The 72,089-nt window shown below is 43.7% G+C and overlaps 2 protein-coding genes and 2 pseudogenes across 2 annotated transcripts; 1 reads left to right on the top strand and 3 right to left on the bottom strand.

Annotated features, from left to right (window-relative positions):
• Window positions 1-11,777: 11,777 nt before the first annotated feature.
• Window positions 11,778-15,352, bottom strand: LOC136539379 (respiratory burst oxidase homolog protein F-like). The gene is made up of 13 exons (XM_066531334.1): window positions 15,229-15,352; window positions 15,099-15,147; window positions 14,908-15,018; window positions 14,340-14,720; window positions 13,862-14,248; window positions 13,683-13,778; window positions 13,461-13,576; window positions 13,219-13,321; window positions 12,912-13,079; window positions 12,692-12,823; window positions 12,445-12,573; window positions 12,223-12,301; window positions 11,778-11,887 (listed from the first exon to the last, which is right to left on the bottom strand). The coding sequence occupies exons 1-13, from the start codon at window positions 15,234-15,236 to the stop codon at window positions 11,778-11,780; spliced, it is 1,869 nt and encodes a 622-aa protein (XP_066387431.1). The 5' UTR covers window positions 15,237-15,352.
• Window positions 15,353-17,669: 2,317 nt separating this feature from the next.
• On the bottom strand, window positions 17,670-52,367 carry LOC136536880 (respiratory burst oxidase homolog protein F-like). Its single transcript, XM_066529027.1, has 13 exons — window positions 52,108-52,367; window positions 39,001-39,254; window positions 21,277-21,397; window positions 21,147-21,195; window positions 20,956-21,066; window positions 20,388-20,768; window positions 19,910-20,296; window positions 19,731-19,826; window positions 19,510-19,625; window positions 19,268-19,370; window positions 18,937-19,128; window positions 17,860-18,055; window positions 17,670-17,749 (listed from the first exon to the last, which is right to left on the bottom strand). Exons 1-13 carry the CDS (start codon window positions 52,365-52,367, stop codon window positions 17,670-17,672), a joined length of 2,346 nt encoding a protein of 781 aa, XP_066385124.1.
• A 2,271-nt stretch (window positions 52,368-54,638) lies between these two features.
• Window positions 54,639-56,319, top strand: LOC136539378 (probable xyloglucan galactosyltransferase GT19; annotated as a pseudogene).
• A 512-nt stretch (window positions 56,320-56,831) lies between these two features.
• Window positions 56,832-59,249, bottom strand: LOC136539377 (flavin-containing monooxygenase FMO GS-OX-like 2; annotated as a pseudogene).
• Window positions 59,250-72,089: the final 12,840 nt, after the last annotated feature.

Genomic DNA, 72,089 nt, shown 5'->3' with positions numbered 1-72,089 from the left:
GCTTTTGTGGACCGTGATCCGATTTGGCATTGTATCAAACTATGTTGGAAACTTTATTTTCGAACTTAATTGCTTCCGCTTTATTTATCAAACTCGGTTTGTAATAACTTTTATTCATACTCTGATGATGAAATGTATCTGTGAACTTTATGTAATATGTGGCATGTATGTTGAATCCTGTACGATCTTGGTTGTTGTAAATCATTTATCGAGACCCATCGTGGTACTCGATGGACTACCAGGTTTATATGGGTTCAAGTATGACAGTGCGACCGCTTGCGGGCTGCCATTGTACTTGTACTCTTATAAATTGGTCGGTTCTGCGACAACCTTTCTTTAAATTAATAAAGATGACAGACAAGTTCAAGTGGACAGAAGAAGCCAACGAAGCTTTCAAGAAGCTCAAGGCATATCTCACATCCTCACCCGTTCTCACACCTCCGAAAAAATACGAAGACATGATGCTGTACATTGCGGCAACTTCTACGGTGATCATCACTGCGATTGTCGTAGAAAGAGAAGAAGAAGGGCGTGTATATAAAGTACAACGCCCCGTATACTACATCAGCGAAGTACTATCAGAATCAAAAATCCGGTACCTGCATGTGCAAAAACTACTCTACGCCCTCCTGATCACTTCACGCAAGCTTCGCCACTATTTTGAAAGCCACAAGATTACCGTGGTGACAGATTTCCCACTCGGAGACATCTTACACAATAGAGACACAATAGGGCGCATATCTAAGTGGGCAGTTGAACTTGGTGCTCTCAATATTGATTTCACCCCATGAAAGGCAATTAAATCTCAAGCCCTAGCTGATTTTGTTGCCGAATGGATAGAAATTCAACAGTCTATGTCAAGTACCATCCTTGATCATTGGAAGATGTACTTTGATGGATCACTCAAGCTAGGCAAAACCGGTGCAGGCGTCCTCCTAATTTCTCTAGACAGAAAGCAACTCAAGTACGTCCTTCAGATTCTATGGCAAGCTACAAACAATGAAGTAGAATACGAAGCCCTCATCCACGGGCTACGAGTGGCAATTACCCTCGAAATCAAGCGTTTACTCGTTTACGGCGATTCAGCAGTGGTAATCAATCAAGTCAACAAAGATTGGGACTGCACCAAAGAAAACATGGGCGCTTACTATGCTAAAATACAAAATCTCAAAAAACATTTTCAAGGATTAGAAATTCTACATGTCCTGCGCGATTCTAATATTGCGGCAGACATCCTCGCCAAGCTAGGATCAGACAGGGCGAAGGTCCCACCTGGTGTATTCATAGAGGAGTTATCAGCCCCCTCTATCAAACAACCCAGTGAGATAACCCCTGAAATCTCAGCCAAAGACACCCAGATCTTAGTAATCACCACTTCATGGACCTAGGTTTTTATTGATTACATCAAAGAAAATAAGTTGCTAGCGGAAAAAGAAGAAGCTACCCAAGTTGTTCGTAGAAGCAAGAACTACGTCCTAGTAGGAGACAAGCTCTACAGAAGAGCCGCATCATCAGGAGTACTCCTAAAATGCGTCTCATTTGAAGAGGGCAAAGAGATCCTAGACGAAATACACTCAGGTTGCTGTGGAAATCATGCTGCTTCAAGAACACTAGCCGGAAAAGCATTCCACACCGGTTACTACTGGCCAACCGCTTTGAAAGACGCAGAAGAACTCGTTAGAAGATGCAAAGGTTGTCAAATGTTCGCAAGACAGGCTCATGTGCCAGCTCACAACCTCATTTGCATCCCACCTGCTTGGCCTTTCTCCTACTGGGGGCTGGATCAAGTAGGACCCCTCAAGAAAGCAAAAGGCGGCTTCGAGTACATCTTCGTAGCAATTGACAAGTTCACCAAGTGAATTGAATTCAAACCACTTGCAAAATACAGCGCAGCCAAAGCAGTCAAGTTCATCCAATACATTATGCACCGCTTTGGCATGCCCAATCGAATCATCACGGATTTGGGTTCTCCCTTTATAGCCACAGAATTCCAAAGATGGGCACAGGACTGCGGCTTCAGAATAGATTACGCATCAGTCGCACATCCAGAGGCCAACGGACAGGTCGAAAGGGCAAACAGACTCATACTAGCTGGATTAAAACCAAGATTGTATGAAGAACTAGTAGACTATGGATCAAAATGGATTGAAGAATTACCCAAGGTCGTATGGGGGCTATGGACTCAAATAAGCAGAGCCACCGGATACTCACCTTTCTTCTTGGTTTACGGATCAGAAGCCATACTACCTGCAGACTTGATCTGGACATCATCAAGGATAGAACAATACGACGAAGGAGAAGCAGAACACACCCGAAGATTAGAACTCGATAGTACAGAAGAAGTCAGAGTAAACGCTACCATTCAATCAGCAAGATACCTCCAAGGACTAAGATGCCACTACAACAAGAATACCCAGTCTCGATCATTACAAGTCGGAGACCTAGTACTAAGAAGAATATAAAAACCCAACGGACGCCATAAACTACTCAGTCCATGGGAAGGTCCTTTTATCATCACAAAGGTCGTCGGACCGGGCACATACAAGTTGATAACCAAAGATGGAAAAGAAGTCAACAATACATGGCACATCAATCAGCTACGAAGATTCTACGCATGAAAATAACTCAAGGAAAAATATGTATACAAGACACAAGAGATCAACGTTCATGGTCAACAAAGATAGCGCTCATCAAACAACATATGTACTATTGTAATCTATCAATATTCATGATCAAGAAAGATGGTTCTTTCTCGACAAACACTTGTCTCATTATGGCTTTCCCCGAGTTGTTTCCAATATGAACAAAAGCAAAATGGCTGAAAAGACGCCTGAGCATACCGGCCGAGAGCAAAAGAGCTGAAAACATACTTGAGCCCGTCAATGAGGGTAGCTAATAAGCTAACACCCGAACTAAAAAGCAAAATGGCTGAAAAGACGCCTGAGCATACCGGCCGAGAGCAAAAGAGCTGAAAACATGCTTGAGCCCGCCGATGAGGGTAGCTAATAAGCTAACACCCGAACTAAAAAGCAAAATAGCTAAAAAGACGCCTGAGCATACCGGCCGAGAGCAAAAGAGCTAAAAACATGCTTGAGCCCGCCGATGAGGGTAGCTAATAAGCTAACACCCGAACTAAAAAGCAAAATGGCTGAAAAGACGCCTGAGCATACTGGCCGAGAGCAAAAGAGCTGAAAACATGCTTGAGCCCGTCGATGAGGGTAGCTAATAAGCTAACACCTGAACAAAAAAGCAAAATGGCTGAAAAGACGCCTGAGCATACCGGCCGAGAGCAAAAGAGCTGAAAACATGCTTGAGCATGCTGATGAGGGTAGCTAACAAGCTAAGACCCGAACCAAAAAACAAAATAGCTAAAAAGACGCCTGAGCATACCGGCCGAGAGCAAAAGAGCTGAAAACATGCTTGAGACTGCCGATGAGGGTAGCTAATAAGCTAACACCCAAACCAAAAAGCAAAACGACTAAAAATAAGCATGAACATAAATCATAGTAATTTCAAGACAAGACCCTCCAGCTCCTTGTTCCAAATAGCAAGAGGCTCGGGGGCTACACTCAGAAGATCCCAAGAAGCGTTACATAGTTTCTCTCTCTCAAGAAAGCACTCGGTCAACGCTTGTTCCTGCTCAACAAGACTTGAAGAAAACAAGACGAGGCTTCTAGAGCTCTACCATGAAGTGCTCGGGGGCTTGCCGGTCCTAGGATATTTTTGCAACCAGAGATAGGACCAGTTGCTGACCACACTACGAACCAAGCCGAGAAGAAGAAGCTGGAGATATCACTAAGTCTTTTCAGTACTAACAAGAACACAAAGTTTATCGAGACAACGATCTATACCGGGTTGTTTACAAGTCACAGACAAAAGCCAGACAAGCACTCGACAAGTCAAGGAAGTCTGTCAAGACATCAATCTACATATACCGAGTTGTTTACAAGGCACAAACTAAAAGCCAGAGAAGAACACGATAGATCAATAGAGTTTGTCAAGACAATGATTTACCTAACCCGGGTTGTTTACGAGATAAAGAAATACAAACAAAGAAGACATCAACAAAGAACCAAAAATCTCCATTCAGTTTTCAAGTATAGTGTTTTGTTACAGAAGCTAGAATACAAAAGTCGATTACATCAGGCATTGTCATCTGGAGAAGAAACATCAATGTTAAGATTGTCTACAATCTTCCTGGCTAAGTCATTGACCTCAGGCTCCAACCTCTCAACAACATCCAAGTACTCTTGGCTCTCGGCTTCATCGGCAACCTTGGACAAAGGAAAGTTCAGAGAAAGAACCTGGACCTGGGCAAGAACATTCTTGGTACACAGATGGGCGCACCTCTTCACGAACTCCTAGAAACGAGTCGGCACTTGGGGAATAAATTGAGCCCAAGATTAACCGTCATTTGCTAGAGTCCGGAGAAGGTCGGCTACTGACCGAAAAGACTTCCACAAAGCATTCCAGTTATTAGTAGCCATTGCCAACCTACCAGTCAAGTCTTGAACAGTTTTTAGGCCTGCATAAGATCCCTATCAGCTCCATGCCTAATCAACTTAGCAAGCGCGAGTTCTTCTTCAGCTCGAGTAATTACCTCCTCAGCTTTGTTGTGGTTAGTGCGGACAAGTGCCTTCATCTCCTCAATACCCTCCGAGAGCTTCTGCTTTTCAACTCAGAGAGCTAGGCGAAGCAACAAAAAAACAAGTCAGCAGAAAGGGAAGTCAGAATACAAAAGGAAACAAGCGGAACCCACAATACCTTTGCACTCGTTCTTCATGGACTCCACCGCAGCATCCTTTTACTTCTCTGCCTCTACCACCTAGGCACGAAGAGCCTTCTCCTCCTAATGCATCTGACGCTCAGTCTCCAGCTTGGCCCGACAGAGGTCAAGCTCTACCTTCAGGGTACTCACCTCAGAGGACAACTTTTTCTCGTTTTCAGACAAGAAAAAGAAGCCGGTATGATCATGAGAAAAAGACTGAGCAAAAAAGACAAAGAAAGACAAGACATAAGGACCAAAGAAAAACGGACATCCAAAGAAAGAACTACAGAAAAACTTACCTGGAGCCTTTCCCCAAAAGAAGTCGCAAGGGTCGATAAGCTTCCCTAGGCGGCAGTTAGCTCCGATAATCGATGAGTGGCATCAAACTGCTGCACCACGTCATCAGCAAAAGGCAGACCACCGGAGGCAAGAAGAGGAGAAGGAGAAGTCGGCCGAGGCGAAGAAGGCATGACCAGAGCAATCTCCTGGGAAGCCAAGGCCAATCCCTCAGATGAACCCGTCGCCATGGCCACGGTCACCTTGGGAGCCGGCAAATCAGCAACTACGGACTCTGTCCCCCTCACAGCCACCTCGGTGACCGTGCATTCCAAGTCCTGAGACTCAGTACGCAAGGGCGCACTAGAGGTTTGACAAGAAGTCAACTGGAGGCTCGGGGAAGATGAAGGCCTAAAAGATGGCAAGGAAACCTGTAAAAAAGAATAAGAAAAAAGAAGAACAGAAGCAGAGAAATAAAACCAGAATTCACTCACTCAGCAATCTTCTTCTTCATAAAACCAAAAGAAGACCTCGCAGGGGGAACCACGGCAGCAAAAATGTCCCCGCCACTCGGTGGTAGGAGCGGCGTAGCCGATACCGGAGCCCCGGAAGAACTCGGTACCGAAGCTACGGAAGAACTCGGTACCGGAGCTACAGAAGAACCCGGTGCAGGAGCCTCAGAAGAACTGATACCCGATGGCCGCCTGCTACAAGAGAACAAGACCAAAAGTCAAAACAAGAAGAGGGTTTCAACAACAGGAAAACAAGAAAAGAACTCACCGACGAGTAACGAGGGGAGCATCATCATTCTCTTCTTCCTCACTCTCAATCAAGGCCACCATAGCACCAGCTAAAAAAGGACAAAAGTACTCGGTCAAAGATATAAGCAAACAATAAAAGGACAGAGCGTATTAATATGCTCACCTAAGAGCATGCTAGCTACAACTGGAGTACCTGGACGAGTACTCGTCTGACGGGACTTCTTGGCAGCAGATGGAGCAGAAGAAGAACTATCCGCTCGCCCCCTCTTTCTGGAAGTACGAGGAGCTCGAGGAACTAGACGAGGGACATACTCTTCATATACGTCAGAAAATGCAGAAGAAACACTAGGAAGCATCATAGTAGTTTGAGACTTACTGGTCAAGGACGCCCCAGCAAGACTACCACCAGCCTCCACATTTGCAGGAAGATCATCAAGGGGAATTGGATCAGAGAAATTACGCCCCAATTCCTATAAAAGAGTAAAACAACAAGACAAGGAAGATTAAGCAAAAGTGGATACAACGAAAGAGAATCAAAGGTACCCGAATAAAGAAAAGAACAACTCACAGTAGGGGGTGGGTTCTTTGCGCTATACTCGAGGACAGCAAGTGGAACAACGCCTACTCCTTTCAGCATCTTCTGGAGACGCTCGAGCACTTCCTCGTTGGTCAACTCAAGGGCAGGGACCATACGAGAAGGGTCCTCCGCCCCAAAGTACTCAAAACTGTAATGTTCACACTCCTTCAAAGGTTGAACTCGGCGGCAAAGAAAACTTGAAACAATACCGAAGCCGGTCAAGCCTTGCTGCTTCAGAGTGCAAATCTTCTCGAGAAAGGGCTTGATTGTCTGGAGCTCAGCAGTCATCACTGGGTTCTTTTCCCTTCGGTCATTAACCAAGGGACCAGACCCAGAATGAACAGAAAGAGGAGGAATCAAGTTGGCAGCATAAAACCAGTCAGCACGCCAATCTCTTACAGAATCAACCAGGTCATAGTTAAAGAATTTACTTCTAAAACCCTGGCGAAACTGAATCCCACAACCACCAAGAATGCTGGTGTCATCGCGGTGAGGTTGGGGCTTCAAACGAAAAAAGTAATGAAAGAGGGAAAGATAAGGAGGAATTCCAAGGAAGGTTTCACAGAGATGAACAAAGATAGAAAGATGGAGAACAGCATTGGGAGCAAGGTGATTCAGGCTAATCCCAAAATAGCCAAGAAACCGATGAAGAAAAGCAGAAGCTGGGAGGCAAAGTCCAGCACGGACAAAGGAAACAAAGAGAATGATCTCACCAGGACCTGGAGCAGGGATCCGATGCTCACCCGGAGCTCTCCATTCAGCAATGTCCTTGCTCTGGATCAGGCCATCGCCAACAAGCTCGCAAAGCTGGTCTTCAGTCGTTGTCGGAGCTGGCCAAACCTTCTAGGCAGCCCTCATGACCATGAACTCTTGGTTCTCGATCACGGAAAGTGATGATTCCTCATCCACAAAGGTTGCCTAGGACTTGCTCGTGGCTTTCTTCCTACCCATGTACTAACGGAGGCAAAAAAAGGCACTAGGGAAAGAGAAGGCTCAGACGGCGGCGCTCAGATGGCGGTGGCAATGGCGACGGCAGAGTTGCGAAGGCTAGGGTTTTTCAAGGCGAAGGCAGGGTACCAAAGAAAAGGAGGACAAAGGCCTTTAAATAGATTTTACACCGGTAAAAATATGGCCCACCAGGCCTGTTTTAACACGACATGAGGACGCAATGGTCCATTTACCGACGCAACTAAAATGACGGACGGCTCAAATCCACACAATGGTACAATTCAACAGGCAGATTTTAGACTTATCCATCCAGTACCACGGCAGAATTATCATATCACCACAAAAAGAACTCATCAACAATGAAGCAAAGAAGGGTTATCTCACAAGGAGCGCAACAACCCGGTCCTTATAGAAAGAACTCGGAAATCTCATCAACAACCAGGACAACAGGAAAATAAAGAATTGCAACTCAGAAGACAAGATTCTTTCCATTATAACTAGTTTCAAAAATAGAAGATTACACATCTTACAAGACCCAGCGAACTTGGTACCACGAAAAGCAAAGTAGCAAAGAGGAACCCGGACATGGCTAGGCTCTGGAACGACTACGCGTTCCAAATTGCTACTCGGCAGGACAAACCGCCCTTGGCTACACTGTTTTCTTCAAAGGACGGGCGCAGTGCATCCAAGGCGGAAATCAACAGCATGGCAGGACAACATGGAGTAGAGAAGGTCGGCAGGCATCTGTCTACCCAAGTCCGATGTGATGCTGGATATGATGCTAATCTACACCGAACAGTCTCAGGGCAGGCGATGAGGATCAACCCAGAACTGCCAGATGAAGGATCACATCCCACATCATAAGACTCCCACCAACTACCGCCATGTACTTCCAAGTACAATGCTGCTGTGGGATTAGCCTACCTCTAATCCCTATCACAAGACTCCCTCCAGCTACGGCAAGACACACAAGAACTGTAAAATAAGCCCGGGGGCTGCTCCACTTCACAAACTACCATATTCATAACTACAGAGACTTTAGAACAAGCAACAAAACGCTCAACAAATCAAAACAACACTCCAGGAGGGTATTTATAGACCGAAGGAGCGGTGCACATGGACTAGGAGCACAAACGAAACAAGCCTAACAAAGGACACAGTGAAAAGACAGAATTGAATGAAAAAGGACTCAGACGTGAAGGAACAATACTCAAGGACAAGATTATTCGGAAGAATATACCAACACTGTACAACTCGTGAACAAACAGCATTCACACTCAACCACCACCATACAACTACATCTGACAACAACAGACTACTAGAGAATATGCTAAGACCCTACATCCGAGTTCTTCCCGAACAAAACAACACGGATATATGCTCGGGGGCTGCAATAGGAGAAGTTCTTAGTTCTTTTGAACAACTCAGATTCAAGACCCTCCAACTTTTTGTTCCAAATAGCAAGAGGCTCGGGGGCTACACTCAGTGAGTGCACTTTTTCCTTCAAAAAGCGCACATCACTCAGAAGACTTCTTCAAAACAGACGACTTCAAGACCACATGATAAAAATAACCCAGGTATATGCTCGGGAGCCTTTCGACGAAGAATCAGGACGATTTCAAGTAAAGACCCTCAAGCTCCTTGTACCAAACAGCAAGAGGCTCGGGGGCTACATCCAAATGGGAATACTTTTTTCTTCAAAAAAGGTACACACCACGCAAAGATCTCATGAAGCGCTACACGGTTTCGCTCAAGAAAGCACTCGGACGACGCTTGTTCCTGCTCGACGAGACTTGAAGGAACAAGACGAGGCTTTCAGAACTCAACCATGAAGTGCTCGGGGGCTTGTCGGTACAGGGCCCACGGGATACCCCGCAAGGAAGGGAGAAGACCTAGTCTAATTAGGATTCTTCCCTTGTACTCTTAGTAGCAGTATTATTATGTAATCCTACTAGGAACTCTCATCGTAAATCGACTAGGACTCTGGCCTCCTCACTATATAAAGGAGGGCAGGGCTCCTTGGATCGGGGGGAGAGAGAACAATTATACGATACAACACTTGACAATCAATCCAACGCAAAGGCTAACGCCGACTGGACGTAGGGCTATTACTTGATCGAAGATCGAGGGCCCGAACCAGGATAAATCGACTGTCTCTTGCGTTAACCGTCGAGTTCCGCATACGCTGAAGCCTGAACATACTACCCCGAGAACCCCCGTGGCAGGCTATCGATGGTCAAACATCGACAAGAGCCTACCTCGAGGGTTAGTCCTAAGTTTGCGGGCTTTAGAGTTAGGGAGAGGAGCGGCACTTTTAGAACTTGCCTCAACGTGAATTAACTGATCGACAAGTCAATGAACCACGGAAAAACATTATGTGTCATCCTGTACTCTGTGGTTTGCATATCTCAACACTAGCTTCTCACTTGTACTAATCTTGTGCTAGTGTAGTTGCTCTTCAGCTAGTGTAGTTGCTTACTAGTGTAGCTTGTAGTTAGATTTACCGTTTCCTCACTAGTATGTGTATAGGAGCTCCGTGTGCTCTCCCACTAGCTCAGCACCCTAGTTGGTTACTAGTTTACTCTTTTGTTAGGATGCTAGCAAACAATTAGAGGGGTGTGGTCATGGGTAGATCATTAGTTCACTACCACAATTAAATTGGCTAGCCTTTGTGATTAAGTTTTAGAAATTACAATTCACCCCTTTTGTCGGCCACCTCGGTCCTACAAGGTATTTAAAGAGCGTGTTGCAAGGAGCTTAATGCAAAGTACGTATGTCCAATATGTGTGGATATTGCCTTTAGAATAGTATACAGAAGATGTAATCTATTTGTATTGTACTTAGAACAATTTGGTCTTAGGGTGTTTTTAGGCTAGAAAGCTTCTCTTAAAACAGGGCAGGATATGCTAGCGAACAAAATGGACTCGCTATGGGTTCACTAGGAAATCAGACTAAGCCAGGTTGTAATGTTGCTAAGGCGCCTTTGTCTAGTTCTGAGTAGGAACCAAAGATTTGTAAGGAATTTGAGTTGCAATCTATAAATGATCTACAAACTACATAAGACCAACCCTACCATTATATAAATATAAAAGGCCAATACTGATTTAGGGCACCCAATCGGTCAAAAACAAAATCAATCTACCATTTATTATCTTCAATTTCTATCTTTTTCAACCTTTATATTTGTTGTTCTTTAAACAACTCGGCAGTGTTTAAGGATGTTTTAGGTAGCTCGTCAACCTTAGAACAACCCTAGCTAGGTGCGCCTTTTGACGGTAGGGCTGGGCACTTTTATACCGAGAATCAAGAATCTGAACCGAATCATGCTGAACTCAGCCGAATTGTCGGCTTCGGCTTGGGTTCCTGATTCTGCGAACCTCGGTTCTCGGCTATAGTTTCGGTTTTAACCCAAACCGAACTGAGGAATCGTTTAGACCGAGGAATGTGGCGACCACCGAACCGACACAGCAACACCTCATCGACGCATCCCCGTCCCTGCGGTGGGTGCGTGGAGGACTGGCTGGAGGGCGGCGGTGGGTGTGAGGAGTGGCAAGAGGGCAGCAACGGCGCACGTAGGGGAGACGCTAGAAGGCGTTGGCGTTGGCGCGGCTCGTAGGTGGGAGGCACGACGCCCAGCGGCTCGGCTTGTCGGAGATGAGCGGCGGATCTGCATCTGGCGTTCCGGCGCGAGCACGACACCGGCGTCCCTGTTTGTTTAATGTTGAGTCTATTCTTCGGTCGGTTCGGTTTTAACCGGAAAACTGTAGTATAAAACAAAAACCGAATAAGTTAGTTTCTAGTTCTGAAAACCGATCGGCTCTTGATTGTTGAAAACCGAAGTTTCTAGAAACCGATCAAACTAAACCGAACTTTCAGTTTAAATCAATTGCCCAGTCCTACCTGACAGGCTCCATCCCAAGACATATTCTTCGGCTTTCCCAGCGACTGAAAATACTGGGTTGGCTGGGTTTTGCTGAGCTTATTGCGAGGTGATTATCAAGCAATTGGTGCATGCTAGCACCTGTGGTGTGTGTCCAATCTTTACATCGACATCTGGTTAATTTGTTACATATAATTTTTGAATCATTGGGAGTAGCTAGCATGCAAATGATTGGATGGAAGCAAAAGAGGAGGAAAACCTACCTAATTCCGAGCACTAAGGCAAGTATGACTTGTACATCACCAGGACATGCAGATCTTTGACTTTGTTTCAAATGACAATTTGCTGGTTTCATTACAGGTCGTGGCTCATCATCAGTGCCACATTTGCCAAAAATGTATTCTAGCAGGCACATGGTCTTCAGAAGACAGAATCGTCAGTGCCACTTTCTGTTGAGATGTGTTCTTGCAATTGACAATCCTAAACAAATACAAATTTAACATGACTATCAATTGTGTCCCACAGTAGGTTCGTTCATAAGAAGCTGATATATGCTAGTTTCTGTTATTAGAAATGTTCCTTGTGGAACACAAATCTCGTGAATGTTCTCGCGTTCACTTTATGGCAGAGGTTCTCCAGCTGTCTTCCCAAATCGTCCGGACCACAGTAGAAAACCCCTGTCAATGCATTCAGGCTCAATTTAGGAGGAACACAGAAGCAAATGTTTCTTCTTATAAGCTTCTTTTGCTAGGTTACCCTGCCTAATACAGAATAAGAAAATTGCTGAGAGGGTAGGAGCAAATTTCTGCAGCTCCTTGGGACGTGAAGATGAATGAGAATATTGACATGTAACGGACTAGCGATTATACTTGAAATGTTACGGCCAAACAAAATCACTAAATAGATAAAGAATGCACTTTATTTGCCTTTCTCATCTCTAAGTTGTTCTTTCATTTCATTTTCAGGCAGGGAAATACTTAGTTTCTAGGCATGAACAAGACAGTACTCTTACCTATCCTCTCCCCGATATGCCTTCTTGCAAGACCATGGAGCACTCTAGGCCAGTTTGGCCTCGAAAAGTGCGTACGAACCTACAAATTAAACAACTGTGTTTAACGTTTCACATTCTACAACCAACACTTATTTAGCAACATGTGGTTCAGAACCAAAAATATTAGGCACATATATGACACTTGTGTCATGCGTAGTTGCCTTGGAAAGTAGATACACTTACCGGAGTTTTAGAGATGATATCAATGCCATGGCGTGCAAAATGAAGTGCTTGAATTGCACTTATTAGCATCGACCGCTTATCGCCTTCTTGGTAGACACTTGTCAGATAGTTATACATTTCTATCACACCCTACAAGCACATTATTGACATCTTAAGAACACATCATATGTAGTGACGTGGTCACATGGAGTACTATTTCTGAAGAAGATATGGTCGCTTTTTAATTAAAGTGGTTATAAAAGTGAACCTTCTTGCTATCTAGAACTGAAACCTCTTTCATGATATCCCTGAACCACTCAAAAGATCCCTGCTCTCTTGTCACCCAATAAAAGTAGGCCTTCTTCAGTCGGTCGGAGTGATAATTTAGGCTGCCATGTCCCTGAGATAGTTTCAGATAATAAATATGATAAATTTTCAGCTGATAGAAGTATATATGAAATTACATATCGTGAAGGTACAGTCATTGCCTTATCTAATTCATTGGCAATGTCTTTAAGAACACTTATGAAAGGTGTTGCTCCTATTCCAAGCCCAATTAACAAGATAATTTCATATTTGGAGTGATCCTGTGATGCTGCACCGTAGGGACCATCAAATAATATTTTGGGCAGGCTGGAGTTGCTGGAAAGCGGCGCCTACAAACCTCAAAACATATCTTTTAAGTATCACTGTAAACTTTCAAATAATAGCATGATGAATAATTATTGTTTCAAGAGTGTTTGAGAAAAAAAATAGTTGCTTCATTCAAGAGTGGATAAAGAACTGGTGCTTTACCTGTTGGAAGACATTATACATTTGGTAGCTCCAATCACCAAGAGATCTTATGTGGATGCTCAAGTGTTCATCATCTGGAGCAGATGTAAGGGAAAATGGGTGCCTGAGACAATTGGATAAAGTAAATCTAGAATTAGTAGAGGTAAGAAGGATGCACTTCATTCAAGTGACAGCAGGAAATTAACTAAAAATTGGTGCAGCACAGAAGTTGTTGACTATATAATTAATAGCGGCCTTCTCACCATTCAAACTTTGATACTTCTGGACATTGGACAAACACATACATTCCACTTCGATATCGAAAACCTGGAGGATTTGTCACCTTGAGTGCAAGTACCTTCTCTGGATAAGTTGTTGCCTGTAAAGGAACAGAAAACGAAAAAAACAAAACTAAGATTGAAAGTTGACATAACAGCTCATATTTTCATTGAAAAGAATACAGTATTTGTTGCAGATTATCACACATTGAGGATCTTGACATCAAACACCATAGATCTGACCATCCTGAAAATTCGTTCTCCAACGTAGATCACCACAGGAATTGCGACATACATCCATGTCTGATACAGGCATTTTGTGGCAATAAGAGGGGCATAAACATACTAAACTTGCTTTATTTATTTAATGAGCAGTATTATATTACCGTCTTCTCTGCGACATCCTTTGCTAGGAAGAGGAACATGGAATGCACAATGAGGAGAACATAGACAGCGATGAACACATGGTGTGAGTACCAGAAGGAATTGAACCCAGCAAACTGTCTGACTAGAGGCGGCAGCGTTTCTGGATTCCTTCTCCAAGGACTACTAGCAAGCAAGAATGCGATCAACATTAGGACCACCATTGCTATACCAGTTGTCCCCTCGGTTGATGCCACTATCTCCAGGTAGGATGGCTGGTGGTACCCAAAGTCAGCAGCAATTGTACGTCCAAAGAAGGTCTTGTCTGCCCTTGCAATCCTTGGGAAGTCACATGCCAGGTGGATGCCTCCATGAAGGATTATACCGACCACAATTCCCGCCGCAACAAGCTAAACTAAAATATGAGCGTTAAACTCAGTCCATCAGACCAGTAAAGCATGACACAACACAGTTGAAAAAGGATCACACACACACACACACCTTGTGGAAGTTAATGTTGTCATTAAATGGGATGACCGAGTTGATAACACGGCTTCTCCTGAGCCAAGTGACTGTGTTGCGGCAAACAGGTAGGAGCACAATGGCCATGTTGAGCTTGAGCGTCTCTGCAGCCCCCTTGGCTGTCGACAGGCAGTACCCCATTACCTCGAAAGCCAACCGCTGTCTATACTGCATGAACTTCCATGTGAAGAGTGCAGCGCATGCCATGAGCCACAAGAAAACCATAAATATACGCCTCCACTGAGCTTGGAAGAAGACTATGGTTGCAGTTAGTATCTGTTGGCTGTATTTCATTGGCATTGGTATTGCCCAGCAAGTTGGTTGGAGATCCCTTGACAGGCCCTTCCTCATGACATTCATCTGTAAATTGGATTTGAATTACTAGGAGATACACGTCTAATCTGCTATTACCAAGTTCCAAACTTTTGTATATGCCATCAGTTGTGTTTACTAACATGGGGTTCTGTACCGACATAGTGATGATAGTAGCATTAATATACATGGTTATGCATGAAGAACTGTTTGTTTTAAATTACTAGGAAATCACCTGGATGACTCCTTGGCCTGTCTGGAGCTCTTCTAGGATCAAGTTTGTGTATTCAGTGGCCTCATCTTGGTTTAATGTGATCTTGTTCAAAGAGGCACTGAACATAATTGCCTGGTAAATTACAAGCACATAAAGAGACGTGTTAGGCTCACAACAATAACAAGTAAATTTTCATCATAGATGACTTCTACCTGCTTAATATCCTTTTCTGTGATTCTGCTAATTGAGTTTCTCTCGCAGCTGCAAAGATATGCTTGTGTAAACATTTCTGGTTGATCAGCGTACTGTAAAGAGTTGGGGATCACAGTTCAGGAAGAATACCTGTCCATTGCTATTCTGATGCCATGACTAGGAGATCGACCGATCGATCTACTGGAGTTGATATTTAGATTGACCGGAAGAGGATATATGGTTGAACTGTTATTTCTAGATTCATTCTCACCTACAGGAGCAAGTAAATTGTTTGAAGATCAAATAAAAACAGGCTTTTGTAATTCCTGAGAACCTCAAACTATTGAATATTCTCTTGTTGATTTTTCAAAACCTGTATGGCAGGTTATATATAACAACAATCACGTTTAAGTTGGAATTATTTGTTTTTTGCATTGGGATCCTTTAAGTGTTTCCATCTATATTTCCTACAACTAAAAAGAACAAAGTGTAGACACCGTTTTAGTGCGACAATTGTCTTGGTTCGTCCGTCTACCACCCCATACGATCGATCCCACCTCCCACGCTGTCCAACGGGCGAGCGAGAAAAGTAAAGGCGCGATAGAAAAAGAAACTGTCATCCCCGCCTGCTTTGAAGGAAACAAATCGATCACCTGAGGTTACATACATGGAAGGAAACAATAATCATGCATGGAAGGAAATAATAATCATGCATGGAAGAAAACAATAATCATGCATGAAACAATAATCATGTATGGAAGAAAACAATAATCATGCATAGAAAGGAACATCAGTGGTGCCAAATAAAAGATGTGCATGTTATACATCGTGAGACTGGTGAACTTTCTGCAATTTTCTAAACGAATATTCCCACCATTAGTATATAGGTCCATTTCCCTGCGTTTCTTCGTCCTCCCATTAGCATATAATATGAAAGTATTGTTGTGTTCATCACCACTTCCAGTTGACTACTCTCATTAGCATATACTTTCTCTACCCCAAAATATAAGTCATTATGGGCTGCGTGCAGGTCAAACTTTCTCAACTTGGACTATGATTTGTAAAAAATACGTGTAACATTTATATCTCCAAATAAGTTTATTATGAAAATATATTCAATGTTCTATGTAATGATACTAATTATGTATTATAAATATTAATATTCTTTTATATATAATTGGTCAAAGTTAAAAAAAATTAACTTCTCGAGAAGCGAGAATGAATTCTTGGGACAGAGGGAGTATATGAAAGCAGTGTTGAAAATATTTTAATAATCAAGTTCGTCTCTGTCTGATTGGTAAGCTTAGACATCATAATGGCATCAAAAATTTTGACTCTCATGGACACCCTCATGGATCAGTGTAAAGCATCCCAATCCTACAGCATACACAAATGGTAACCTTAAAGTTATGATATTTTCAAAGGGTGGACAATAAAGACCATCTTAGACTTCTGGCATTAGAGTATATACGTGCAGACACATAGGTATGGTGGTGCAAGTGAGCAGCCAGCAGGAGTCGAGAGTCAGGAGCGTTTCGATCTTAGGACTAAACTTTAGTCCATGTGATGTAGACTAGACCCGATCTTCCGATAGGTATGATAGCGTTGATTGGTGGAGACTCGACGTTCACGATCTAGGCTTCGAACCAAGACTGATTCGGACCCCCGCAACCATTACACCACTGCTCCGTTGATTATCAACCACGCGAACGCGATTGACCTCGCCGAGAAGGCTTTCCTGCAAGCGAATCGAGAACACAAGCAAGAACGAGATAAACGCAATATGAAATTGCAAATAAATATGAGGCTTATAATGACGAGAAGGAGTTCAAGTCTTTATTCGAAAGGACTAATCGCTACAGGCGAACAAGATCAAGAACCGGGGCCCTGGTTCACAGCAAGCGATTAGTCCTTTCGAACAAATTCAGTCTCTTCATCACTAGCACTAGCATACCCACCATCATCAGTAGCAATATATGCGTGTTTGCTAGGATATTCTTTAGCAATATGTCCCATGCCCTTGCAGCGGTGGCACACAACTTTAGAAGAGCTGCTAGAGGAAGGTGTAGCAGATCCACTGGAAGGAGGTGTGATAGGAGAACTCTTCTTTACAGGCGCTGGTGGTGTCTGCACATTAGAAAATTTACTCACCTCGACTGGACGTGAAGGAATGAATGGAGTCATGGATCACCTAGGTTGTCATCCCTGTACTTTTCTTTCAACTTTAATAGCATAATGATATAATTGGGAAAATCTAGTCTATTCTTTATAGTCAAGAACATCATGTATTTCACGACGTAAACCTCCAAAAATCTAGAACACTTATCCATATCATCCTCTTGTATGTTACTACATGCTAGACCAATTAAAAGCTCCTGATAATATTCCTCAACAGTTTTACTACCTTGATTTAAACGTTGTAGTTTTAATCGTAGATCACGCTGATAGTATGGAGGAACAAATCTCGATTTCATTTATCGTTTAAGTACAGTCCAAGTTTGAGGTATTTGAGCATTAGCATTAGCATTATTACAAATATCATTCCACCAAAAAAGAGCAAAACTAGTAAACTCACTAGTAGCAAGTCTAACTCAATATTGTTCAGGTACTTGATGGGAGCTAAATTTTTGATCTACAGCCATCTCCCAATCTAAATATGCTTCAGGATCAGCTGAACCAGAAAAAGGGGTATCTTAAACTTGGTTTTAGAGAAAGGATCATTATTACCTTGGTTGTTACCTCCCATACCGCGTTGGTTAAAGTTCAACCGATTATGGTTACGTAGATCCTCAGCACGTCGTTGAGCTTTGGCTTCAGCCTCCATGTCACCATCGTCCTCCTCAGAGAGATCATCATCATCATTTTCAGGATGTGGTTCAGGATGTCGTTGTTCAACATCTTCAATCCTCTTGGCCAAATTGGTGACTTGTTGAATGATCTCATTAAACTTATCATCAAGAACGACACGAAGCTCATTCTTAGAAACACAGTCATTAAAATCTGTAGGTACGTCCTCGTTTCCTTGGCCGCTGCCTCCGGCTTTTCCTAACATGGTTAGTAGAAAGGAAAATACAACATAAATAGTATTATCCCTACCAACTACTTAGGTTGTGGACAAGGAAAAATAAGGCACTCAACTCTCAAGCGTCTTACCACGGTCTTACAAGTGTTCTTACCAAAGCAACAGACGGTGCAATTGGTCGGTGACTATGATACCATTGTAGCTTGAGTATAACAGTTGCAAGACGAACCTGTACTTGGTTAGAAGAAAGTGGAGCTTGGACAGGCACAATATAGTAGCAAGGAATAGCAAAATTCACAACTAAATAGCAAAGCTGAATAAGTATCCCAAGTACTTGTCTTAGTTGCTGGCCTACTCACATTCTAAGTACTAGATGTATCAAGTGATATGAACAACAAGAATATGATTAGGAACAAGACAGAAATCAGCACACGCAAACACAGCTCAAATGGCACTCTCTATGTGCTCCTCTAGATATTATTCTACTTTTGTCCCTCTTTTTTCTCTATTTTCGGGCTGTCGTTGTTTTTTTTGGATTCTTTGACTTTTTTTATTTTTTTGATATTTTTTTCTTCACTTAGGAGCACAAAAGAAGTAACCACAGAAAATATGAGCTTAAACAAGTGAAAGACGTGGCCTGTGGAATTTTCAGAAGACGTGCTCAAAATCGACAAAGACCTTGTGACCACGAAAAGAGGATCTTGTGACCACTTTTTGACCAAAATAAAAATCTCCGACCCCAACAAAGCTGGGGATGGACGGATCCGATGTCCTGAGATAGTTTCAGATAATAAATATGATAAATTTTCAGCTGATAGAAGTATATATGAAATTACATATCGTGAAGGTACAGTCATTGCCTTATCTAATTCATTGGCAATGTCTTTAAGAACACTTATGAAAGGTGTTGCTCCTATTCCAAGCCCAATTAACAAGATAATTTCATATTTGGAGTGATCCTGTGATGCTGCACCGTAGGGACCATCAAATAATATTTTGGGCAGGCTGGAGTTGCTGGAAAGCGGCGCCTACAAACCTCAAAACATATCTTTTAAGTATCACTGTAAACTTTCAAATAATAGCATGATGAATAATTATTGTTTCAAGAGTGTTTGAGAAAAAAAATAGTTGCTTCATTCAAGAGTGGATAAAGAACTGGTGCTTTACCTGTTGGAAGACATTATACATTTGGTAGCTCCAATCACCAAGAGATCTTATGTGGATGCTCAAGTGTTCATCATCTGGAGCAGATGTAAGGGAAAATGGGTGCCTGAGACAATTGGATAAAGTAAATCTAGAATTAGTAGAGGTAAGAAGGATGCACTTCATTCAAGTGACAGCAGGAAATTAACTAAAAATTGGTGCAGCACAGAAGTTGTTGACTATATAATTAATAGCGGCCTTCTCACCATTCAAACTTTGATACTTCTGGACATTGGACAAACACATACATTCCACTTCGATATCGAAAACCTGGAGGATTTGTCACCTTGAGTGCAAGTACCTTCTCTGGATAAGTTGTTGCCTGTAAAGGAACAGAAAACGAAAAAACAAAACTAAGATTGAAAGTTGACATAACAGCTCATATTTTCATTGAAAAGAATACAGTATTTGTTGCAGATTATCACACATTGAGGATCTTGACATCAAACACCATAGATCTGACCATCCTGAAAATTCGTTCTCCAACGTAGATCACCACAGGAATTGCGACATACATCCATGTCTGATACAGGCATTTTGTGGCAATAAGAGGGGCATAAACATACTAAACTTGCTTTATTTATTTAATGAGCAGTATTATATTACCGTCTTCTCTGCGACATCCTTTGCTAGGAAGAGGAACATGGAATGCACAATGAGGAGAACATAGACAGCGATGAACACATGGTGTGAGTACCAGAAGGAATTGAACCCAGCAAACTGTCTGACTAGAGGCGGCAGCGTTTCTGGATTCCTTCTCCAAGGACTACTAGCAAGCAAGAATGCGATCAACATTAGGACCACCATTGCTATACCAGTTGTCCCCTCGGTTGATGCCACTATCTCCAGGTAGGATGGCTGGTGGTACCCAAAGTCAGCAGCAATTGTACGTCCAAAGAAGGTCTTGTCTGCCCTTGCAATCCTTGGGAAGTCACATGCCAGGTGGATGCCTCCATGAAGGATTATACCGACCACAATTCCCGCCGCAACAAGCTAAACTAAAATATGAGCGTTAAACTCAGTCCATCAGACCAGTAAAGCATGACACAACACAGTTGAAAAAGGATCACACACACACACACACCTTGTGGAAGTTAATGTTGTCATTAAATGGGATGACCGAGTTGATAACACGGCTTCTCCTGAGCCAAGTGACTGTGTTGCGGCAAACAGGTAGGAGCACAATGGCCATGTTGAGCTTGAGCGTCTCTGCAGCCCCCTTGGCTGTCGACAGGCAGTACCCCATTACCTCGAAAGCCAACCGCTGTCTATACTGCATGAACTTCCATGTGAAGAGTGCAGCGCATGCCATGAGCCACAAGAAAACCATAAATATACGCCTCCACTGAGCTTGGAAGAAGACTATGGTTGCAGTTAGTATCTGTTGGCTGTATTTCATTGGCATTGGTATTGCCCAGCAAGTTGGTTGGAGATCCCTTGACAGGCCCTTCCTCATGACATTCATCTGTAAATTGGATTTGAATTACTAGGAGATACACGTCTAATCTGCTATTACCAAGTTCCAAACTTTTGTATATGCCATCAGTTGTGTTTACTAACATGGGGTTCTGTACCGACATAGTGATGATAGTAGCATTAATATACATGGTTATGCATGAAGAACTGTTTGTTTTAAATTACTAGGAAATCACCTGGATGACTCCTTGGCCTGTCTGGAGCTCTTCTAGGATCAAGTTTGTGTATTCAGTGGCCTCATCTTGGTTTAATGTGATCTTGTTCAAAGAGGCACTGAACATAATTGCCTGGTAAATTACAAGCACATAAAGAGACGTGTTAGGCTCACAACAATAACAAGTAAATTTTCATCATAGATGACTTCTACCTGCTTAATATCCTTTTCTGTGATTCTGCTAATTGAGTTTCTCTCGCAGCTGCAAAGATATGCTTGTGTAAACATTTCTGGTTGATCAGCGTACTGTAAAGAGTTGGGGATCACAGTTCAGGAAGAATACCTGTCCATTGCTATTCTGATGCCATGACTAGGAGATCGACCGATCGATCTACTGGAGTTGATATTTAGATTGACCGGAAGAGGATATATGGTTGAACTGTTATTTCTAGATTCATTCTCACCTACAGGAGCAAGTAAATTGTTTGAAGATCAAATAAAAACAGGCTTTTGTAATTCCTGAGAACCTCAAACTATTGAATATTCTCTTGTTGATTTTTCAAAACCTGTATGGCAGGTTATATATAACAACAATCACGTTTAAGTTGGAATTATTTGTTTTTTGCATTGGGATCCTTTAAGTGTTTCCATCTATATTTCCTACAACTAAAAAGAACAAAGTGTAGACACCGTTTTAGTGCGACAATTGTCTTGGTTCGTCCGTCTACCACCCCATACGATCGATCCCACCTCCCACGCTGTCCAACGGGCGAGCGAGAAAAGTAAAGGCGCGATAGAAAAAGAAACTGTCATCCCCGCCTGCTTTGAAGGAAACAAATCGATCACCTGAGGTTACATACATGGAAGGAAACAATAATCATGCATGGAAGGAAATAATAATCATGCATGGAAGAAAACAATAATCATGCATGAAACAATAATCATGTATGGAAGAAAACAATAATCATGCATAGAAAGGAACATCAGTGGTGCCAAATAAAAGATGTGCATGTTATACATCGTGAGACTGGTGAACTTTCTGCAATTTTCTAAACGAATATTCCCACCATTAGTATATAGGTCCATTTCCCTGCGTTTCTTCGTCCTCCCATTAGCATATAATATGAAAGTATTGTTGTGTTCATCACCACTTCCAGTTGACTACTCTCATTAGCATATACTTTCTCTACCCCAAAATATAAGTCATTATGGGCTGCGTGCAGGTCAAACTTTCTCAACTTGGACTATGATTTGTAAAAAATACGTGTAACATTTATATCTCCAAATAAGTTTATTATGAAAATATATTCAATGTTCTATGTAATGATACTAATTATGTATTATAAATATTAATATTCTTTTATATATAATTGGTCAAAGTTAAAAAAAATTAACTTCTCGAGAAGCGAGAATGAATTCTTGGGACAGAGGGAGTATATGAAAGCAGTGTTGAAAATATTTTAATAATCAAGTTCGTCTCTGTCTGATTGGTAAGCTTAGACATCATAATGGCATCAAAAATTTTGACTCTCATGGACACCCTCATGGATCAGTGTAAAGCATCCCAATCCTACAGCATACACAAATGGTAACCTTAAAGTTATGATATTTTCAAAGGGTGGACAATAAAGACCATCTTAGACTTCTGGCATTAGAGTATATACGTGCAGACACATAGGTATGGTGGTGCAAGTGAGCAGCCAGCAGGAGTCGAGAGTCAGGAGCGTTTCGATCTTAGGACTAAACTTTAGTCCATGTGATGTAGACTAGACCCGATCTTCCGATAGGTATGATAGCGTTGATTGGTGGAGACTCGACGTTCACGATCTAGGCTTCGAACCAAGACTGATTCGGACCCCCGCAACCATTACACCACTGCTCCGTTGATTATCAACCACGCGAACGCGATTGACCTCGCCGAGAAGGCTTTCCTGCAAGCGAATCGAGAACACAAGCAAGAACGAGATAAACGCAATATGAAATTGCAAATAAATATGAGGCTTATAATGACGAGAAGGAGTTCAAGTCTTTATTCGAAAGGACTAATCGCTACAGGCGAACAAGATCAAGAACCGGGGCCCTGGTTCACAGCAAGCGATTAGTCCTTTCGAACAAATTCAGTCTCTTCATCACTAGCACTAGCATACCCACCATCATCAGTAGCAATATATGCGTGTTTGCTAGGATATTCTTTAGCAATATGTCCCATGCCCTTGCAGCGGTGGCACACAACTTTAGAAGAGCTGCTAGAGGAAGGTGTAGCAGATCCACTGGAAGGAGGTGTGATAGGAGAACTCTTCTTTACAGGCGCTGGTGGTGTCTGCACATTAGAAAATTTACTCACCTCGACTGGACGTGAAGGAATGAATGGAGTCATGGATCACCTAGGTTGTCATCCCTGTACTTTTCTTTCAACTTTAATAGCATAATGATATAATTGGGAAAATCTAGTCTATTCTTTATAGTCAAGAACATCATGTATTTCACGACGTAAACCTCCAAAAAATCTAGAACACTTATCCATATCATCCTCTTGTATGTTACTACATGCTAGACCAATTAAAAGCTCCTGATAATATTCCTCAACAGTTTTACTACCTTGATTTAAACGTTGTAGTTTTAATCGTAGATCACGCTGATAGTATGGAGGAACAAATCTCGATTTCATTTATCGTTTAAGTACAGTCCAAGTTTGAGGTATTTGAGCATTAGCATTAGCATTATTACAAATATCATTCCACCAAAAAAGAGCAAAACTAGTAAACTCACTAGTAGCAAGTCTAACTCAATATTGTTCAGGTACTTGATGGGAGCTAAATTTTTGATCTACAGCCATCTCCCAATCTAAATATGCTTCAGGATCAGCTGAACCAGAAAAAGGGGTATCTTAAACTTGGTTTTAGAGAAAGGATCATTATTACCTTGGTTGTTACCTCCCATACCGCGTTGGTTAAAGTTCAACCGATTATGGTTACGTAGATCCTCAGCACGTCGTTGAGCTTTGGCTTCAGCCTCCATGTCACCATCGTCCTCCTCAGAGAGATCATCATCATCATTTTCAGGATGTGGTTCAGGATGTCGTTGTTCAACATCTTCAATCCTCTTGGCCAAATTGGTGACTTGTTGAATGATCTCATTAAACTTATCATCAAGAACGACACGAAGCTCATTCTTAGAAACACAGTCATTAAAATCTGTAGGTACGTCCTCGTTTCCTTGGCCGCTGCCTCCGGCTTTTCCTAACATGGTTAGTAGAAAGGAAAATACAACATAAATAGTATTATCCCTACCAACTACTTAGGTTGTGGACAAGGAAAAATAAGGCACTCAACTCTCAAGCGTCTTACCACGGTCTTACAAGTGTTCTTACCAAAGCAACAGACGGTGCAATTGGTCGGTGACTATGATACCATTGTAGCTTGAGTATAACAGTTGCAAGACGAACCTGTACTTGGTTAGAAGAAAGTGGAGCTTGGACAGGCACAATATAGTAGCAAGGAATAGCAAAATTCACAACTAAATAGCAAAGCTGAATAAGTATCCCAAGTACTTGTCTTAGTTGCTGGCCTACTCACATTCTAAGTACTAGATGTATCAAGTGATATGAACAACAAGAATATGATTAGGAACAAGACAGAAATCAGCACACGCAAACACAGCTCAAATGGCACTCTCTATGTGCTCCTCTAGATATTATTCTACTTTTGTCCCTCTTTTTTCTCTATTTTCGGGCTGTCGTTGTTTTTTTGGATTCTTTGACTTTTTTTATTTTTTTGATATTTTTTTCTTCACTTAGGAGCACAAAAGAAGTAACCACAGAAAATATGAGCTTAAACAAGTGAAAGACGTGGCCTGTGGAATTTTCAGAAGACGTGCTCAAAATCGACAAAGACCTTGTGACCACGAAAAGAGGATCTTGTGACCACTTTTTGACCAAAATAAAAATCTCCGACCCCAACAAAGCTGGGGATGGACGGATCCGAAATTTTTTTCTGATCGATTTTGATATATGGAACGTCGAAATCCGAGTTCGTATGCGAAAACTAGATCAGTTTTACGAACGCACTCCGAATTAGAGGATAAAACAGGAACAATACGCGTAAAATTGGTCACGGCAGCAATGATTTGATGGAAACAGTGAAGACAAGTGTAGGAAATTAGATGGCGTGGACTAGGGTTTGATGGATACAAAGGAAACTCAACAAGACTTGGAGATGTTCACGGATTATGATGAAAAACAAAGGAGAAAACACAAACTGGACTAAAAAACGATCTAAAACGAGCAACCAGAACTTGACCTAGGGTACAAACTCAACAACGCGAAACAGAGAGGAAATTGCACAGCACAATGAGGCTATAGGACAGAGAATATGTGACGATGTATATTTTTTTGGCTTTTTGTGGACTATAAGTAAAGCAAAAACAGTAACAATCTAAAGGGAAAAACAAAGTTATACTTAACGGGCAACAAGGTCTCTGATACCACTTGATGTAGACTAGGCCCGATCTTCCGATAGGTATGATAGCGTCGATTGGTGAAGACTCGACGTTCATGATCTAGGCTTCGAACCAAGACTGATTCGGACCCCCGCAACCATTACACCACTGCTCCGTTGGTTATCAACCATGTGAACGCGATTGACCTCGCCGAGAAGGCTTTCCTGCAAGCGAATCGAGAACACAAGCAAGAACGAGATGAACACAATCTAAAATTGCAAATAAATATGAGGCTTATAATAACGAGATGGAGTTCAAGTCTTTATTCGAAAAGACTAATCGCCACAGGCGAACAAGATCAAGAACTGGGGCCCTGGTTCACAGCAAGCGGCCTTGGCGGCGACAGTTGCAGCAAAACGACGTCTGTTTCACAAGGAAATCAAGAACTAAACAAAACCCAAACCCTAAGGAGAGCGATGGCTGGTATTTATAGAGTCTTGGGCGTCACCCCCCTGGACGCGCCCTCTAATGGGCCCAAACACGATACACGGTCTAATGGACCAAAAGAAGGTGTCGCAGCACCCTAATAGATTCTGGACGCTGACTTGTTTCAATGATTCCCGTTGATTCCGAAGGTCTTTTGATGTGAAACCACTTAGATTGGCTTTCTTATCAAATTAGCTTTCCAACCATATGTGGATCGTCGAAAACGGAGTCCGGATACATCCTGGGTGACCAGTTTAAGGCAGACTGGTCCTGAAGCCCGAGCTGGACTCGAACTTGAGTTGGACTGGGCTTCCAGCATGAAAAAGATGAATTGGACGCCCATGCTGGACCTACTCCTCTCCTTGGCTTGTATGCGATGAAGTAGTGATGTCCTCATCACCCTGTCATATTGAATTTTTAGATATCAATTAGGAGGACTAAATATGAGCTAATTATAAAACTAATTACATAAGTTATGGCTAATTCGCTTGCCAACGTCGTGTACGGGATGGTATAAAGATGTGGTGGAACTTATTCGTGAATTTGTTGGTGCACGAAAGAAATGGATATCAGAAATCTCTTTCTGCCGGTATAAAAAATGATCTTAGCCGCATCACGGAAAGATCTACACAGTAGAGTTTGTGAGCCACGACGCCACGCTCTCTGTGACTGTGTAAATTTTACGAACCTAGCTTTTTGGATTAAATATCACTTTAACGTCGGTCATATACTTTTACATTATTGTTATCTTATCGTGCGATCCGTGTGTTTTTAGTACAAAAGTTTAGCTATCCCATAGCAACGTACGGGCACGAACCTATTTGCATATATACTTGAACCTGTGTGTACATGATTATATGGAGATGCAGCGGAACTTATTCATGGATTTATTGGCGCATGAAAGAAATGGATATCATATAATTTTTTTGCCGATATAAAATATTATCTTAGCCGCATCACGAAAAAAATCTATACAGTAGAGTTTGTGAGCCTGCAACGTCACGCTCTCCGTGACTGTGTTAATTTCACGAACTTTGCCTTTTGAATTAAATGTCACTTTGACGTCGGTATTTAATTTAACAGTATTATTATCTTATCGTGCAATCCATGTGTTTTTAGTACAAAAAATTTAGTTGTCTCATAGCAACGCATGGACACGCTACCTAGTATGCTAATAAGGCATCATAGAAACAATAATCAGATATGAAATGAAAGATCCCAATGCATAATGCCCCCAACTTTTGCAGGAAATCAAACGCAGCAAAGTACAATCAAAAGTTTCACTAAGATTATTTAGCACTTCATTTTGTTAAAACGGGGGTTGAATCGTCTCCCACATATAGCACCTCCAACCTTTGATTTATCAAGTTGAGTTGCCTGATTTTCCCAATGCCAGCTGCCACAGTTCGCTTGTGCGCACTCTCATCCCGTGCCCCTGCTCCACCTACCTATTGCCGGAGAGAGGGCCGCCGCCCCAGCTCGATGCCAACAACCCTCCCTAGACCCAGCAGTAGCCGCCACTTCCTCGAAGGCCCGTCCCTAGTCACGCTCATCGTCATCAACGTCGAGGAGAGGGATGGCACGACGATAGGGAGAGGGGCAGCAGCCAGCGACTCGGTGCTTGACCCTAGCGACGGTAGTGGCAATCTTCATCACGCGCAACATTAAGATTGGGGATTTCGCGACGGTGGCTACAGACTCTAGGCACACCCAGCGCCGACACATGCGCCCTCGCCTCCTCTATCCATGGCGAACAACGGTGCTGGTAGTCCATGTATCGGCGGTGCTCTCGAGTCATCGGTGAGGAGAAGGTCGAAAGTGTGGGACCGCGGCCGCGAACCAATCGAGGGTTGGGTGCAGAGAAGGCGAAGTGGATAGTGGCGTCGAAGTGTCAAACATGAAACACCATGAGTGGCGGCACAATGGCAGGCGACGGCAGCACTCAGGCTATCTCCAACAACACCTAAAAGACTCATTCGTCCTTTGGTAGCGCTATAGACAAAAGTTTCAATACATATTTGGCATCTTCTCTAACAACAAGACCTAAAAAAGAATCCTTTCTGCAAATGGGTTTCCAGGATAGAGGATGTCCATATTTGGGTTGTGCCTCTCAGACAACCCAAAATAGGTCTCCCATATATGTACTCTTTTGGAGGCTGATCTTGTGCCTCTTGCTACCCATTTTGGGTTTGGATACCCATACAGGTTCCTTGTTGTTGGAGACAGTCTTAGCGATACAAGCGAGAGAGAAGGCATCAGGGCGGAATTGTGTACTCCCTCCTTTAAAAATGCAATTATAAGTTTTAGATAAATCAATTTTTTTAGATTTAGTCAATTTTATAGAAAAATATCAACATTTGTGTCACCAATTAGTTTTATTATAAAAATATATTATATAATTCAGAAATGCCAAGACTCGGGTGTCTCCTTTCCAGACGTGGCACACGTCCACTCCCCTTTCTCCGTGTCGCTTGGCTAGTACTCCTCCAGAGAGTATGAGTAGTATATACTGTATTTATATTAAAAAAAGAATCACTAATCCTTCTTCTCTCTTCGTCTTCATCTGTGCAAACTAGGTAGTAGCTGGAGCGCACCTCCTGTCGGCGCCTCCTCCGTCCTTTCTGCTTCCTCCTCACCACCACAGCGCCTTGCGGCTGCCCGCGCCGGCACCTCTTCATCCCTGTCGCTTCCTCCACCCCACCTAGTGCCATGCCCCGAGCTCGTTGCTGGAGCCCGCCACTTTCTGTTCATCTTCTCCACCACGGGCTGCAATTCGACTGCTAGTACTACAGTACAGTGAGGGACGGCCTAGGAGTTGGTGCTCCTCATGAGGCCCCTCTGGGCGGCGGCCCTCCTCGGCCTCGATGTTGCCACTCCAGTGCTTCCGCGCAGGGTAGCCTCCATCCGCTCCCAGTCCTCCTCGCCGATCTATACCATAGTTTCCCACCAGGTAGGCCGTGGCCGCATGACGAACGCTGTGTTTCAGGTGTTTTGACTTTTGTTTCAAATATTTTATCTAGATGTTGTCGGTACGGGACCCATAGGATACCCCGCAAGGAAGGAAGAAGACCTAGTCCAATTAGGATTCTCCTCCTATAATCTTAGTAGTAGTATTACTCTATAATCCTACTTGGAACTCTCATTGTAAACCGACTAGGATTCTAGCCTCCTGACTATATAAAGGAGGGCAGGGCACCTTGGATTGGGAGTTCAACAGAGCAATTGTACGACACAACACTTCATAATTAATCCAACGCAAAGGCTAACACCGACTGGACGTAGGGTTGTTACTCGATCTGCGATCGAGGGCCTGAACCAGGATAAATCGACTGTCTCTTGCGTTAACCATCGAGTTCAGCATACGCCGAAGCCCGAACATACTGCCCCGGGTACCCCCGTGGCAGGCTATCGGTGGTAAAACATCGACAGCTGCCAGGTAGGGGCTTTCGCTGACTTTGCATCCGAGAGCTTGATGGACCTCGACAACATGATCTTCTCAAAGGGATCGACCTTCATCTTTGGTTCATGGATCTGCAAGGCAGGCGACGACGGCAAGCTCCAAGGCCGTCTCCTTGAAGAATTAGATCATCATCAGGATCATCCTATTTCGACGATAACGACAGATCAGCTTACTAGAAGATTCGCACAGCTCAATCCAACTTAGTTCTTGCAAGATCACGTATCCGATTCAAACTCAAGTTCTGCTTCCGAAATGAAATCTTTTCCGAGTTCTTTCGGAAGACCGAATTCTTTTCTGACAAAGCTCTGGGACATGACGTCAACCTGTCAAGAATACTACTCGGAATACACCCAGAATACTTCAAAGAAGTCAGATCTTTTACCGTTCGGACTCCACAACATGGCAACATCCTATCAGACATGGCACGAAGGATCCACTTATCCCAGGCTTAGAATGCCACTGAAGGGAGCCCAGGAAGGCCTCGTTTTAACCATAACATCTCAAGACTGCATCATTCACTGGCCAGATACTGTTCCTGAGAATGACGACACCCAACTAATCGATGACACGACAATAGCAATTCTACCTTACCAAGAAGGAGATTCCATCTATGACTTTGAGACCTCTACTGAAGTCATCAGTAGCCCTGCCAGAACGGAAATCAACAACGATGACAGAACAACTCACGCTAGAGAAGTACTCATGATTTGCCATCCTCGATCACCATTGACCCCCCCCAGAAGCACCCAACGTAAGATCTTCAGATGAATCCAAGTCCAATATATCACCATTCATCCAGGGATACGATGGTGAGACTGAGAGCCAGAGGCAAGCAAGAGAAAGAAAGAACAAATTGAAACAAGGACGGCAACGCCGTGCGAAGTAGCGGAAAGACACATGGATCAAATACGAATCAGACCTGGTAGAGTACAATAAAAGAAAATTAGAGCGAGAGATTGAAGAAGGATGAGCAGCGAATACTCCCTACGACAAGATCCAGGAGGCACTAGAAGAACTCAGGATGACCTCACACCCCAATGAGAAACAAGAACAGCTTTGAGATTTCCTCCGATCAACAATCTTTAAAACGAACGACGGAAAGGCAACATCTCATGAACAAGAAGACCAAAATCAAAGGAAGTCCGCTTTCAAAAGACTAGGACCAAGTGGAAGTCACAACGGAGAAAGCCGTAGAAATCACAGTCAAAATAACCGAGTCGAGCAACCAAGAAAGGACAGGAGCAGAGCACCTACTCGGACGGTCACACAAAACTACTCTTACCAAGACGACAGCTGGCAAGAAGGGGGCGCAGAGTCAGAATATACAGAAGCCAGAACACACGATAGATTTCCCTGTCTTGCAAACAGACTTGCATTGATTCGACTGCCTCACAAGTTCAAGCCGTCCAACCACTCCAAATACGACGGCAAGACCGAACCAAAGCAATGGCTCATGATCTACTCTCAATCGATTGAACTAGCCGGAGGAGACGATGACATCAAAACCTTGTTCTTCCCCATGGCCCTAGAGACCATGCCGCTTCAATGGTTTGACAAATTAAATCCCGGATCAATCAGAAATTGGGAAGACTTACAAAGAGCTTTCTATGAAAATTTTGTGGGAATTATTACACATCTAATCACCCACGCAGAATAAAAAGGACTCAAGCAGAAAGGAGGTGAAAGTCTCAGAAATTACTATCGACGATTTGGCGAACTACGAGCTCAAGTACATGACATCATACAACGAGAAGTAATCAAAGCTTTCTCTCATGGAATCGTGGCTAGGTGGCAATTCTAAGACTTCTGCAAAGAAAACCCAAGAAATAACGAAGAATTCAGAAGAACAGTAGAAAAGATTATTACGGTGGAAGAAAAAACGAAAGAGAGATTCCCGGAAAGGAACAACAGAGACAACCCGAACAGGCAAAATCCTCGAAACAACAGACATCAGGAGAGAAAGCGAGGTCCAGACAACATGGTAGCAATGGCTGACAAATCAAAGAAATTCACCAAGCCCAGAAGATATGATGACATTAAGAACATGTGTTGCCCTTTGCACCCCAACGGGAGGCACATCATCGGAAATTGCTACACCTTCAACGAAAGGTACACTAGAAAAGATAGCAAGGGAAACAATAAAGAAGATAATCAGAAAAAAGGAGACAACCATGATGACAAGGGATTCCAAAAATCCAGAGGGACAGTAGCAGTAATCTTTGCCGGGATTCCAGGCTCCAGAAGCAAACATCAAGAAAAGTTAGCGCTACGAACAATTATGGCCACAGAACCCGCTACACCAAGATATCTCAACTGGTCAGAGTACCCAATCCAATTCTCAAGAGAAGACCAGTGGACCAGCTTAGGAAACGCAGGCCATTACCCATTGGTTCTAGATCCGACCATTGCCGGCATGACTGTCACAAAAGTACTAATTGACGGAGGAGCAGGACTCAACATCATCTTTTCAGAAACTCTAAGGAAGATAGGACTACAACTCACTGGGATGATCACACCAACAAGTACACCTTTTTATGGCATAGTACCCGGCAAAGCAGCAATGCCACTTGGACGAATCACTCTACCGATTACCTTTGGGACTGCCTCAAATTACTGCATAGAGTTCATCAAATTTGAAGTCGCAGATTTCGATTCCTCATATCATGCAATTCGTGGGCGCCCAGCACTAGCAAAATTCATGGCAATAACACATTATCTGTACCTGTTGCTTAAAATGCCAAGGCCTAACGGAGTTCTTTCTCTTCGGAGCGATTTAAAGCGCGCATTTGACTGCGACGTACAGGCGATCCAAATTGCAGCAAAGGCATAGGCAAACGATGGGAGAAAAGAAATAGTCACTATCGCCGCAGAAACAAGCCAAGAGGAACTAGAGATACCAGCTAAGAGACCGAGCATCCTAGCACCACCAAAAGAAGCCAACGTGAAGCAAATCGACCTAGGCATCGGTGATCCTACAAAAACAGCAACCATCAGGGCCCACCTATCGGCAAAATAGGAACTCGCGCTCACCAACTTTCTTCGGGACAATAAGGACATTTTCGCTTGGAAACTGGCTGACATGCCAGGGGTCCCAAGAGAGTTGGCTGAGCACGGAATTGATATCAATGAAGGCTCCAAGCCTGTAAAGCAACGACTACGACGATTCTCTCTAGACAAGAAGGCAGCAATTAAAAAGGAAATTACAAAACTAATGGCAGCTGGATTCATCAGGGAAATTCTCCATCCGGATTGGCTAGCAAATCCAGTTCTGGTACAGAAAAAGAACACAGACGAGTGGCGCATGTGTGTTGACTACACAGATCTCAACAAACACTACCCAAAAGATCCCTTCGGGCTACCACGCATTGATCAGATAGTTGATTCAACAGCAGGATCTACCCTACTATCTTTTCTCGATTGCTATTCTGGGTATCACCAGATCACATTAAAGGAAAAAGACCAAAGCAAGACATCTTTCATCACTCCATTCGACGCCTACTGCTATAGGACAATGTCGTTTGGGCTCAAGAATGCTAGAGCCACTTACCAAAGAGCCATCCAAACATGCCTCGGTGATCAGATCGGTGAAAACATAGAAGCATACGTGGACGACATGGTTGTAAAAACAAAGAACCCAGATACACTGATTGAAGACTTAAAACAAACCTTCGAGAACCTAAAGAGGTGGAGGTGGAAATTAAACCCAAACAAGTGCGTATTCGGAGTTCCCTTAGGACAACTACTCGAATTCTTGGTCAGTCATCGCGGAATCGAAGCAAGCACCAAGCAGATTTGAGCAATAATAGAGATGGGCCCTCCCCAAAACATCAAAGAAGTACAAAAACTAACAGGCTGCATGGCGGCACTCAACCATTTCATATCGAGACTCGGCAAAAAAGGGTTGCCTTTCTTGAAACGACTAAAGAAGACAGACAAGTTCGAGTGGACAGAAGAAGCCAATGAAGCTTTCAAGAAACTTAAGGCATACCTCACCTCCTCACCAGTACTCACACCTCCAAAGAAAGACGAAGACATGATGCTATACATTGCAGCAACTACTACTGTAGTCAGCACGGCAATAGTAGTGGAAAGAGAAGAAGAAGGGCGAATATATAAAGTACAATACCCAGTATACTATATCAGCGAAGTGCTATTAGAATAAAAAATCCGGTATTCGCATGTGCAAAAACTACTCTACGCCCTACTGATTACTTCACGCAAGCTTCATCACTACTTTGAGAGCCACAAGATTACCGTGGTGACAGATTTCCCACTAGGAGACATCTTATGCAACAAAGACGCAATAGGACGCATATCCAAGTGGGCGGTTGAACTCAGTGCTCTCAACATCGATTTCACCCTGTGGAAAGCAATTAAATCTCAAGCCCTTGCTGACTTTATTGCTGAATGGATAGAAATTCAACAACCCGTATCAAGCGCCATCCTTGACCATTGGAAGATGTACTTTGATGGATCACTTAAGCTAGGCGGAGCGGGCGCAGGCATCCTCCTAATTTCACCAGACGGAAGACAACTAAAGTATGTCCTTCAGATATTATGGCAAGCCACCAACAACGAAGCAGAATATGAAGCTCTCATACACGGGCTAAGAGTGGCTATTACACTCGGAATCAAGCGACTACTCGTATACGACGATTCGGCAGTAGTCATCAACCAAGTCAACAAAGATTGGGATTGCACCAAAGAGAACATGGGTGCCTACTGTGCTGAAATCTGAAAACTCGAAAAACACTTCCAAGGACTAGAAATTCTACATGTCCTGTAGGACTCCAACATTGTTGCAGATGTTCTTGCCAAGCTTGGATCCGACAGGGCAGAAGTCCCACCCGGCGTATTCATAGAGGAGTTATCAGCTCCTTCTATCAAACAACCCGGTGAGACAACCACAGAACTCACAGCCAAAGGCAACCAGATTCTGGTGGTCAACACATCATGGACACAGGTTTTTATTGATTACATCAAAGAGAATAAGTTGCCAGCGGAAAAACAGCAAGCTACACAAGTCATCCGCAGAAGCAAGAATTACGTCCTAGTAGGAGACAAGCTATACAGAAGAGCCGCATCATCAGGAGTACTCCTAAAATGCGTCTCATTTGAAGAAGGCAAACAAATCCTAGATGAAATACACTCAGGCTGCTGTGGAAATCACGCGGCTTCAAGAACACTAGTCGGCAAAGCATTCCGCATGGGTTTCTACTGGCCAACCGCTTTGAAAGATGCAGAAGAACTCATCAGAAGATGCAAAAGTTGTCAGATGTTTGCAAGACAAGCTCATGTGCCAGCCCACAACCTCATCTGCATTCCACCAGCTTGGCCTTTCTCCTACTGGGGGCTGGATCAAGTGGGACCTCTCAAGAAAGCAAAGGGCGGTTTCGAGTACATCTTTGTAGTAATCGACAAGTTCACCAAGTGGATCGAATACAAACCACTCACAAAATACAACGCAGCCAAAGCGGTCGAGTTCATCTAAGATATTATGCACCGCTTCGGCATGCCCAATTGAATCATCACAGATTTGGGTTCTCCCTTCACAGCTACAGAATTCAAAAGTTGGGCACAGGATTGTGGCTTCAGTATAGATTACGCATCAGTCTCACATCCAGAAGCCAACGGACAAGTAGAAAGGGCCAATGGACTCATACTAGCCGGATTAAAACCAAGATTGTATGAACTAGTAGACTATGGATCAAAATGGATCGAAGAATTACCCAAAGTTATATGGGGGCTAAGGACTCAAATAAGCAGAGCCACCGGATACTCACCTTTCTTCCTGGTATACGGATCAGAAGCCGTACTACCCGCAGACCTGATCTGGACGTCACCAAGGATAGAACAATACGACGAAGGAGAAGCAGAACACACCCGAAGATTAGAACTCGACAGCACAGAAGAAGTCAGAGTAAATGCTACCCTGCAATCAGCAAAATACCTCCAATGACTAAGGCGCCACTACAACAAGAGTACTCAGTCTCGATCATTACAAGTCAGAGACTTAGCACTAAGAAGAATACAAAAAACCGACGGATGCCACAAACTACTCAGTCCATGGGAAGGTCCTTTTATCGTTGCAAAAGTCATTGGACCAGGCACATACAAGCTCAAAACTAAAGACGGAAAAGAAGTCAACAATACATGACACATCAGTCAGCTATGAAGATTCTACGCATAAAAACAACTCAAGGGAGAATATGTATACAAGACACAAGAGATCGACGTTCATGATCAACAAAGATACCGCAGTGTACCATTGTAACACATCAATATTCATGATCAATAAAGATGATTATTTCTCGACAAACATATATCTCATGGCTCTATCCGAGTTGTCTCTTAAATGCAAAATGGCTGAAAATACGCCTGAGCATCCCGGCCGAGAGCAAAATAGCTAAAAAGATGCTTGAGCCCGCCGATGAGGGTAGCTAACAAGCTGACACCCGAAATAAAATGCAAAATGGCTGAAAATACGCCTGAGCATCCCGGTCGAGAGCAAAATAGCTGAAAAGACGCTTGAGCCCGCCGATGAGGGTAGCTAACAAGCTAACACCCGAAATAAAATGCAAAATGGCTGAAAATACGCCTGAGCATCCCGGCCGAGAGCAAAATAGTTGAAAAGACACTTGAGCCCACCGATGAGGGTAGCTAACAAGCCAATACCCGAAATAAAATACAAAATGGCTGAAAAGACGCCTAAGCATCCCGGCCAAGAGCAAAATAGTTGAAAAGACACTTGAGCCCGCCAATGAGGGTAGCTAACAAGCCAATACCCGAAATAAAATGCAAAATGGCTGAAAAGACGCCTGAGCATCCTGGCCGAGAGCAAAATAGTTGAAAAGACACTTGAGAGTAGCTAACAAGCTAACACCCGAAATAAAATCAAAACGACTGAAACTAAGCCTGGGCATAGACCAGAGCAATACCAAAATCAGGACCCTCCAGCTCCTTGTTCCAAATAGCAAGAGGTTCGGGGGATACACTCATTGAGTGCACTTTTTTCGAAAAAGCGCACGTCACCAAGAAGACTTCTTCAAGACAAGACCCTCCAGCTCCTTGTTCCAAATAGCAAGAGGCTCGGAGGCTACACTCAGTGAGTGCACTTTTTTACAAAAAATTGCACCCACCGAAAAAGAACTCGGAGCAACCAAGAAGACTAAAGGGACCCTCTGGCTTCTTGTCCCAACAAGCAAGAGGCTTGGGGGCTACACTCAGTGAGTGCACTTTTGTCCAAAAGTGCACGTCACCAAGAAGACTTCTTCAAGACAAGACCCTCCAGCTCCTTGTTCCAAACAGCAAGAGGCTCGGGGGCTACACCCAGATGGATGTACTTTTTCTTCAAAAAGCACACACCACTCGAAGATCTCAAGAAGCGCTACATGGTTTCACTCAAGAAAGCACTCGAACGACGCTTGTTCCTACCTGACAAGATCTGCAGGAACAAGACGAGGCTTCCAGAACTCAACCATGAAGTGCTTGGGGGCTTGTTGGTACGGGACCCATAGGATACTCCACAAGGAAGGAAGAAGACCTAGTCCAATTAGGATTCTCCTCCTGTAATCTTAGTAGTAGTATTACTCTGTAATCCTACTAGGAACTCTCATTGTAAATCGATTAGGATTCTGGCCTCCTGACTATATAAAGGAGGGCAGGGCACCTTGGATTGGGAGTTCAATAGAGCAATTATACGACACAACACTTCATAATCAATCCAACGCAAAAGCTAACACCGACTAGACGTAGGGTTGTTACTCGATCTGCGATCGAGGGTCTGAACCAGGATAAATCGACTGTCTCTTGCGTTAACCATCGAGTTCAGCATACGCCGAAGCCCGAACATACTGCCCCGGGTACCCCCGTGGCAGGCTATCAGTGGTAAAACATCGACAGATGTTGTAAAAGTATATCTGAATGTTGCATATGTTTTCAAGTGTTTCAGACGTTTTCAGCTTTTGTTTCAAGATCTAGATGTTACAAAAGTTGATCTGGATGTTTCATATGTTGCAATGACAAAATACGCAAGCTGCAAGACTATGTTTCGAGTGTTTTAGGTGTTTTCAGATGTATGTTGCGTCGTTTTATCTGAATGTTTTAAAAGTAGATCTTAGTGTTCACATGTTGCAAATGGCTACACATGCATGTTTCAATCGCATGTTTCAAGTGTTTCATCTGTGTTAGACATATGTTGCAAATGTTTCATTTAGATGTTTCAAAAGTAGATCGGATGTTCCACATGTTGCAATGGCGCTGGTGGCCGGTGGCCGGCGGACAGCGGCCTGTTGTAGGGCTTCAGCTCATACCTCATGCGTTCCTCACGCGGTGCGACGCGCCTCGCCCTCTCCTCTCCTCTCCCTCCCTTCCCTTTTCTTCCATCTCGCCATGGTAGTTCGAGCTCGGCCGACGAGCACGTGGACGTTGGGTAGGCGCTGTACTAGGCGTGGGGCGGGGCGGACGAGTAGGCGCAGTAGGCGGGGGAGGCACCACAGCCTGCGTAGGTGGTGGGGTAGGCGCGGGCATCTGGACGGAATACCCTATATAATTAGTCTAATAGTACTTATTTGATATAATTAATGTTTATAATTTTTTTCTTTGGAAAGTGAGAATTATATTTTTTTTAATGGAGACTGAGGTAGTAGTTACAGTTTCTGTAAAAAAGAAAGAAATTGAGAAAATTGAAGAAGAGGGAAGAAAAACAATTATAAACAGAAGAATTCCATTGAATGTCAAATTGCATAAGGCATGCGGATTGAGTTCCAAATATTGAAACCCCTTCTAAAGCATATCCTCCACCTCAATGATCAGTAAAGAGATATTGGGGCAGCCCCATTATCGTCCACTATTTGAGATATTTGTTGGAGATACTCCTATACCTCTTCAATTAACCCTCCTAGATGATTAGACTCAGCCTTACCAAATTAGCTAGATCCACCGTGGCACGCTTCTTTGCTTCAGCATGAATATTAAGCGCACCCATGGAAAAAATAGCAAGCTATAGCGGCGCTATAGCCACGGGAGAGACTTGACATTAAGCTATTTTTATTTGTGCCGCTATGCCAATTTTGACCACTATTGCGCGCTATAGCGCCGCTAAGTTACATAGCTTTAGCTTTCAAATATAGCGACACTATTTCATATTTTGCCAACAGGCCATATCAGTGACAATTTAATTAGTTATTTCCTACTTATCATTTGCTACTAATTTGATATTTTGAACAATTAAACACTGGAGTTTCATGAACTATTTTGTAATGTCATATTGGTAATGTTACCTAGACTTTGTGTTCAATGAATTTCATATTAACATGTTTTTTTGCGTCAATTACTAGTGTTTTTCATGTTTTTTTTTATAAAAAACGCTACGCAGCAATAGCTTCATAGCTACCGGAAAAAAGTTGCCGCTATTTCCAATAGTCCTGTTTAAAACGTTGAGTGCACCACACAACTAGTTCAACAGCTTATTGGTGAGCTTCGTCATTGTCAAGCGCTCAAACACATCACTCTTTTGTGTAGAATGCAATGCATCTGTGGATGAAAGTGAGTAGCTAATAATTTTCTTATTTTCATGTGTAAATACGTCTAAAGAAACCAAAGAAACAGGAGAATCAAATCAGCAAGCAAGCTACAGAAAACGAACGTTAAAAAGGGGCTTGTCCTGCGGCCAAAAGAACTAACCAGCGTTACTCCGCGACCTCGACGCGAACTGAAGAGCTCCTCCCTCCAAACCACTCCACCTCAGCTCCCCCGTGCTGTCGCGTTGGATGAACTCCTCCATCGACCTCAGCGACTGCACTCGCAACAGCCTTGACCTCCCGGCTTCCATATCCAGCTCACCGTCGCTGCATCCATGGAAAGACGTGCTGCGCGAGCACACAGCCGGCGAAGTCGTCGTCGTCGTGGAGTCGTCATAGTCGTAGACGTAGTAGTCACTGGTAGAGAACAGAGTTTTACTTCTGGTGGGAAACCCCCTCTAGTCTCGATTCTCCACCCGGGAACAAGCATCCGGGACTAAAGGGGTCCTTTAGTCCCGGGTTAGGAACCAGGACTAAAGGGGGACTTTTAGTCCCAGTGGGTAACACCAACCGGGACTAAAGGTGCCTCCTGACATGCCTCGATGGCCGGCACCCTTTAATCCCGGTTGATAATACGAACCAGGACTAAAGGTTTTTTTTCTTTTTTCTTTTCTTTTCATTTTTTTGTTTTCTTTCCAAAATAGGTTTTCGAAGTCGTATTGTACACTGCTAATTATACATTTATACGCGCGTATAGTATGTTTCGGTTCAAGCACAATGAACGTATTAAATCACACAATTCAAGCATAGAAATATATATATATATATATATATATATATATATATATATATATATATATATAAAGACATAGTAACACAATCAATAATAATAATTAAATAAATATATAGTCTATTTTTAACATACTTTGAGTCTCTCTGTAGGAGTTCTTTGGGAGACCACCTTGATAAACTTGCAAACATAGTAACCACAGTAGTTGTTCCCCTGTTCCTGCCTCGGACACCACTTTACGAGAAAAAGATTTGTCATCCAATCTGGTGATCCGGTGAAAGCTATATGTTTAATTAATAAAGATGATGCGATTTAGGGGACTTACTTTCAAAGGGATTACATTTAGTGGCGCTTTGTATTTTTCTATGTGTTGCTTCTCAATAAAGGTTTTCCAAACACTGTCCAATAAAAAATTTGCCACGTCATCAGATATAGTTAATCATCATGTTTGTGTGTATATATAGTTGCTAGAGATACTAAAATTACCTCTGGATAATATCTATCATATCTTGGTAGTCTTGTTGTGGTTTTCTCATCGAGTCATAGATTATCAAGTGATTTTTCACCAGATCGATGTCCATCAATATTCAGTGATTGCTGCATGTGTTTATAGGATATAACGCATAACACTCATTAATTAACTAGAATCAACATATGAGCCATTAAGGATGATCGACATTATTAACACTCACTTGAAGTTGTAGGGAAAGAGTATATTCTTCTTGTGGCGTTGGTTCACTAAGAAGTTCATGAGGTTACTCTCTGACTTAGACTTCCAATTAGTCTTTGGAGTAACTGGGTCTTTGAATACTATATGGGGATCAACAAAACCAATTTCATTGTAGCCTTCCTTTCTGAGCTCTGTCATTGTAAATCTGCATATATATAGTACTTGTTAGGATAATTTATATGCATATACACACACATGATGAGTTTAATAATAGATCGAAAGAATTATTACTTATAGGCAATAGTAGCTAATGATAACTTTGTCCAGAGAGGTCAGGTGGCATAGTTGATGAAATTCTGCAAAGTCAACATACACAACATCATCGCCACAGAACCAATGTTCGTCTCTAATTCTGACACCAACGCAGAAGTCTCCACCGGTAGACGCCTAAATGTACCACTTGTTTAGCAGGTACATTTGCGTCCCCAGATCACATAAGGCTTGAGGGTTGTATAGACTCTAGCCTAGTACAATTTTTTTCTTCCAAATATCAACCTCCGCCGCACTCTCAATGTTTCCATCACTAAACATCTGGTAAAGGTCGAGACTAGTCTCATCAATAAATTCACCAAGGTGATCCAAATCGACATCCGGTGGTATGTTTGTCTGATGCATTAATCCTAAATTCGAACCATATTCATTACCAACAACTAGCGGGGGGACTGATTGGTGCGATTGTTGTCCGAGTTGTACAACTCCTTTCCCTGCCCGCTTCTTTTTCTGTGCCGCCTCAATTGACTTGGTGAGAGTGCGGTCATAGTCCGTTAACGTTGATTTGGACGGCTTACGAGATTCCCGCTGTTGTTGCTGGTCAGAAGCCACCTTTTTTCTTAGAATATCTGGAGCTACGAAGAAGTACAATTTCTCCGGGTTTCTCCTTGCTTCTTGATTCTTTTTAAGTTTGTCATAGAATCTAGACATCTTTTTTATATGCATTAGTTACTTCTTCCTTCTCTTCAGATATTATTTTGGGAATAGCCCTTGGTTTCACGGTGGCTTTCTTTGCCAGTGGGGACTGGTTCTTCGTTTGCAGGGTTGGCCTCTTGCTAGTACTTGGCTTCTTGGTAGGCGGGGGCGGGGGAGGCGTTGGAGACCTCCTTGGAAGTGGTGGCAGCGGCGTTGGAGACCTCCTTGGAGGTGGCGGCTGCGGCGTTGGAGACCTCCTTGGAGATGGTGTGGATGCAGCCTCGCCTTCCAACACATTGTCATCGTATAGAGCACTATGATGATCTGGCGATTGAACAATTGGATTTAGGTTGGGGGAGGATCTGCTACAAAAAAAGGAATGACATATTATTATGAGCAGATTGTAAATTATTTAAGCCAATATAAATTAATGATGTAGTGTTTTCATCCGCACCTATGGTGAGGTAGTTCAGGAGGAGGTGGAGGCGACATCCCGGGAATGATGATGTAGCGCTTGCGCCATAGAATGAATGTCTTATCTGCTTCTTCTAGAGTCTTCTCGCCATCACCTCTAGGAATGTCAAGAGGCAAATCACTAAAACCTTTTTCAGCTTTATTTACCGAGATGGTAGCATATCCTTCTTGGATTATATTCCCATGAATCCTTGGTGTCTTCGTTCGGTCGATAGGATTAACAAGACCGATGCCACCTTGATTGTGGAATTCCCCTTCGGAATGTGTAGCTCACACGATGTACAAGGTTCAGTGACATCATCCATAGGGAAGCGCAGTACTGTGTCCCCTTGATTTGGTATCTCTGTGGAAGCGCAGCTGCTTTTTAACTGAATAGATTGGCTAATGTTGATTCCTGGCTCTGATGTCTGCTTGCTTGCACTCACTGCTATTTGCACTTGTCTTCTGATTTCCTCCTGCATTCTCGCTTCAAGGTTTTTTTCCCGCTCCTGTGCTTCACGCACCGCTTCCTCCAATCTCTGGAGCCGCTGTGCCTCTTCTTCCTTCTTTCTCTAACGGCTTCTGTAGGAAGGTCTGTCCTGAGGGAATCCATGCTCTCACGAGACACTTCCTTTGCCTCTAGTTCGACCACCGTGTTCAATAGTCCCGATGGCGTATGTCAGTTCATCCTTCTCTCTGTTGGGCCTGAACGCACCACTAGCAGTAGCTCTCTGAGCATAAAACAATCTTTCTGCTGCTTCTTGCAGTCTTGCGCCATAAACACACTTCCCTGTCTCCTAGTCCAGTGTTCCCCCATGAGCGAAAAACCAATTCTTTGCACGCTCTCTCCACTCGAGTGATTCTGGTGTGATACCCTTGGCAAGAAGGTCTGCTTCCATTTTGTTTCACTTCTTAATGGCAGTCGGGTAGCCACCTGATCCCAAGTTATGGTGGTATGTCATCTGTTGGGCATTACGTTGGTTCTTTATCACCCGACTCACACCCTCTTCTGATGTTTTGTACTGTACAAACTCATCCCAATAGGGCCTCTGCTTTGAGATCGGGCCTAGGACAGTAAAATCTGGTGCTATGTTCTTCTTGACATGCGTCGTGTATAGGTGTTTCTTCCAAGTCTAAAACTGGGTGGCCATCTTCTTCATTGCCCAATCCCTAACTCGCTCCTTCAATTCATCACCATCTATTATATCATCATAACCATCTGTTTGGAGCGTGAAATGTTCCAAGACATCATTCCAAATTAACGTCTTGTCATGATTGGAGACAAAACTGATATGAGGAGCATTGATCTTCTTCTTCCATTCGCGGGTACTGATCGAGAGCCGGTCCCGTACAAGGTAACCACAGTGGTGCATGAATTTCGTTTTATTTGCCCCCCCCCGGTTCGCCTGTATCCACATTGAACTCTAAGATGATGAAGCGGCCCTCCAATGGCTTTTTGGGACCTCGAACATTTTTACTCTTCGTTGTAGTTGTTGATGTCGATCCAGAGGGCTACAAAACATAAACATTATTTTTAATGTCATGAGCACACATAAGACATATGATAATATATATAGCTAATAATAAAAAATATATACTTGACCAATATGGTGTTGCTCATTTTGTTCAAGAGCTAAGTACTGACTCCCGTCATCTGCATCCTATTGCATGTTATTTTTAGCACCATCATCGTCGGCAACTTGAGTGCCAGTGTTGATCAAATTCATTATCAACTCCTCCTCATCCATGTTTCTCGGGTCGGCCATCTAGCTTCAAAAAACAAAACCAATATATAGTATGTCAAATCTTTGCTTACATGCGTAAAATCTACGAACAATATGCATTATTAAATCTTGCTCCTCGGTGCGCATCAAGTTTCTGAGAACAATAAACGATGAGCCTCACCTAAAAGAAAAGGGGGGCATTGCTGCAAACCAAAGTGACAACAAAATCGCACTGCATCCTGACTCGTCGAGTAAACAGCTCCAAATAATGTTTACAATGATTGGAACCCTCGAAGAGGTTCACAACAATACGCCAAATTTACAACAAATACAACAACACACGTTCCATCGATAAAAAATAGACATCAAGTCGACCCTTGGCGTTGGAACTCCCAGACATCGGGAGCATCCTCTTCAAAACACACCTCGCATGCCATATCCCTCACCATCTCCATAACTGTATTTTCAAGCACACTCTCAACCACTTCATCTGCTACACCCTTCATAGACTCAGCTATATCATCCACGACCACCTGCAAACCCTCACCCTCGCCTAGCCCCTCGACCCTTACAATTGGCTCCCAAAGAATGGGTGCCACGGGAACCAAAGGCAAGTCACCTTCCAAAACCCTCGCGTGGTACATATGCCGATGGTCACACTTATCAAGCTCCAATGGCTCAGGCTTCGACACATTTAGCTCCCCCTCAGCATCCAGACTCAGGCGCCCTTGCCCAAAAATAAAGTCTATAACATCCTCATCATCAACATCGTCCAAAATCCCCAAAGTAGACCCCGAACCAAAAAGCAAGCACTCGGACTGACGATTTGTAAGATCTGCGTTCCACCAAAACCTACTCGCTTCCTGATTCTTCTTATCATACAAACCAACCTTCACCCACCAAAAATGATCGAACGAGGGCGGCGGAACCCTAAACCCTAGGGCGAACGAGGGCGGCGGTGCTCCGCCGTATAAACCCTAAACCCTAGGGTGAACGAGGGCGGCGGTGCTCCGCCGTATAAACCCTAGGGCAAACGAGGGCGGCGGTAGTCCGCCGTATACATAGAAACGCATGGCGCTTATACATAGAAACGCATGGCGCTTATAGATGGCGCGTATACACTAGAATTTTTTTCTGTTCCTTTGGCGCTTTCTTTCTTATAATAGTTAGCGTGACAGAGAATAATGCCCGTCTGAACGACGTGTGCGACGTGCCATGAAAATTAGTTAAGTATATCCAGTGAAGTGATCAGTACATTTGGGTTTGTGATCGATACACACATTTGTTGACGTACGTACGTATGCAAACCAAAGTGACAACCAAAGTTTCAGTAGCTACTGTATCAATAGAGGAGCATACACGTAGGAAAAGAAAACATGAACAATAGTATGTATGGTTACCATGAGTGAACTTGCCTAAAACATGTGTTTCATGCATGGAGATGGAATGGAGCAAGCACAGCGTGCTCCTCATCATCGATCCATTGCGGTCACGGTGTAGCCTGGAGATGGAATGGAGCAAGCAGCGTACCTCGGGAATGGAGGAGAGGAAGCCACGCACGTTGGCGGCCTCGTCGTCGCGCCATGTCAAAGCGCGAGGGTACGGTACCGGTGTGGCCCGCGTGTCTGGCCGGGGCGGCCGAGCAGCAGCTGGCGCCGCAAGGTCGTCGGCGCGTGGGGTGGCGTGGGGACCGCGAACGCGCGTGAGGCGGTGGCGACGACCGACGTCGGGCGGGGTGGCGGCGGCGTCCTCGGTGTGGTGGGCCGAGTGGCGTGGGCGCAGGGGGAGAGGAATCGGCGAAGAACGCAAGGAAGAAGATGGCACTGGTATAAATATGCCACGCCCCTTTACTCCCGGTGCCATCCCCTCACCGGGAGTAAAGGTTCTTTACTCCCAGTTGGTAATAAGCACCGGGAGTAAAGGTTTTTTTGGTGGGCCACGAAACTGCAGCCCACCTTTACTCCCGGGTGGGCTTCCAACCCGGGAGTAAAGGTGGGCTGCAGTTTCGTTTTCCGCCTGTTTTAAGCAAATTTTTTAATAGAAATGCAATAGTCTTGTTAAATACATAGTAAATTAAATAAAAGGCATAAAATTATTTTGTTAAAAATATGGATTTTCTTTTTCTTTATTGCACATAGGAAAAATCTATAACCTAACTTTTTTTATTTTTTGTTATAATTATAAAACATAATGTAACTAATATTTATTATTTTGTTAATGCAAAAATGTAGTGTTTAATTAAAATTATTAAAACTATTGGTTTTGGACAGAAAATTTGTTTTCACATCATTTTAACGTTAATATTTTAATTTTTCATCACTCAATATCCTAATTTAACTTTTCGAGAGAGAAATCCCACCAAATCAAACATTGATTTAATTTGAAACACGACATAATAAACATCTGAATTCACAATTATTACATAATATCTCAATCACACACTACATTAAATCACTATATCATCAAGTGGGCACAGCAGTGAACTTCTTCTTTACGTATGTCCCTTGGTTATGATCGCGTCGTAACTATGGAGTGTCCTCATCATTTACCAAGATGCTAGGGTCTTTGTTCACTTTGAAGGGAGGAATTCGGTCATCCTTTTCATAATCTTCTGACGTGTTCGACTTGTCCTCAATTCCCACGATGACTCTTTTCCCTGAAAGAACTATGTGGCGCTTTGGCTCTTTGGTTGAGTCATTATCGTTTTTCCCTCTTTTTGGTTTGGTAGACATATCATTGACATAGAACACCTGATTCACATCCTTGGCAAGGACAAATGGTTCGTCTTTGTACCCAATATTACTAAGGTCTACTGTTGTCATTCCATACTCATTGTCTACTGTTACCCCGCCTCCGGTCACCTTGACCCATTGGCACTTGAATAATGGGATCTTCAAAGTAGGTGCATATTCTAGTTCCCATATTTCATCTATGCGTCCATAATATGTCTGCTTATTCCCATTTGGATCTATGGCATCTATGCGGACACCACTGTTTTGGTTGGTACTCCTTTTATCTTGGGCTACTGTATAGAATATGTTCCCATTTATCTCGTACCCTTTGTATGTGACGATATGCCATGATGGTTGCATAGCCAATAAATACAGTTGCTCATGGATGCTCTCATCACCTTGACATTTTTTCGCAACCAACCACCGAAAGTTTCCATGTGCTTACGCGTAATCCAAGCTTCAGTCTTCTCTGGAAACTCGGATCGTAAGAGATCCTTGTGTGTCTCAATATATGGATCTACCAAAGAAGAGTTCTGTAGAACTATGTAGTGCGCTTTATTGAAATAATCATTATCCGTACCAATATATGTTTTCCTCCCTAGTATCCACTTTCCGCTTAGTCTCCCCTCATGTCTTGATTCAGGAACACCAATCGAGTCAAGGTCGGGAATAAAGTCAACACAGAACTCAATGACTTCTTCTGTTCTATAGCCCTTGGCGATGCTTCCTTCTAGGCGAGCACGGTTGTGAACATATTTCTTCAGGATTCTCATGAATCTCTCTAAGGGGAACATGTTGTGTAGGAACACAGGACCGAGAATGAAAATCTCCTTGACTAGGTGAACTAGGAGGTGTGTCATGATATCAAAGAAGGAAGGAGGGAACACCAACTCAAAGCTGACGAGACATTGAACCACATCATTCTATAGTTTAGCTAGATCAGTTAGATCAATTGCCTTCTGAGAAATTGTATTGAGGAATGCACATAGCTTCACGGTGGCTAGACGTACATTTGGAGGTAGAATTCCTCTTAATGCAACTGGAAGTAATTGCGTTATGAGAACGTGACAGTCATGGGACTTTAAGTTATAGAATTTCTTCTCTGGCACATTTATAATACCCTTTATATTTGAGGAGAATCCAGATGGTACCTTGATGTTGTTTCAGCATTCAAACTTGATTTCCTTCTCCTCTTTGCTTAGAGTGTAGCTGGCAGGACGTAAGTAATGGCGTTCATCATCTGTCTTCTCTGGATGCAGGTTGTCTCTTTCTCTCAAACAACGCAGGTCCTGTCGTGCTTCAAATGTGTCCTTAGACTTTCCATACACACCCATGAAGCCTAGCAGGTTCACACAAAGATTCTTTGTCAGGTGCATCACGTCGATCGAGCTACGGACCTCTAGGACTTGCCAATAGGGTAGGTCCCAAAATATGGATTTCTTCTTCCACATGGGTGCATGACCGTTAGCGTTGTTCGGAACAGGTTGGCTGCCATGTCCTTTTCCAAAGACGACTTTCACATCATTGACCATATCGAGTACATCCTCACCGATTCGGTTGCGAGGCTTGGTCAGGTGGTCTGCCTTCCCTTTAAAATGCTTGCCTTTCTTTCTTACAGGGGTGATTTGCAGGAAGAAATCGACGATGGCCAAGGTACACGACCTTTTGACATTTTTTCAAGAATACACCTCTAATATCACCGAAGCAGTGTGTGCATGCATTATATCCCTTGTTTGACTGTCCTGAAAGATTACTTAGAGCAGGCCAATCATTGATTGTTATGAACAACAATGCTCGCAGATCAAAGTGTTCCTGTTTGTACTCATCCCACACATGTACACCTTCTTTATTCCACAAAATGAGAAGTTTGTCAATAAGTGGTCTCAGGTACACATCGATGTCATTGCCAGGTTGCTTCGGGCCTTGGATGAGCATAGGCATCATAATGAACTTCCGCTTTATGCATAACTAAGGAGGAATGTTGTAGATACTTAGAGTAACAGGCCAAGTGCTATGACTACTGTTCTGCTCTCCAAAAGGATTGATACCATCTGTACTTAAAGCAAACCTTAAGTTTCTTGCGTCATTTGTAAACTCCAGGAATTCTCTGTCGATTGCTCTCCACTGGGACCCATCAGCAGGGTGTCTCAACATATTGTCTACCTTACGGTCTTCTTTGTGCCATCGCAATAATTTTGCATGTTCTTTGTTTCTGAACAGACATTTCAAGCGTGGTATTATAGGAGCATACCACATAACCTTGGCAGGGATTTTCTTCCGCGGACGTTCGCCCTCAACATCATCAGGGTTATCTCGCCTGATCTTATACCGTGATGCATGGCATACCGGGCATGTATCCAATTTCTCGTATTCTTTGCCACGGTACAGGATGCAGTCATTAGGACATGTATGTATCTTTTCGATTTCTAGCCCCATAGGAGAGACAACTTGTTTTGCTTCGTAGGTAGTGGCGGGCAATTCATTGTCCTTCAGAAGCATCTTCTTTTGGATTTTTAGTAACTCTCCAAATCCCTTGTTAGATACACCATTCTTTGCCTTCCATTGCAGCAATTCTAGTGTGGTTCCCAACTTTTTCTGCCCTGCATCACAAGTTGGGTACAACAATTTCTTGTGATCTTCTAGCATCCGCTCGAACTTGATCTTCTCCTTTTCACTTTCACATTCTCTTTGTGCGTCACGAATGACCTAACAAAGATCATCAGCCGGCTCATCTTCTACGGCTACCTCTTCTTCAGCTTCTCCCATTGCAGTATCATTGAAGCACGCACCATCGGGAATAATATCATTGTCGTCCCATTGTTCTTCTTCACCTTCTTCTATTACAACGCCGGTTTCTCCGTGCTTCGTCCAATAAATATAGTTTGGCATGAAACCCGACTTGAACAAGTGTGAATGAAGAGTCCTTGAGCAAGGATATTCCACCATATTCTTACATATGGCACATGGGCAGCACATGAAACCGTCGTGTTTGTTTGCCTCGGCCGCACGTAACAAAGAATGCACGCCGTCAATGAACTCTTGGGAGCGGCGATCAGCATTGTACATCCAATGCCGGCTCATCTGCATTACATGACATAAATACCATACTAAAACCTATATCATAATTAATTATTTATACAACATGCGTGCCACCACAAAAGGTACAAATTTATGAAAGCATCGCTACAATGTAGACAATCCCAACTACCACTAAAAGAACTAAAGCTAAAATACATTTCAGGAGCACAAGGATTTTGCGACCAATCTCAACTAAAACAGACAGATCCCCCGATTGTGCAACATCTTTAGGCTTCTTCGGCTGGATCACTGCCTCATTAGCCGCCGTATCTGCCTGTTGTGCAAGATATTTTTGCACGAGTTCAACATACTCTTCCTCCCAGTAGAAGCCTGAACATCGTCCACTGCCATCCCACTGAAATTAAAACAAAAAATTAGAACTTTAATCACAACCATCATGAAAATAGGTATAAACTAACCATAATCATTAAATACGATAAAATAACTCACATTGAGATCCGGACACTTGTAGAAGATACGATCCTTGTTAGGACCCTCCTTCTTCACTCGGTACTTCGTCACAATCTTCGTCTCATCACGACACTTGCCGCATGGAATGAGAGGAAGGCCTGGCCTAAGTAGCTTTGGAAACCCATGAGAGGCCGAGGACCCGGAAGCAGTTGCCATCTACTCTCTATACTCATTTTTTAATACACTATAAATTTCTCATTTTATAAACAAATAAAATTAAGAAACTATAAAATTATCTATATCTCTAAACAATGATATTTTTAATGGTCATTGTGTTCTCGTCTTTTACTGCGGCAGGTAAGTAATTCACATGATATTTCCGCAAATTAACAGAAGAATGGGAGTGTACACACATAACAATCGATTATCGTTTATATTTATATATATACTACGTTTGGGTACGGTGATTGACAGACTACTACGATAATATCGGGACGTGTGAATAAATAACCATCCGTACTAGTTGACCTTGCTTACGTGATCATCTCGGCGAGCATTTCTCCACCGGATGGCACCGTACTTGGCCACGGAAGAGCTTCAATTCTACGAGGAAGGGAACACGGTCTTCCACGACCGTTGCCGCTCTCCCTCATAGAATCAAAGCTCCTCCTTGATATCCGTTACCGCTCGGCAGAGAACATGCTCGCCGAAATAAACACGGTCCGCTAGTTCAACTAGCTACTTTAACCTTCCTTCATGTAAATATGCAAGCTTGAAGTGATTTTGAGCTCAAATTGCTTACAAATGAAAAAAACCACAATAAAGAACCATATATATATATATAGTGAACAAAATGGGATAAGACAATGATGAAACATGAGAGTGTGAAGTTTGTAACCTTTAGAACCAAAGAATCGACGGAGGAATCGAAAAAATCGATGGAGGAATCGAAGAATGGATGGAGAAAGAGCAAGAACACTGCTTAAATTTGAACTTAAGCTCTCGGACGGGCTCGGGGAGGAAGAAGACGACCAGCAGGATTTATAGCTCAAAAACATGTTTTAATAAATAACCATCCGTACTAGTTGACCTTGCTTACGTGATCATCTCAGTGAGCATTTCTCCACCAGACGGCACCGTACTTGGTCAAGGAAGAGCTCCGATTCTACGAGGAAGGAAACACGGTCTTCTACGACCGTTGCCGCTCTCCCTCGTAGAATCAAAGCTCCTCCTTGATGTCTGTTACCGCTCGACAGAGAACATGCTCGCCGAGCTGAACACGGTCCGCAAGTTCAACTAGTACGGATTTTCTATAATTTTCTAACTATTTTCTAAGTTTTTTATTTCATAAAAATTAAAATAAAATGTTTAGTCGCGGAGTCCATAGAAATGACCATATTTTGACCTAGCAACGCACTGTCAATTGTCATTGTGTTGCATTGCACCTCGGACCGGACTCCGGACAATAAAATACTATGGTCGATCGATGACGTTCTTTGTCGAACAGTCGCACGGCGACGGCCGACGGACCCGTTCAACCACCAAATCTATCAGGCCCGGCTGTTCGGGCGTATCGTCAAAAGAGAACGGATTTGCTTTCTATTGCACGGCCTTGCATTGCATCTGTCATACCAGTCGGAGGCACTAGTCCCTATACTCATTTTTTAATACACTATAAATTTCTCATTTTATAAACAAATAAAATTAAAAAACTCTAAAATTCTCTATATCTCTAAATAATGAAGTGTGCTATGCATGCTACAAATGAATGGTGAATACTAGTTTTTAATAGCTACTTTAACCTTCCTTATGTAAATATGCAAGCTTGAAGTGATTTTGAGCTCAAATTGCTTACAAAGGAAAAAAAACCACAATAAAGAACCATATATATATATATATTGAACAAAAAGAGATAAGACAATGGTGAAAAATAAGAGTATGAGATTGGTAACCTTTACAACTGAAGAATCGACGGAGGAATCGAAGAAATCGACGGAGGAATCGAAGAATGGATGGAGGAACAATGGAGGGAGGAAGCAAGAACACTAGTGCAGTGAGCTTCAAAATGTGCTGAGCTCGGGCTCGGGGAGGAAGAAGGAGACGGCCGATATATAAAGGGGGACCTTTAGTCCCGGTTGGTGGCTCCAACCGGGACTAAAGGTCCCTCCCAATGGCTACTGTGCCAGACAGAGGTGGCAGGGACTTTTAGTCCCGGTTGGAGCCACTAACCGGGAGTAAAAGTCTATCTTTAGTCACGGTTGGTGGCTCCAACCGGGACTAAAGGTCCCTGCCACCTCTGTCTGGCGCAGTAGCCGTTGAGAGGGATCTTTAGTTTTGGTTGGAGCCATCAACCAAAATTAAAAGTATCTCTAGTCTCGGGCACAAAAAATGCTGAGACTAAAGTCTATTTTAGCCGAGGATCAAATATCTGTTCTCTACTAGTAAGTCGTCCCCCTGGAAGAGCACCTGGATCTCAATGTCCGATGAACTCCCACGAGACGAACTCGTCGACGGGCAGGCGCTCAGGGACGCGGCCACCGCGTCGCCGTCGCCAACAACAACGTTGGACACGAACTGTATGGAAGGACTGCGGGCCGCCGACCGGACTGGAGAAGTGCCTGAAAATCCAGACTCAGACAGTGGTGACGAACTTGGTTGCATGGTAGGGTTCTTTGAGCAGAAGTTGGGTTCATGGGAGGATGCCATTATGATTTGGAATGCACACGATGTGCAGAAGCCAACACAGTTTCTAACAATGGTTGATGTCTGTGCTACTTTAAGGGTTTAGATTTGTGCAAGAGTACAAGCAGTGCTGGTCATCGTTCAGTGGTGGTGTGGTTGGATTATTTGGTAGGCCGGGAGAGGGTGCGATGGTGAGGCGAAGGTGGAGTTAGGAATTGACTCGTGATCATGCGTACGTGATAGCTTTTGGTTGGCTCAAGCTCATCATTGGTGCTGATGATGGCTCATCTGTGAGTGAATTAGCGTTCTCCCTGCGGGCCGGTGAGAGTTCGGTGGGTCGTCATTCCCGCCTGATGCATCATGCCAACGATAAAATGCATGCTTGACATACTAATCTTTAAGAACCCTGGTGGTTCAATTGAGTAGGTGCTACTGCGGAAACGATGTGTAGGTCGGTCAAACACGGTTTTCAGGTGTGGTTTTTAAAACCGACACTACAGCGTCGATCTTAGAGATGTGGTGTTTTAGTGTCGAGCTTTTAACTGTCCTTACCAACGTATTTCTAGGGACTACCTTTGGAAAATCATTTTTAGGGGTGGTTGTTTATTTAAAACGGTTGTCCCTGAAGACTAATTGTCCCTGAAGACTAATTGAAAATACATTTACAGCGACGCTTGGTTTAAGCAACTGCTCCTGAAAATATATTTTTAGAAACGACTGGTTTACTAGAACTATTTTTGGAAAAACATACTCAAAGGATTGTTGTCTTAAAAGAGTCATTCCTGAAAATCTGTTTTCGGTGCGGTTTGTTTAAGTAGACCACACCCTAAAAATCTAATTCTTTTTAAAAGATTTCTATCATATTTGGATTTTTATTTACCTACTAAATTAACGTTTTGATAGAAGAGGATCGGAGAGGAGAGAGAAGATTAGTGGAGAGGGTGAAGGTGAAGAGGGTTGCTCTCAGTTTATAAGGGCCCCACTCATGGAAATCTTGCATTGATTGATGTAGTTTCTACAAAGGAGTCTTAGTGTATAAAAACCATTATCTACTTTCTTCATTGGAACTGCTCTTATGCACTACCAGGTAACATGTAGATAAATAAGACTATTGATGCACCAATAGAAAGAACTTGTTATCTCTCTTCTTCATCTGGTTTGTTGAATGGTTCCAAGTTAGAACAATTTGAACACATAGGCTACCATACCATGTTTGCCTTGGTACGGTGGAATAGAATTGAGTGACAGCTTTAAGGATCTAAAAAAAGCTACTGGGCTCTTCTTTGTACATTAGAACAGGGAAGATAGATCTCTACAAGAAAAAGTCTTTTTTTGTCTCTTGAGCTATCACCAAGTTTATATTTTTTTTCTCAAACTTCAAAACAGGACAAACTCCTCCATTAACTCTCAAAATCGTTAAAAGTACCTCACCGTCTCCTTTTTAATTAAAAAATCTAGGAAATACATGAAAAGGTTTTTAACCATTAAAAATATCTATAATCTTCTAATAATTTCAAGGAAAGTTCTAAATATAGACCGGGACACGTAAAACTAAATAAAATATTTAGGACTCATACAAATATTTGTTGAAGTTCCAAAATTGGATTTAGCTCTTGGAAAATGGAAATATATCCCAAAAATCTAGAAAAAAAATCCTATGACATTCTAATCAGTCGATGTCTAATTGCATTTTAAAACTTTTTCATAACAAAAACATGAGATGCAACCACCGTAGATATATTTAACATTAAGGGCATGTTTGGCATAGCTCACAGTAACTTCATGAGCTGTTGTGAGCTGTTTTTTTTTTTGCCAAACACTCATTTCTAAAATAGTTTCATGGATGAAACTGTTTTTTTTCTCCTCTCACGAGGATATGAGTTGGAATGAAGCTGAAAAAAGTAGCTTATCTCAGCTCTCTTTCTCATTTCTCTCTCTCACCCATGCATGGAGCTTTTGGTGAAGCTGTTTTGCCCAATAATTTTTTCAAAACAGCTCAGCTTTGCCTAGAAAGTTGATCATAAAGCTGTTTTCAAAAAATAGCTTTCCTAGTGAAGCTGAGCCGTGCCAAACGGAGGCTAAGGCAATCAACATGAATATATATATTTTTTTGAGGAATACATGAATGTACCATGTAGGAACGTGTTGAATAGCAAGGCTGTCCACGGCAAACCGCATGGATTTGGGCTAAGATTTGAGGCTCGAAGGCCCTTTGCACCTTTCAATAGCTATGGTCATTGGTGAAATCTACGACATCGATCCACAAACGGTCTCAGTAATTCATTTACACGGACACGGGACACCCGTACTCTCTCCCTCTCCCTCTCCCTCGGTCGGTCCGAATCCAAAATGGCCAATCCCCTCTTTGTCTTCCTCCCCCTCCTCCTCAGCGTCGCCGACGCCGACGGGCCGGACCTCTGCGCAGGCCAGCGGATCCACATCCGCGGCCTGCCCCCGCGCTTCAACGCCGACCTCCTCCGCCACTGCGGCGCCGACGCCTTCCCGCTCGCCGACCCGTCCGCTGCGGCCACCTCGGTCCCGCCCTGCGAGTCGCTCGCCAACCACGGGCTCGGCCCTCGCACTCACCCGCGCAGCCGGTCTTGGTACCGCACCGACGCGCGGCTCCTGGAGGCCTTCTTCCACCGCCGCATCCTGGAGCGGGGCTGCCTCGCCGACGACCCGGCCGACGCCGATGCCGTGTTCCTGCCCTACTACGCGGCTCTCGACGCACTGCCTTACGTGCTCGATCCGGGCCTGCTCGACGAATCCGCGCGGCACGGCGTGGCGCTGGCGGAGTTCCTGTCGCGGGACCAGGCGCGGATCCTGTCTCGCCGGCACGGGCATGACCATTTCCTGGTGGTGGCGGGGTCCGCGTGGGACTACGCGCAGTCGCCGAGCGTGGAGCCGAGGCTATGGGGCTCGACGTCGCTGCTGCGACTGCCGGAGCTGGCCAACTTCACGTTCCTGACCCTGGAGTCCCGCACGTGGCCGTGGCAGGAGCACGCGATCCCGCACCCGACGTCCTTCCACCCGTCATCTCTCGCCCACCTCCGCGCCTGGCTCTCCCGCGCGCGCCGTTCGCGTCGCGCCACGCTGATGCTCTTCGCGGGCGGCGCCTCCCGCCCGTCCCGGCCCAACATCCGGGGCTCCATCCTCTCCGAGTGCGCGAACCGCACTGACGCATGTGTCGTCGTCGACTGCTCCGGCGGTAAATGCGCGCACGATCCAGTCCGGTACATGCGCCCCATGCTGCGTTCCAAGTTCTGCCTGCAGCCGCCGGGGGACACGCCGACGCGGCGCTCCACGTTCGACGCCATCCTCGCCGGCTGCGTGCCCGTGTTCTTTCGAGGACCTTGCGGCGCGGAGGCAGTACGGGTGGCACCTGCCCCCGGTGCGGTACGACGAGTTCTCGGTGCACATGCCCAAGGAGGCCGTGGTGTTCGGCGGCGTCCGAATCGTGGAGACGCTGGAGGCCGTGCCGGAGGAAGAGGTGCGGAGGATGCGGCGGCGCGTGCTGGAGATGGCGCCGAGGGTGGTGTACCGGCGGCACGGGAGCACGCCCGAGCTGAGGGAGGCCGTGAAGGACGCCGTCGACCTCGCCGTGGATGGCGTGCTGCAGAGGATCCGGAGGCGGACGCGTGCACTGGAGGACGGACTGCCGGAGAGGATTTACGCGCAAGAGGAGGACAGCGTCGACATATAGGATCAGGAACATCCTCTTCAGCTGCATCAGGACATTATGATGCTGTGTTCCCGGTCCAAGAGTGTGTATATGTTGCTGTTGTAGTGGATAAATGAGATTTGTGTTCCCTGTAATTGTAGCAGTAGTTTTCTGTGTTAGTATGGTGCCAACTTGCTGGCTTCCTCTGATGTCTTTTTGAACAGTCAGTACCTCGATTCACCCAATCAATTAGGAGCCATGAAATGAAATCATTTTTTAACCATGAATGGAACGAAGTCACTTTGGAACCAAGAACAAAATCAGATCATGCAGCATCTGGAAACACATATAACATATTGACCTTTTACAGATTGAAAGAGACCAGGTTGTGTCGTTGCAAAGAATGTTGAGGTGATGAAAGACAGATCGCACTGCCATTGTGCGTGTGCTCTGTGTTCACTGCATTGTACAGTTGATGACTGTGTTATTGGCGCATCAGAACTTAATTGGCACATACATAAACATTGACGATTTAGTGGAAGAAATAGGGACAGCATGTATAGTTGCAATAAGCAGAGATGACACGACACTGTCAGCGTCTAATAATAATGACATGATCAATAACCATTTGAAACCAAGGACACAGAAGCACCGGGTTCGATTCCCGGCTGGTGCCAAATTTATTTTATTTCCTATTTTTTAAACCATTATTTTTTTGATCATGATGTTAGTTGGTGCAAATTTTTATTTTTATTTCATTTTCTTTTTTTTACCATTATTTCTGCTCATGCTGTTAATTGATGACCAATCCACAGTTTACTACAAGATTGTTTGCTCTGTAATTCCTCTGGCAATGAAGAACAGTCTCATATATACATCGATCGAATGATCAATGAAATGCTAACACGGCAGTGTGGCCAATCCACATCACATAACTAATTAAATGATTATGCATATTTGCATATTGCAGTTGAGATCAGCCTCAGGTATGACGAAAGAATATGGGATGAGAATACTAAGAAAGAATTTACAAGAACTTCTTGAAGTCTTCATTTGCTTCGGCCACCAGATGCTCGTCATCCCATTCATCACGGTAACTCTCAGGACGAGCTGCCTTGTTCATTGAATTAGCAGCATACATCTGCTTTCTCCATTCTTCGATTGGTGGATGGCTGCATTGCTCAGCGAGCCAATCATCATACTCAAACTGCACATAAAGGTATGCATATATATGAAGAAAAATTCAAATGTGTCAACAGTGAAATCTTAATATAAAGCGATTGTGGTCAGGTAACAAGCTTAACCAAGTATTGAGAGACATCTCTAGGCTACCTGATGGTTTGAAAAGTTATGTGTGTATCTCTTAGGCCATCCACGTGCTTCTAGTTTCAAATAGAAAGCTTTCACTTCTTCCATCATCTTGTCTTTAGATGGAAGCTTGATCCGTCCTGATAGAACTCTAGCAACCCACTTACTTTGGAGTTCAAACAGTGGAAAGGGAATAACCTGGAAAGAACAGAGGTTGGAATGTTTAAGATCTTAGAGCTTCACTGGGTAAGTTACAGGTGCATCTTAACTGGGGCATCAATTTGCAGCAAAACTGACTTTCCAAGGCAATCCGATGAAGGACAGATGAGGTGCCACTTCGGGTGGGAAAATATGCTTGTATAGTGGATCGACACTGGTTGTCATCCACAGTGATAGTGCTGTCATCTCCAAGGAATGGAAAGTCATACAGGTAGCTAGGCAACATACAAATGCAAGAAGCACATTATCAGATTAAGGTATTAAGTCAAATTAGCACAAAATGGCATGCTTTTGTAGGAAATGGGATGATACTGCAAATCACTATACCCAGTGCAGTGCATGATGACATCAGCTTTGATTGAGCTGCCATCCTGGAACACCACAGTGCCATCCTCCTGCGCATGGTCAATCTGCAGCCCGAGCATTAGATTTACCACAATACTGTAATACTGTGGCAGCTCCTCCAGTAGATAAAAGCCACCATATCTTGATTCACCAGGATAGAAGATAGTTTACCATGGAATGAAGCCACAGATTATCGTAGCCAGGCTGCTTCTTACAGGTGGAAGCTGGTGCTGATCTATCAGCAATATGGACTTCTTCAGCCATGCTTGCGATGTCTCTCGAAATGTCAAATGCACTTGCCGAGGCCCCAACTTACGATCACTACCTATCGTTGCAACATATAGTCTTCGTTAACCAAGGGAATGCATAATAGCAGCATACATCACTGGGAGGAAACACACTTGATCAAGGAATGGCTCCGGCACACGGTAATTGTGGCTATGCATCTGCTTCCCTGGCCAAGCATCTACCCCTGCCGAAGTTTGAAAGTGTAAGAATTGATCACTGAAGGTCAAAAGCATCTGGAATTTGCAATTGCTGTAAATTGTTACAGATTTCTATTATTTTCATGGATGGTCCAAACATTGCAAGCACGCACAGGAAGAGGAAGCCGTGGAGTGACAGGTCAGGCAGTTTATTCCAGAACCTATCCGTGATTAGAAGCTCAAATTAACGCGATCACAGATAAATTGTATAGTACCGAAAATTACCGGGAATGACGGCGATGCGTGGCTCCGTGTAGTGGCCATTGCAAACCACGACGGCGTCGTAGAACTCCTCCTCGCCGCTCCCCTTCTCCCCGAGCTTCCTCGACGTCACCGCCCACCTCCCGCCGTCGTCCTCCCTCCTCACACTGAGCACCTCCGTCTCGAAGCGGACGAGCCGGAGCAGATCGAACCGCCGCGCGAACGCCTCCAGGTAGCGGAGCACCTCCTGGTGCCCGGGGAACCTGCGGGGGTCTCGGGAGCCCGCCGCGGCGGCAGCGGCGAAGGGGAAGTCGAGGAAGCCCATGGTCTCGCGTGGCAGGTTGGTGCGGAGCGACGCGTAGAGGCTGGAGTGCGTCGCCGCGGCGCTGAGCGGGTCGGAGGACGTGGCGGCGGGGGGCGTGTAGAGCCAAGTGCCCCCAACGGCGGCGGCGCGCTCGAAGACGACGGGCGCATGGCCCTCGCGGCGTAGCTCGCGGGCGGCCACCAGGCCCGCCGCGCCCGCGCCGACGACGGCGAGGCGGAGGGAAGCCGACGGCATGGAGATGGAGGGAGCGCGGTGGAGTGGGCAGCGGAGAGCCGTGTGGAGTTTGGGATGTTGGAAGTTGGAACGAGTGGGCGTACCTTCTCCTGTCAGTTTTTCGTCGGGGGATGTGTTGTGTTTGTTTCCCTTATTGGCTTCTTGCCTTCCTGAGGACGTCACGGCAGGATCGCCGCCGGCCGCCGGCCGCCAGGCGGCGAGATTATGATTGCGTGAACGAACGAAGCGCTACTGCCTAGCACCCGGCTCGTCCTCCGGTCGTGCGACGTCTCTTCGGCGTTGTCCGACGCCATCGGACATCGGAGGAATCAAGCCCGCACCTGTAATGTAGCCAGCCCAGCATCAACATTCCAGAGCGCATATTGGGCTTTTGTATGGGCTATGCCGAAACAGGAAACACTCTGGGCCAATACGAGGAGCTATTAAAGCAAAACGCCCGCGAGAAAGCAAACAAAACTTTGCGGTAGCTCTAAAAAAGAGAAAAGTCTATTTTTGGCCATCCAACTTTTGGCGAAATCCGGGAACGACCATCAAACTCGAAAACCAAGAATGTTTCACCATTTATTTTCTAAAACCGGACACAAAAGGTCATGGACTGCAGTCCACCTACACATTCCTGGTTTTGACAGAACTCCTCCCCTTCTCTCATTCTTCTCCTCCAAACCAGCCATCTCCTCTTCTCACGTTACTCTCTCCTCCCCTTGCTCTCCCATGGCTGCCAGTCCCTAAATCCCCTCTACAGCACCAAATCCTTAGGGGAAACTTGCAAATCGGATCGAGGACAACAATAGGAGCAAGAAGAGGTGCATCTTGCATGTGGATCGGTCCTTCCCCATCCCTTTCCGTCGCCCTAGGGTTTGTGGCTGACCAAGGTGAGTTGGATTTCCCCCTTCTCTGCACAAGTTTGGTGTTTAGGGTGGATTTTGGCCATGGGAATAGGTGGACTAGTGGGGGAGAAAAGTTGCTTGAATGTTGTTCCTCGGATTTCAGATGAACAGTTTCTGTAGATTTTCTTGGAGAAACGATTAGGGCTACTTAGAGACCGAAATAAGTGTTTTGGTGAACTACAAAGTTGTAGAGGACCTTCGGATCTATTAGCTTGTGAAATTTCATGATTTTATCTCAAGCAGTTTCAGAGATATGTATTTTCGAAATTAGGTGTCATGCTGTGACAAAGTTCTGGACAGAACTGGATGTAGGGGCCTTTCGAAACCCTAATGTCTTATTAGACTTTTCAAATATGAGAAGCTTGTAGTACTTTCCATTAGCTTTCCAGATTGGTAAAGATTATGCCTTTTGTATTTCGCTGCCATCATATCCTTTATGGATTAAAACGTATAAAGAGGTGAAGCAGCACTGCTGCATTTGATATGTCACTTTGTTTATTGTTTTGCTTGTATGTCGGGTTGGGGAGTAGGAGTGCTTAATCCATTGTTTAATGCAGCCACAAACTTGTTTGTCATACAGGCAAGTGATAAAGTGTCCTGGGGATGGATCCATTTGAGTATCTTCCAGTCCGGTTCCATTTCAATGGAGAATTCATAAGAACAGGAAGACAAGTGCAGTACATCGGTGCTCGGATGAAGGTTTCCTTCATAGATAGGGATAGTGTCCCTGCCTGAGATTATTGGCCACCTAAAGGACCACTGCAATGTAAGTGAAAGGGCTCTTTTGCATTGGCTTCTTCCTGGGAAAGAGATCGACAATGGTCTGAGGCTGCTTCTAGATGACAAAGGCTGCTTAGAGGTAGCAGGTACCATTGGGGATGGAGAGGTAGCTGAAATCTATGTTGAAGAACCTATTGCTTTGGAAGAAAGTGAATGTGACGAAGGTAGTGAATATGAAGAGGAGGAAGGAACAAGCGATGAAGATGACTCACTGAATGAGCAGGAAGTGCAGGAGGAATTGGATGATGAAGGACCTGAGATAGAAGAGGATACTCAGTCTGTGCATGCAGCCAATGAATTTTTAGGTGCAGCCATTGTTCCAAGTGGTAATAGAGCTGGGATCCAACAACCAATACAGCTTGATGAGGGATGGAAAAATTCAAGGAAAGACAAAGGCAAGCAAGTACTTGTCCATGATCCAAAGTCTGGGGATAGCAGTGCCAGTGACTACTTACCTGGTGATGAGTGTTCTTCTTCTGATGATGATGAAGTTGTAGAAATTCTGACCAAGTTTAGGGTGTTTAAAAGGAGGTTAAAGGCTGTACAGGTAGCCAACTTAGATGAAGTCATATTGGACAGTCCCAAAGAGGTGCCAAATTTGTATGAGATAGAGGATGAAGAAAATTTGACCCCATATGATGGCAGCAGTGATGATGAGGATTCAGTAGAAGAGATAGTGATGGGGATATTCAGAAGTGTACTAGGAAGTGTCCAAGATTTAATAAGAAGGAACCAATTCCTAAGTTTGAGATTGGAATGAAGTTTAGTGGAAAGAAACAATTCAAGAAGGCATGTATCAAACATGGTCTAGTTGAGAGGAAGCTTATCAAATTCTACAAGAATGAGGCATCAAGAATGATTGCAGTATGTGACTGGTCCACATGTAAATGGAGGTGCATGGCTTCTGTCAATTCTAGGAGTAGTAGTTGGCAGATTGCTAGCTACAATGCTGAGCATACATGTCCACCCAGAAGGGACAATAGGTTGGTCATTGCTGGTAGAATTGCTACCAAGTATGAGAAGATGATCATTGCCAACCCTGCTTGGGGTCTTGACTCAATGAAAACAACTGTGCAAGAGGACATGTTTGCTTATGTGAGTTTTAGCAAGCTTAAGAGGGCCAAGTCCATGGTAATGCAGAAGGCATTAGATGCTACTAAGGGTCAGTATCTACTCTTGTACAATTACCAGCTAGAGTTATTGAGAATGCAAACAGCCAAATGTATCCTATTGCATGGGCTGTGGTGGAGAAAGAGAATAATGATAGTTGGGATTGGTTTTGTGATCTTTTATTTAGAGATATAGAGATGTATGGTGGCACTGGATGGGTTTTCATATCAGATCAGCAAAAGGGAATTTTGAATGCAGTGCAGAAATGGGCTCCAGATGCTGAGCATAGGAATTGTGCTAGGCATATATATGCCAATTGGAGGAAAAAGTTCAAAAAGGAGTGGCAGAAGAAATTTTGGGCTTGTGCAAAGGCCCCTTGTGTCACATTGTTCAACCTAGCCAAGGCAAGACTTGCAAAGGATACACAAGCTGGAGCTCAGGCTATAATGAACACTGATCCACATCACTGGAGCCGTGCCTGGTTCAGGTTAGGTTCTTTTTGTGATTCAGTTGACAACAATATGTGTGAATCTTTTAACAAATGGATTGTAGAGGCTAGATACTTTCCAATTATTACCATGCTTGAGACAATTAGGAGAAAAGTCATGGTTAGGATTCAGCACAATAGGACCAAATCAGATGGGTGGAACACAGTCATATGCCCAAATATCTTGAAAAAATTGAATGCGTATATTAATTTATCTGGAGTTTGCCATGCAATATGTAATGGACAAGACCAATTTAAAGTGGTTCACTAGATTAACAGGTTCACTGTAGACCTAAACAAAAAGGAGTGTTCCTATAAATATGTGTGTTCAATGATTTATTTCTTCTTTTGCAAGGATGGAGGTTTAAATACATTGGCCAAGACATCCGCAAGTGCCAAAGTTGATATAACTCCTTCTGGTTTAGCAACTATGCACCTGCACTCCAATGTGCCATTTACCAAAGCTGGCTCAAGTGTGTCTATCACTATAAACTCAAGGAAAGCTGAAGTTCGTTTGAATGCTCAAGGACCATCCCCTCCAAAGAAGCTCCCAGTTAGAAGACCAGCCAAAGGCCCTATGTTCTTTCTGCCAGCACCTGGTGATGCCATCTGAAGTATCTGTGATGCCCATGTGTAATGCCAGAATGATGGCTTAAGTTTAATTTGCTACCATCTGAACTATGGATTGTGAGGTGTAATGCCAGACTGTTGGCTTAAGTTCATGTTGCTACCATCTAAACTAGGAATTGTGATGTGTAATGCCTGACTGATGGCTTAATTTTACCTGACAGCATGTGAACTATGAATGTCATGTGTAGGTGGCGTCAAAACCGGCATGGCGTCAAAACCAGGTGGACTGCAGTCCATGGCCTTTTGTGTCCGGTTTCAGAAAATAAATGGTCAAAGATTACTGGTTTTAGAGTTCGATGGTCGTTCTCGGACTTCGCCAAAAGTTCGATGATCAAAAATGGACTCTTCCCTCTAAAAAATTGTCAAGCCTATTTAAGAGTGTGTTTGGTAAAGATTTAGATTTTTATTAAAACGTTTTGGATTCAGATTCTCAACAAACGTTGTAGACGAGAATCACCTTATGGAACCGTTTTGGCCGGTAAGTTGGACTCTAGTTCAAAACAAAATATATTTTTTCTTAAAAATCGTATAAATAAAATATGTTGTAAATAATTTGAAACATTTTGCGGACGATCGAGTAACAATTGCAAAAAAATTCACTTGTTGCGGTACTGAAGAAAATATAATTGCTAGCATAGAATGGAAGCATAGAAACAGAAGTGTGGATTGCTACGAAACCACGTCCTTGCTGATTGTTGACAACCAACATATGATCAAAGAGTCTAAGGTGAACTAGAAAATCACGTGCAAACAAAAAGGATCAAATTTAGTTTGGATTGAGCAAACTTTTCAAACATCCTGTAAAACCCGCCTAGGTAGTTTGTGGTAGTTGCATTAAAAACCGGCTTAGGCTATAGTTTAGCCGCCGATTTTGGTTGCCCGAGATATAAATCGTGATTTTTCTTTGAAAACTCATCTGTTCTCGTGGGAAACTTTTAAGTTGCATATAGAATAAGTTTCCTACTGATATAAGACCACACCCTCTATTTATATGAGAAAGTCATGACCAATTTATGGACCAATTTAGACAATAAACAAAAAAACGTATCTACTTTGCTTTTTATCTTCTACCGCAAGTTTTTTCAACACTCTTGTTGTCTAGCACTTCTCTTGATGAGATTTGCCGGTATTTTAGGTGGCCTTGCTGATCTTAGTGTAAGGAAAATTGACCCTAGGCCCATTTACTTTGGATTTTGGTGTTTGATGACCAACACAACCAAATTGGACTAATGAATTTGCAAGTGTTTATTTTGTAGTTCAATAGGGTGCAAGACATGACTTGGACAAAGGCGACATGGTGTTCCAATGATCAACACCTTAAGAAAGACCTTAGAAGCATAAGAGAAGACCCAAGATATCAAGCAAAGTCCAAGCACGAAAATTGGAACCAAGCCATACGCAAGATCGCGAAGAAATGAGCCCACTGAGGTGATCGGACGCTGGACAAGCGACCGGACGCTGGGCAGAGGACTCGGTAGATAGGCGACCGGACACTGGACCGAACGCTGGTGGCAACCGACTAGACATAGGACAGCAGCGTCCGATCGATTACAGTAAGGTTCCAGAACGGCAAATCTGCGACCGGACACGTCCGGTGGTAGGCGACCGGACGCTGGCCAGCGTCCGATCAGTATATTGCCGGCTCAACGGTCGGGACGACCGGACACGTTCGGTTAGGACAATTCAGCGTCCGGTCAGTAGCAGTTTCACGGGAGTTCGACCCCAACGGCTACTTTCTCAGTGGGGCTTATAAATACAACCCCCAACCGGCCATTTGAGAGGGGTGGAGCTGAGGAAACATACCAAGGGTGTTGATACACCATTTTAGTGATCTCCACTTGCATAGAGCTTAGTGATTCACTAGGTGATTAGCGTAGGTGCTTTGCGAAGTGCTTAGATTGATTAGACCATCGCTCATGCGCTTGCTCTAGGTTTAGGCCTAGTGTTTAGTGAGGTTTGTATACCTCTTACCACTCGGTGCTTGCGCGCACCATTATTGTACATCGGAGGGGCTTGAAGTCTTATGAGATCACACCAACCGCGTTTGTGGTGAGGCCGCCACCATGTACCGGAGGGAACAAGACCCGCGATGTTTCGGCCGGAAGCTTGATAGTGAAGACGGTGGGGAGCATCCGGGAGAGGCTTGCTGGAAGGCACGTCGGAGACCCACTTACGCGTGAGGAAGGCCCGAGGCTATCCATGGAGTTACCCGACCGGGGCTTGGCCCTTGTGAGGGATTCCTTGCGAGGGGCTCCAACGAGGACTAGGGGGAAGCTTGCACGCTTTTCGATACCTCGGTAAAAATACCGGAGTCGTCGACAGGAGTTTGCATATCTCTACCTTGCTCTTTAGCTTCCGCATTTACATTGATTGAATTACTCCTTTTGCGGTAGAGATAGCAACACACTAGCAAAACTGTAGTTGCACATTTATATAGTTTATCTTTTGCATAGGTTTTGCTAAGGTTAGAAAAAGTGGCCATTGTTTAGACTTAGAATTTTTAAGTTGCCTAATTCACCCCCCCTCTTAGGCGTCACGGTCCCTATAATTGGTATCAGAGCCGGTTGGCTCATATTTGGACCTTTGGCTTAACCGTCGTTGAGCCGACGCTATTGTAGAGTGGTTGGGATGGATACCGCTAGGCCTCCACAATTTGATGGCACTAACTTCCTCTACTATAAGGCTAGAATGGCTTGCCACCTTGAGACGGTTGATTTAGGTGTATGGAGAGTCACTCGTGACGGGATGAAACCCATTAAGAATCCCGAAAAGCCCACAAAGAGTGACGAAAAAGAAATGCATTTTAATGCTAGAACTAAGAATTGCTTGTTTGAATCATTTAGCATGGATGTGTTTAACCAAGTGTTCACCTTAAATACGGCACATGAAATTTGGTTAAAACTCCAAGAGCTCCATGACGGCACAAGTAATGTCCGTGAGTAAAAACATTGTCTAGCTAAGCAAAATTATGATTCCTTTGCTATGAATGATGATGAGCTTGTTCGTGATATGTAGTCTCGATTGAATCTAATTATCAATGAGCTCCATTCAATAGGATTATTAAAGCTAGATGATGCGGACATCGTGAGGAAGATCATCTCCGTTCTACCACAAAAGAAATATGCAAGCATCATCACCATCCTTCACAACATGGAGAACTTGAGCACCATGACCCTGGGCATTGTCATTGACAAGCTAGTGGCATTTGAAATGTCACATAAGATGGGTCAAGGAGAAGCATCTTCATCAAGCAAAGGCAAAGCTCTCGCTTGTAGCGTGAAGAAAAAGATGAAGGGCAAGAAAGTTGAGTCAAGCTCAAGCTCAAGCTCCTCAAGTGAAGAAGAAGATGAGGATGATGATGATGATGTACAAGAATCAAGTGATGATGATCAATCTTCCTCCTCCACCTTCGACTTTGATGAAGAATCAATCAAACTTATCAAAAAGGAGGAGAAGATGATCGTAAGGCTCAATGTCAAGGGTCCAAATTCAAGATCTCGTTTTCACTAATCAAAGAAACGAGCAAAGAAAGAGAGGATGCTATGGATGCGGTGAGTTGGGGCACTTTATGGAAGTTTGTCCAAACAAGCCCACACCCAAGACAAAGAAGAAGGCATGCAAGAACCAAGCCCTCACATCAATAAGATCATGGGATGATTCTTTAAGTGAAGAACCCCATCACAAGAGGCGAGGCCACAAGCACTCATCATCAAGCTCTTCTCGTGTGTGCCTTATGGCACGAGATAACGAAAGCTCTTCCTCTAGTGAGAGTGATAGTGATGATGATATGCCTTCTTATCATGAACTTGTGCAAGAAAATCTTAATTATGCTAAAGCTTGCACTAGTCAACAAAAGAAGCTCAAAAGTTTAAAAGAAAAGCTAGATAGTTCATAAAAGCATATAAAACCTTGCTTGAACAATATGAGAACTTTGCTAATCTCAATGTTGAACTATCTACTAAAATTGAGAAACTTGAGACTAGTGCAACAACAAATGCATGCACAATCAATGATGAGCAACTCTTAAAGAAAAATAAAAAATTAAAAGAAAAGATAGCTAGCTCACAAGAATCATATAATAGTTTGCTTGCTAAAATGGAAACCATGTGCAAACATTGTGATGAGCTAACTAATAAAGTTGCTAATCTTGAAGCCGTTAGCACAACCCCCACCAAGGCATCTAAAAAGAAAAGTTCTATCTTTAACATGTCTAAAAAGGATGCCTCTACTTCTTGTAATGATTTATGTTTAGACTCACCTTTGTGCAACCAAGTTTGGGTTGAGAAAGTTGTTGTAGATACATGCACACAAGAGGTTGCAAAGGAGAATGAGCAGCTCAAGCAAGAAGTAGCTCGCCTCACCAAGGACTTGACTCAAGTGAAAGGCAAGGCGAAGCAAACCCAACTTCATCAAGATAACACCGTCAAGGGAGTGAAGAAGCTTGATGAAGGACAAACAGTGGTTTATTACGTGTGCCACAAGGAAGGTCACAAGTCCTATGAGTGCAAGGTGAAGAATGGGGGAGGAGCAAAGAAGAAGGAGAAAAAGTAAACAAGCAAGCTCTCCAACACCTACACCAACAAGGTGGACAAGAAGGCCTCCACACCTTATCTCTTGAAGAAGAAGAAAAATGACAAGGTGGTGGCCATCAAGGTGAACAAGCAAGCCAACTATGGGGTCAAACGCTTTTGGGTGCCAAAGGAAATCATTTCAAACATGAAGAGCACCAAGAAGGTTTGGATCCTGAAAGGAAAGTGAGAAGTCTGTCGGACTTCGGGGAATTTGGAGACTTGGCAAAGGTTGGGTGCATTTCATGGGGTGCATCATGATGGACAAAGTCAATGCCAAGTAGGTTAGTGAATACTATGGACCCAAATTCCCCTTCCCATGTTAGGTAACTAGATGTCATTACCTTCAATTAGTATTCATTTCAAATTGGCTTTGTTTTTCAATTGATCTACTCTTAAAGCATCTACTTATCTTTCATGCCTATGTTTGCATTTACATGCTTAAATCTTTTGTTATGCATTCAATAGGTATACCATATGGTAGGCTTGCTCGGTTTCTTTATCAACCCTTGGAGCAAACCTACACGGTTTAAAATTGTTTAGAAGCACGGCACATAGCTTGCTTTACAATTATTTATCTAATATGTGCCAAAGTCCAAATTGTAGATAATCTCTCCCAAATATCATCTTTCAAGTGCTATTTTGATACTTAAATCAATGTGCACAAATTTTACAAGTATTCAACACTTGTGTGCACATATTTAGGGGAGTAATTCTACAACTTGGATGCTTTGAGACTAACACTTGTTCAAATGGTATCAATTTTTCAAACCTATCACATGTGTAATAGTCTCATTGTAAGGAAATTGGAGTCCTCGGAGTTAAGCATCTTTCTTCAATTGGCATCATCATGTTGTTTTCATTTCATATTTATATGCTTTCTCCATGCATTATATAGATTAAACTCTCTTGTACAATAAATTGCTAATTATGCATATGCCTTGCTCTCTACCATATGTATGCATATATTTAGGGGAGCTTAGTCTATATAATGTGAAAGTCAATTTTTGTGATCCATTTTCACTCTATACACAAAGGATCACGAAATTTGACCATCCCTTGTGCTACAAATGTCTTCATTTTCGGTGTTTGATGCCAAAGGGGGAGAATTTGAAGGACCAAAGTCAAGCATTTAGTTTCTAGTAGTAATGGTCCGAGAAAGGGAGGAAAGTGAATTATGGGTTAGTCTAAGTAATGGGAGGATATTTTTTTTTGAAAGCTAGGCTTTAATCCATAATATCACATGGGGACATTTGCAAGGGCAAGACAAGCTTTTAAGTAAAGTTTTAATTGGTATCTATCAATTAGTATCATATAACCTTGCCCTTTGCATTGCATCCTAGCAAGTAGGTAGTTTTGAACTTCTAATTTTTTATTATTTGCTTGCTTTGGTCGTGTTGGCATCAATCACCAAAAAGGAGGAGATTGTAAGGAAAATGGACCCTAGGCCCATTTACTTTGGATTTTGGTGTTTGATGACCAACACAACCAAATTAGACTAATTAATTTGCAAGTGTTTATTTTGTAGTTCAATAGGGTGCAAGACGTGATTTGGACGAAGGCGACGTGGTGTTTCGATGATCAACACCTTAAGAAAGACCTTAGAAGCATAAGAGAAGACCCAAGATATCAAGCAAAGTCTAAGCACGAAGATTAGAACCAAGCCGTACGCAAGATCGCGAAGAAACGAGCTCACTGAGGTGACCGGACGCTAGACAAGCGACCGGACGCTGGGCAGAGGACTCGGTAGACAGGCGACCGGACACTAGACTGGACGCTGGCGGCAACCGACCGGACGCAGGACAGCATCGTCCGATCGATTACAGTAAGGTTCCAGAATGGCAAATCTACGACCGGACGCGTCCGGTGGCAGGCGACCGGACGCTGGCCAGCGTCCGATCAGTATATTGCCGGCTCAACGGTTGGGACGACCGGACGCGTCCGATCAGGACAATTCAGCGTCCGGTCAGTAGCAGTTTCGCGGGAGTTCGACCCCAACGGCTACTTTCTCAGTGGGGCTTATAAATACAACCCCCAACCGGCCATTTGAGAGGGGTGGAGCTGAGGAAACATACCAAGGGTGTTGATACACCATTTTAGTGATCTCCACTTGCATAGAGCTTAGTGATTCACTAGGTGATTAGCGTAGGTGCTTTGCGAAGTGCTTAGGTTGATTAGACCATCGCTCATGCGCTTGCTCTAGGTTTAGGCCTAGTGTTTAGTGAGGTTTGTATACCTCTTACCACTCGGTGCTTGCGCGCACCATTGTTGTACATCGGAGGGGCTTGAAGTCTTGCGAGATTACACCAACCGCGTTTTTGGTGTGGCCGCCACCGTGTACCGAAGGGAACAAGACCCGCGGCGTTTCGGTCGGAAGCTTGATAGTGAAGACGGCGGGGAGCATCCGGGAGAGGCTTGCCGAAAGGCACGTCGGAGACCCACTTGCGCGTGGGGAAGGCCCGAGGCTATCCACGGAGTTACCCGACCGGGAGCTTGGCCCTTGTGAGGGATTCCTTGCGAGGGGCTCCAACGAGGACTAGGGGAAGCTTGCGCGCTTCTCGATACCTCGGTAAAAATACCGGAGTCGTCGACGGGAGTTTGCATATCTCTACCTTGCTCTTTAGCTTCCGCATTTACATTGATTGAATTACTCCTTTTGCGGTAGAGATAGCAACACACTAGCAAAACCGTAATTGCACATTTATATAGTTTATCTTTTGCATAGGTTTTGCTAAGGTTAGAAAAAGTGGCCATTGTTTAGAGTTAGAATTTTTAAGTTGCCTAATTCACCCTCCCCTCTTAGGCGTCACGGTCCCTACACTTAGGACATCCCTACTGTGTGTCTCCCCCCACAGGTCTTCCTGAGAGGTGTTCATGAATATTTCGAACGAAGAACGAGCGTCAAATCGGCCTTACCATTTAGACCTACATCGTTGCATGTATCAAACATGTGACTCATGCGATCTAGCCCTTCTAGTGTGTGACAGGAATTTGCGTCAACATACTTTTTGGCAACTTCGTTGGAGAAGAAAGCAAATCAATCTACTACGATGGCAGACGCTAAGAAGGATGACCCTACATCATCAAGCCTTCGGCCCATCAGCTACCTATGGAGGTTAGGAGAGGGCGAAGGTCCAAGCTGCTACTGATCTAGTATGCTCTAGCATGTTTCGAGGTGGATCGGCGGGAAGTTCTCAAGAAGATAAAGAAAACACCAACTTTGACTCTCTTCATGCTACGTCTTCATCTCATGTAGAAATTGATCAACCACCCTTAGATCTAGTATTACACATGATGAATGCTAAGATGAATTTCAATGAAGCCAAACTTTCTGACACCGATATGCATGAAAATCTTAGCAAAAAACTAAAATTCCTTGTTTTCCTTTGGGATATTGTTCGCCTTTTCGAGGGAAAGATTTAGAGATATTAAAATCGATGCTTTAATTTGATAGTTTCTAAAGAAAAAGATCACTCGTAGGAATGTGTAAAATATACGAATGGATTTCTCGTAACAACTAAAAAAAGATCACTGCTATTGATTTGTGGTGTACTTGTGGGTGAGTTGTGGGGCTACTTTTCCTAGTGAGCTTTATATGAAATGAGCTTCTAGCCATCTAAACTAGGATTCCCCACGAGAAACGGAACCATGAATGGTCTACCGTCCGTGTCTGCGTCAGTACCAAACCTAACAAGGGATAAAATGGCCCCATTCATTCCCGTGGGGTGAAAAATCTCCCCATCTCTTCTGTTCTCTAATGTGGTAATTCTCCATAAAGACTTGGATATCGGGTCTCTCATTACCGTTCCTAACCCCAAACTATTTTATAAATATTATTACTTAATTATTGTATATTTAAAAATTAGGGTAGTAATTGTGTGCGGGCATATAAAGTATTTCACTTTTAGCGTACAAATTTATTCTTGAGGCAATGGTATGGAATGATAATACCTAGTGAAACACTTAGAGCCTTTTGATACTAATTCGTGCAATGCCGGCTTTGGAGATCCCGGCACTCTAGTACCAATTATTAGAAAGTGAGCTTCAAAAAAGAATTATTAGAAAGTGGGGAATGGATTCGACGACTACATCTGAGAACAACTGGAGCAACGGGACCTAAGCCAATTTTTTTGGTTTCATCGGCGTGTCTGAGCTGGAGCTGGACTGAGTATGCCAAACGATACTTTTAATATAATGATTGAAATCTCTAACTCTCTTTTTTCCAAGATATATACGTCTGTCTTCAGATACAAGTAGATCGGTATTCACACGATGCATTTCCAAGTTGTAATATAACATATAATTCAAGAAAAACTTGCAGGTTGATGCAAAATCCGTGCTTCCGAATTTTCCGTGCATTCATTCATTAATTAATTAATTAGTCCGCCCATGACCGTATTGTTGGTTGATGTCACGTGCATGAGTGCATCTGTCCACCGTGGCTCCCTAAGTCCATCAGCAGTACCATCACTGCAGGTGGGGCCACTGGAGCATGTTTACTCTACA

The sequence above is a fragment of the Miscanthus floridulus genome, chromosome 2 (assembly GCF_019320115.1).
Source record: "Miscanthus floridulus cultivar M001 chromosome 2, ASM1932011v1, whole genome shotgun sequence".
NCBI lineage: Eukaryota > Viridiplantae > Streptophyta > Magnoliopsida > Poales > Poaceae > Miscanthus > Miscanthus floridulus.
The sequence above is the reverse complement of the archived record's forward strand: the minus strand, read 5'-3'. Positions and strand labels throughout refer to the sequence as shown.

Coding starts and splice junctions, on each gene's coding strand:
- LOC136539379 (XM_066531334.1), bottom strand. Junction 13,577..13,682: donor TTGATGTCAAGATCCTCAAT/GTGTGATAATCT, acceptor GTTCCTTTACAG/GCAACAACTTATCCAGAGAA. Junction 13,322..13,460: donor GAAGTATCAAAGTTTGAATG/GTGAGAAGGCCG, acceptor CAATTGTCTCAG/GCACCCATTTTCCCTTACAT.
- LOC136536880 (XM_066529027.1), bottom strand. CDS start 52,367: ATGGCATCCTCCCATGAACCCAACTTCTGCTCAAAGAACCCTACCATG. Junction 21,398..39,000: donor GAGGTCGCGGAGTAACGCTG/GTTAGTTCTTTT, acceptor TTGCTCCTGTAG/GTGAGAATGAATCTAGAAAT. Junction 19,129..19,267: donor TGTATAATGTCTTCCAACAG/GTAAAGCACCAG, acceptor TGAGGTTTGTAG/GCGCCGCTTTCCAGCAACTC.